At 37.3% G+C, this 72,089-nt stretch overlaps 1 protein-coding gene across 9 annotated transcripts; it reads right to left on the reverse strand.

Moving 5' to 3' along the window:
- Positions 1 to 21,122: 21,122 nt before the first annotated feature.
- Positions 21,123 to 41,881, reverse strand: MACIR (macrophage immunometabolism regulator). Of its 9 annotated transcripts, none has more exons than XM_078365862.1 (4): positions 41,434 to 41,571; positions 36,925 to 37,048; positions 34,081 to 34,170; positions 21,123 to 23,592 (listed from the first exon to the last, which is right to left on the reverse strand). In XM_078365862.1, exon 4 carries the CDS (start codon positions 23,567 to 23,569, stop codon positions 22,946 to 22,948), a length of 624 nt encoding a protein of 207 aa, XP_078221988.1. In that variant the 5' UTR covers positions 23,570 to 23,592; positions 34,081 to 34,170; positions 36,925 to 37,048; positions 41,434 to 41,571; the 3' UTR covers positions 21,123 to 22,945. The 9 variants fall into 9 exon arrangements, with proteins under 9 accessions (XP_078221988.1, XP_078221991.1, XP_008989979.1 ...); XM_078365865.1 differs by lacking the exon at positions 41,434 to 41,571 and adding an exon at positions 40,831 to 41,195 and having other exon boundaries at positions 36,925 to 36,968; XM_008991731.5 differs by lacking the exon at positions 41,434 to 41,571 and adding an exon at positions 40,831 to 41,195.
- Positions 41,882 to 72,089: the final 30,208 nt, after the last annotated feature.

Here is a 72,089-nt window from a genome sequence, read left to right on the forward strand (position 1 = left end):
TCTATATTATCAGATGACAAAGGGAGAGGAAAAGTGAGAGACTGAGAGAAGAGCGAGAGAAAGAGAAAGATAGAGAGAGATGCTATGTAAAAACAAAGAAATAAATGGGAAGGCATACCCACCTCTGGAACCATCTCAATATATGACTGACTTGGTCTCCCCTAACACCAAACTTTTCTTTGTGGCTTTTCTTCCTTCTTTAACCGAAGAATTGTTACAAATGAAAGAATTCCTAATTGGATAATAACAGAGTCAATAGATAGAGGTTCTAAATCCCATAATTCTGCTTACAGTTAACTTAATCTCACTCCCCACACTTCTTAGCTTCTCCGGGTGACATCAAGGCAGGAGGTGGGCATTTCTCTTGCTATCCCACTGTCTGAAGGCTCTCATTATTCTTAAAGGCATTTAAAATTCTCTCAAAGTTCATTCAAATCCAGTAGGGAATACCTTTATTTTCCCAGAAAATAAAAAAGCTCTAAAATATATTTTTCGGTTTTGAGTATTAAAAATATGCCTAAAAATAAGGGAGGCATATGAACTTGCTGGCATTTATGTGTTGTTTTAACCTAAATATTGCTTGAGAACAGAGCATATTTTTTCTTAGTGAATGGCTACTTGGGAATACCATATTTGAATTTATTTCATTGCTGATTCCTGTCTTGATCTCATAAATAATAGCTTGTTTGAGATGTCTCTTAATTGTACCAGGTAACATTCAATACAGCTTATCTCTCCTGAAGGATCATTTTCAGTCCAGGTCCTCAAACAGCAGGCATGAGAGAGCCAAGACAGCAGGAAGAGCCCACCATTTTTATAGTACTGTGAAATAAAAAAGAAAAAGAAACAAAGCAACAAGTATAGAAATTTAAATTCAAATACACCGTTTCGATAAAAACAAGACAATATTAGCAGAGGAAGAAGGGAGCTAAGACATCTCCTTGGCTTGCTCATGCCTTATCTTACCAATGCTGTAGTGTACCTATATTCTCTCTTTGGCCCTCACATCAACCACCTAAGGGATTATTAGAAGCCTTTTTTAAATGGGGGTTTTGAAACTCACAGAAGTAGTGGTTTAGTTAGCATCACATAGCAGTAGAACAGTCAAGTCTGCCTGAAATCAAAGCTGTGTGCTCTCTGTGTATCTCTCGCTGCCCCTTCAATGGCAAGGGTTGTAGTAGTCAGCTGTTCCTTTTTTCAACCAGACTTTTCCCTTGGCAGGACTCACAAACTGTGGAGCCTTTATTCTCTTTAGCCAAAATGATTTTATTTAAGGATGTAAATTAATTGCCAAATTTAAGTCAGAAGTTTTTATATAAAATCTTAACTTCGGGATTCTCCTTAAAAATAAAAACATAAAGGGATCTGAGGGCAGCAGGAATCCCCCATGGTATCTGTCAACCAGAGCTGAGGTAGGAATGTGCTCTTCCTTCAGGGTTGCTAGTGCCCAGGTCACCCCAGCCTGTCACACACATTAACTGCCTGGCTCCCATAGGCACCTGAGCTTGCATCCCTGGAAAAACAGTATCAAATGAAGCTACCTAGTTTTCAGTGGACATTGTCTACCAGCAGGGCCAGTGCCTGACAACTTGGAAATGGGCACAATGGGTATGGCCAGGAGCCATAAATAGAAGGAAAGGCATGGAACTGAAGGGCAAAATTGAACTTAGAGGTTTGTTTGCATTTGCTCATCATCTAACCAAGAAAGATAATGGGCTACGATGTTTGAAAATTAACCATAAAGCGCTTAAAAACCTGTCCTCCATTGAATAATGATCTTCTATGCATTTTAGCTAAGGAGATAATAAGAGCACAGGTCTAAGAGTCTAAAAATACAAATTCACACCTTCACTCACAAGGTAAGTAACTAGCTTACCTGGCCCTCTCTAAGCATCACTAAGCCATGGTGGGCTTCCAGTCCCATATCTGTAAATGGAAAGATCTGGGATACTGTATGGTCAGGAGCTGTGCAGGTAATATAAATAAAGGCAGACAGTGGTGGGGGCTGGGTCTAACTAGAGGACACCAGGGGGCAGCTGCTCCACTCCAGACCATTGTCACCCAGGAGAATCTGGACTTTGTGTTGCCAGATTGCCCCACTTTCACAGTAGCCAGAAATATGTGTGAGTCTGTGTTTTATATTTGAATTAGAAATATGTCACTTTTTAAAACATTAGAAACTAATTCAAAATTTTAAAATCACCACTTGTGCCAACCCCAGGCAGGTCAAACAAAATGTTTCTGGCTGTATTAGCCCCCAAGTTCTCAGCTTTCTACCTCCGGCCTAAACTCTAGCGGTACAATTCTGTGATTTTAAGTACTGAGTAATCATCTTTGCGAAGAAGAAAGGGGTGTAGGTGGCTATGTTTTCAGTGGGAAAGCTCAAGAAGATGAAATGTGTGGCATTCACTAAGTGGCCCATCTTGCCATCCCATTTGAATCTTGCATTTCGTGATCACGAAGCAAGGGATGTGGGCAGATACACTGTTTGAGCATCACTTACAGAGACTGAGCGAGGAGACTTTGTTGGAAAGGAGAGAAAGAAGCAGAAGGTGGAAATTACTCTTGAAAGAAATATGAGAATGCAACAATGAAGGAAGGAAGGAGGAACATTTTTAAAACAGGTACTATGCGCTAAGTCCTTTATATAGTTCATTTAGTCCCTAACTCTTTTAAGTTTAGTGCTGGCATTCCCCCTCATAGGAACAACAATTTACCATGCATTTTTTTTTAATGTACTAGGCACAGTGCAAAGTGATTTAGCTCATGCCTTATCTTACCAGTGCTGTAAGAAAAAAATTTATGGCCAATATACAGTAGAGAAAATGAAGACTTTGATAGCAATTCGGGAATTTGGCCCCAAAACTACAGCTAATTCATTAGCAGGATTCCATGGGAAGCCTCTGCTTACACAGCATTTGCTCTTCTCAGAGGTTTTCTACCTCTGAGAAGTCAGGGGCTGACTGAAGATTGCATTGCCAGGAAGCAGAGTCCAGATTCCATCACAACGTTGAGTGCTCACAAGCTCTGGTTATCTTTTCTGCTGTCTCTTCCCTGGTAGCCCCACGCCAGACACAAGTCCCTAGGGTGCAATGCACTTGAAAACTCTTCCCCCCAATTCTTTCTTGAATTCACAATCCCTATCCTGTTTTTCTCCTTTCCAGAATGCAGGGTACACAGTGTACATGTCCCTGACTCCCCTAGAGGCTGAAAACAACACCAGGCTAAGGTAATTAGACAACATTTAATAATCACTGTTTCTCTTTCTCTAATAAGACAAGAATATTAGAGTGTGAATAACACAGTACTTAATTTTTTAAAACACAAACAGATATAGAGCATCTGAAAGATCGTGCAAGTACATTAAATGTATTTCCTGTTCAGTTTGCCACTTGCTTCTCATGTGAAAAAATATAGAGAGAAACATTTTCAAATACAAACAAATCCAAAAACAAGCAAATAATAGAAACTGCTTGGGCTAGGTGGTTCCTACAGCAGCACTGCCACCAATGAGCACATTCCACATTCCATGCACTGTCCCAAGCACTTGTATGTGTTTTTTCATTTCATTCTCACAACAATTCAACTTTACAGATATGGACACTGAGATAAAAATACCAAGGAACATGTCTAAAATGACACAGTTCATAAATGGCACAGCCAGCATTCAAGCCCAGGCATGTGCTCCCAACAAGGCAATAAGTAACAGCCTCTAGACTTGGCAAGGGATGGAAAGCATTGCCTAATTTGACCAAGTACATCGTCTGTAGGATTTGAAGATTTCTCTTTTTATTGTTTTTCAGTTCTTCCCCATTCTTCAAAAGCGCATGATACTATAATCTTAGTATTTAAACTATCCCTGTAGAATCTATTTAGTTACATATTAATTCTTACAAATCAGTAGGTACTCTTGGACACAGTAAATTACTCGATAGATTATCAAATAGATACTGAAAATCAGAGACTCTTTGGACATTAGGGTGCTTGGAATTGCATATTTAACAAAGGAAGTGTTAACAAACCAAGATATGTACTTACATGAGCCACAGGCACACAGCGTCTGCTTAATAAATGTCTGTTGAATGAATAAATGCTGGGTCTCTTAAAATTCAATTTATTCACTCAACAAATATTTATTATTCAGTGCCAACTATGTGCCAGGCACTGTTCTAGGTCAACACCACAGTGAACAGAACAGACGAACATTCCTGCCCTCATGGAGTTTACATTCTGATAAAACAAATGGAAAATAAACACAGTAAGCAAGATATTTAATACATTAGATAGTCACAGAAACTAAGAGAAAAAACAAAGTTTATAGGGAAAGTTGGGGGTGGTTTGCAATTTTAGATAAGGTGGCAAAATAAGACATCCTCGATATGCTTTTAAAACGGTGACCTTGGCAAAGATTTTTAAACATTACTATAGAATATTAAATATTTTAGTTCTCCTGTGTGTAGAGGAATTTTAGCCAAATATATTTAGTTAATATTGTTGGGTATTTTTAATGTGAGATGTGTGTTTTTTTCTGGACTCTACCAGAATAAATTGTAGAAAATCACAACACCAGATAGAAAATAGGATACATCTCACAAATCACTAAAGACAGCTCTTCATCACTATTATTTTGCTTTTCTACATCAATGTCTGACAAATGGTCTACCATTTCAAAACTAGATATATTTCCAAATGAAATCTAAATAAATAAGTGAAATCCCATCTGGAGCCTCCTTATAAATAATCTACTCTCACAGATACCTGTTGTCCTTGCTTGACCCCCATGCAGCCTGAGCAGCATTTGAGGTGGAGACTGTATGACATGGTCTGTCACTCACACACAACCGTCCTCAGAGTCAGCAAAGCAAATAATGATGCAAAGCATGATGGCCACCAAGCAGATAAATTAGTTTTGATTTTTTTCTCTCTCTAAAATGTGAAGACTCACTAATGAAAACCATTTAGTACTAAAATAATTTAGGAATAACTTCACACTATCAAGGCTTTTAAAGTAGATACTATGGAATTGAAGTTAAAGTTCAGATTATCATTAAAGACACAACTATCTATAGCTTACTATGTGAATGATGAGAAAAAACCCTAATCACCTTCCAAGGTTCACCTTCTCAGTTCTTAGTAGTATGAAATTGCACACTCGGCACAGCAAAAACGTTTAAAGGCTCTTTTCCTCAATTGTTAAAAATCATTTTATTTTTCCACAACTTTTATCAAGCTTTCAGTCCATGATTTTGTCTTCATTTGTTCATTGCTTCCTACGACGTGTGTTCATTTTAAAAATAAATAAATATTTGGAATTATTTTGCTTTTTAAAACCTGCTAAGCATGGGTCAATGTTTTCCCACTTTTTCACATATTTCAGTTATTTATCTGAAAGACACAATAAATTCATTTTGACACACAATATATGGCTGCATTCTGATACCTGAAAATGTCCAACTTCCACATTTAAAAATATATCCGAAACTTACTTAACTGACCACTAAGCCTTCTAAATCCATTTAAATAAAGGTCACATATTTACTATTTAGGAAAGCTATAAAGTTCTTAATTGTAATCAAGCAGAAATGCATTACAAGTGAAAGCACTCAAGTATTCAGCCCTCACTCCTTCAGCGCTGTCTAAGATGCTTCTCTCCAGCCTAATAGCTAAATGTCACCGTTCCATGCCAAATACATCAAGGACCTTCCTGGCATCAATGTGCCTTTTTCAGAATGAGCAATATTTCAGCATCATCAGAATTAACCATCCACTAAATTCAATTCAATAAGGCTGCATCTTCCTCAGTGTTTCACCTTCATGCATAATTTATTATAATTTCATATGAAAAGCTACATGCTCAGAGTGTACATTCACTATCATACTCTTGAAAAGAAAGCCCTTCTCTGGAGCATTTTAGACTCTGGATAGCAACTGTAGTTAAGGTGTCTTCTTAGAGAATCTGACAGAGTTCACATTGAGGAAGAGATTAAAAACAAAATGTCAGGATTTATCGACTGTGAAAAATCTCCAAATTCTCCTTCAGGCCTTCAGCAATGAGATGAGAAGCCTCAGATAAAGACTCTGAGCGCCCTTCTGAATGCAGTCACTCTCCCTGGTTCTCCAGAGCTCCCCACACACACTGATGGGGCCAGGGAAGACAGAAGCTTCCCCGGGTAATTTCAAGGTTGGACTGGAAATGCACATAACCTGCATGTATATCTATTCTTCACTTTTGTTTTTTCAAACTTTCTTCTGGTTTACAAGAAAAAGAAACAACAGACACTACAGTTTTATCTGTTGTTTTTTCACATAAAAATTGAACAGGAAAGAAGTAAATTCTAAGTGGAAATTCTCAGGTAAAACCTAATACAGGTATTAGAGATAAGTAACAGGATGTTAGGCTGCTCTTCAACAGCATTTTCTTGGCCTCTGATTAAAATGGTGCATCTCAGGTTATTTTAAATTCAGGATAAAAGCTAGCCTGAGACTTCATAGGCTGGTCTCAGTTAGATGGAGATGGTACAGTTACAAAACTTCCACATTTAGAAAACACAAGAGCCTTAGGGATGGAGGCAGGGAACTGAATCATCTCCATGCTGCTCTAATTCATTAGGACCATCACTTGTCTCAAACTAAATACGCTGTGTGCTCATCTTATAAAAAGGCTTATGTGTTTCACTGGAAAAGCAGAAACCAACTACGGAAGCGTTATTTTCAACAGTAAGTGTGCAAACAGGTATATACAGTAGGCCAAGGCAGTGCCCTATCCAGCCCGGTTCCCAGAGGTGTTGATGCGATGTTATGGTACCCTCCCTAGTCTCACACATTGAACAATAACTCAAATACATCACAAGATCACTTGCCAATCCTCCTTGGTTAAATGGGTCTTTATTTTTAGAGAACAATGGGAATTATAGGAAACTGGAGGCCTTCCATCACAAAACTATAAATAGTTGCTGTTAAATGCGGCCCTGTGTTTTTGGTTTTCAATTTTAAAACGAAGTGGATATTTGAGAGGGGTTATTCATCTGGTTGGACAGTTTATGATGCCCTGGTGATATCATCTTATCTAGGTGATTAAGGACTTACTTAGTTTTTCCAATCAGACAAATCGCTAGCTCTCAATGGGAATTTTAATCAGAAGTATTGCTAGCTGTGCTGAGATTGTCCCCAGTGAACAGAATATGACTGACCTTTCTTCCACAGGAAATTTAAATTTGTATCATTTGGCTGCTAGGAGTTCTGCCACTTCCCTGTGGATCAAGATTAGAGATGAACTTTCAGGTTCAGTCATTCATTAAAAACACAAACACATAGGCTGTGAAAAGCCAGAAACAGAATGTCTTTCCCCTGATGCAAAGGTCACTGCTGTTTTCTCTCATTCGTTCCAGCTGACCATGGGTTCCTATGCTTACTGCCCCGATTTACTGAGCTGAAATTGAAAAACAGTCACACTTTTGAGTCCTCGGCATGGTCACTGCATTAAGATTATCTACTATATTTAACTTTTCTCTCCCATTTGTATGTCAAAGGAAAAATGATTTCCCTTGTGACAGAACAGACCTTCAATGACTTTTTCTTAAATGTGTAAATGAGGTTATGTTTATCAGAATGCTCTGGTTTAATCTAGAAAGTTCCTGGCTTGTCTCAGGAATAAAAAGGAAAAAAAGTCCTCAGTAAATATTTCTTAGAGAAACCTGATGTTCGAAAAAATAAGCAATTTTAGGGCACAAACTCATACAACTCCTGTATCAGGTATTAATTAAGTAGATTAGGGAATCACACAGAAAACAGATCCCTTATCCCAATACAGTCAATTAAAAAAAAAAAAAACTTAGAAAAGAACAAGAAAGTTAGTCACCATGATCGCCAGTATTAACTTCACAATTGCTTTGTTATTTCCAAAACTGAATTCATAAATTGATGTAATTATGAAACAGGACATCTGTTTAATGACCCACACCACATCCATTTAATGACTTGGGACTGAGAGGGGAGAAGTTGGAAGGTCTTAGCAGAGAATTATACCAAAACATGAAGCAGATTTAATAACTAGAAGACTCACAATTAAAGCTTTACTATACCTTATTTAAAAGGTAACGTCCGAAACCAAGGTAAGGCTACATTTTCACCTCAACACTTAATTGCTAACTTATTTTTCAATTAATTTATTTAGCTAAATTACATCTGATTCCAAAAAGGAATTTAAAAATACTGTAAGAGTCTAACTGGTTGTAACTAACCTATATATTTAGACCTGGAAGCAATTTAGAAATGCATTTTAAAACGTATGTACATAAATCACACAATTTTATCAATTTCGCAATCTGAGTAAAGGATGCTTTGTAGTTTAGCCATGGAAGGACAGGGTGTTTTGTTCGTTATCAAAGAAATTTAAATTAGCAGGCTAAAGGCTGTCCTACCTTGTTAGGCAAGCTTGATTATGCATTATTTTTACAAATTGCCTTCACCATTAAAATGAAGTACAAATATGAAAGAGAGGAAACATTTAATAATTCAGCTGGAAGCAAACGCACAATGAATAGACACTCTTCTTGGAAACTCAATTTAGATTTGACATCAGCCATATTACTTCTATTGCATAATATTAAATATAAAAGATATCCTGAAGTAACTTGTTATTTAAAGCAGGAAAAAAATGGTCAAAAGTGTTTATAAACTGAGTTTTCATGGTCAATGACATGCCATGACATTTTTTTAATAATAATAAATGAAAATTCAATTAAAATGAATGATGCAAATATCCTTTATTACTTGTCAAAGGTGAGTGTAAGTCTGTTCCTTTATCCTAAGTAAGCTGAAAAAAAGAAAAAAAAGTATTCCACTAGACACTGTGCTAAGCAGTTACATATAAACTTAGCCTACATTCTCAATGATTTAAAACAACAACAGAAAAACAAACAAACAAACAAAAAAAACAAGGTCTCAAGACAGTAGCTCAAGATCATATAGCCAAAAATGTCAGCACCAGAGTTCAAGCCCAGAATTCAAACCCAGGTTTGGTCTGATTTCTAGGTGCGTGTTCTTTCAGTTGCATATTCTGCTTGGTTTCAGATTGTCCTGGCTCTTTCCAGTCATGCAGCTTTCAATGTGATAACCAACCTTAGCAATGCTGAACAGCAGAAATGCATGCAGAACAAAGGTAACTGCTTCCCTAAATTCGCACTGCTCTTTCTTGGGTGGTTTTTTTCCCACGGTCCTACTCTGGGAATTCTGAAAAGGACTCTCTGGTTCCTCTCTGAGTAATACCAAGATGTGCCCAAGCTGAAACTCCATGCGAAGAGATTTTAAAGTCATTCAGCGTAATTGTCCTAATCAACAAAATCCAACTACAACACAATCAAACTTTTGAGAATAAAATATTGGAGATCAATCCAAGATGGCCGACCACTAACAGCTCAGGATTGTAGCTCCCAGTGAAAGCTCAGAGAACGAGACGACGCCACATCATTAGACGAATTTTCGTCACTCACCGATTAGCCGATTCCCAGTGGAGGAGCCCCACGGGTCGCCAGTGCGACTCTTGTGGCCGCCGCAGCGGTTTTGCCGGTGTCTAGGCGCAGCAGCTCTTCATGCAGAGCCAACGGGACTGCTTCCCCTACTGACCGGAGTTTGGAGCTCCAGGAAGTCAGAGCCGCTTGTTGCGGACTCAAGAGGGAAGCCAGACCAGAGATTCCCGGGCAGACGAGCACCATCAGTCTTATTGCTGCTATTTAGGCTGCCACAGTGGGTTGCTCAGATCCCAGCACTGGGAATCAATAAGTCGGACGTCGACTCAGAAAACTAATTAGAAAGGCGGTTCATCTACAATGAAGGGAAAAAGACAGCCTAAGAAGGCCGAGTATACTCAAAATCAGAACGCATCAGCAACGGAACAAGCCCTGATGGAAAAGGACTCATCAGCAACCGAACAAGCCCTGATGGAAGAGGACTCATCAGTAACGGAACAAGCCCTGATGGAAAAGGACTGTGTTCCATTATCTGAAGTAGGCTTTAAAAGGTGGATGAGAAGAAACTTCTGGGAGTTAAAGGAACTTGTTCTAACCCAATGTAAAGAAACTAAGAACTTGGAAAAAAGGTTAGATGAAATGTTGAAAAGAATAGACAATATAGAGAGGAATACAAATGAACTTATGGAGTTGAAAAATACAACACGAGAACCTAGTGAAATATGTACAAGCTTAAACAGCCAAATGGATCAAGCAGAAGAAAGGGTATCAGAGGTAGAAGACCAATTAAATGAAACAAAACGACAAGACAAGAATAGAGAAAAAAGGATAAAAAGGAATGAGCAAAGTCTCCAAGCAATATGGGACTATGTGAAAAGACCTAATATACGCTTGATTGGTGTACCTGAATGTGACGGAGAGAATGAAGTCAAGCTGGAAAATACTCTCCAGGACATTATCCAGGAAAATTTTCCTAATTTAGCAAAGCAGGACACTATTCAACCCCAGGCAATACAGAGAACACCACAAAGATATTCCTCAAGAAGACCAACCCCAAGGCACATAATCATTAGATTCACCAAGATCGAAACGAAGGAGAAAATATTAAGGGCAGCCAGAGAGAAAGATCAAGTCACCCATAAAGGTAAGCCTATTAGGCTTACAGCAGATCTCTCAACGGAAACCCTACAAGCTAGAAGAGAGTGGGGGCCAATATTCAATATACTTAATCAACAGAACTTTCAGCCCAGAATTTCATATCCTGCCAATTTAAGCTTTACATTTGAAGGAAAAATAAAATCTTTTAGGAACAAGCAAGTACTCAGAGATTTTATTACCACCAGGCCTGCTTTACAAGAACTTCTAAAAGAAGTATTATACACAGAAAGGAACAACCAGTATGACCCTGTCTAAAAATACACCAAAAAGTAAAGAGCATTAACATAAAGAAGAATTTTTATCAACGAAAGGACAAAATAGCCAGTTAATAACAAATGGCAGCAACCCTAAATTTAAATCGACCAAATCTCCCAATCAAAAGATACAGACAAAATCTAACGGTATATCCAAAGATATACATAGACTCAAAATAAAGGGTTGGAAAAAAAAAAACAAAAACGTACCAACCAAATGGAGAGCAAAAATAAATAAATAAGAAGCAGGAGTTGCAATTTTCACATCTGACAAAATAGATTTCAAAGCTACAAGGATACAAGGGTAAAAGGATTAATGTAATAATAAGAGATCTTAACACCCAGATACATAAGACCCATAATGAGATTTAGATTCAACGAGACAACAAATTGATAACGATACCCGGGACTGGAACTAAGATCCAGAACAAATAAACTCAATAGAGCTCTCCATTTTAAACACACAAAATATACATTATCCACAAAATCTAATGATATATCTGAAGATATACAAAGACTCAAAACAAGGGGATGGAAAAAAACTCACCAACCAAATGGAGAGCAAAAATAAATAAATAAAAAGCAGGAGTTGCAATTCTCACACTTAATAAAATAGATTTCAAAGCTAAAAAAAAAAAAAGAGAATAAAAGATTGTGTGGGAGGTAAACAAATTAAAGCATTAAGGTCAGGCTTTTATAAGGTGCTCCAGATCCTATCACCTTGCGCTAATTTCTTGCATATTTCAGCAGTCACTTTTTTTGTGTGACTTCACAGAAATAACAAGACATTAAAAAAATCCCGAGATGGTTACAAAAGCACTGTTAACACACACTGTGCATCCACATAGAGCCCACAGTGCTGAGAACATTGAGATAAACTTGGAAGTCTGCAATTGAGAAGCTATTTTTAAATCTAACCAGGTGACAATTTTCTTTAAAAAAAAAAAAAAAAAAGGAGGAGGTGAATGTTACTGAACCAACTCAGATTTTGTTCTCTGTTTCCACATTGTTTGCATTGCTCCTTTCATTCTGACACTACCAGTTTCGTAAGGGTTTGAACAAATCTAAAACAATTATCCCCAAGCCCTCATTCATAGGTTAATTGTACTGAGATCTTTTGTCCACATACTTAAAAATATTGAGTGAAATTACTTATTTGTAAAGATTCTTTCTCTTTCTAGAAGAATTTCAGTTTCTTCCTTGAATCATACATTAATAATGGTGTATAAATAGTATCAAATTGTCAAACTGATGATAAAGCTATCATGACAACCCAACTCCATAACACCTTTGGTTATATTTACACAAAATAAAAATCATACAATATTTAACTCAAGGAAAACTCACATGCTTCTGACCAATAACTGGCATTACCTACTATGGTTTAGTGCCAAAAGTGTTCTGTGCATATGGTAGGTTCTTAATACATAATTTGAATAAACCTAAGCCTTTTAATGTAGGAAATTGTCAAAAGAAAAATACATACGCTCTATAATAGTAACTGATTTCAAAACAAAGCACTGATTGAGTATGATGCATGGCACCTATTATCAGCACTCCTTAGGAAGGAAAAACAAGACTTCCCAGGTATGCTAATACAAAGACTGTGACTGGGCAGTTATTTATTATACAGCCCACATAAAGAAACTTGTTAGTACAAGTTTTTGATGGAGCCACCAACTGCATCCCAGGTTGTTATAAACTGTGATTGCATAGCTAAGTTGTATGAATGGAATGCTGCTTTGAAAAGCCTTTAGGTACAAAATGTTTTGTGAAAATTTCTGTAGTTCCAAAAAGATCCAATCGCACTCTCACAAAGCCCTCCTCCACCCCAATTTTCCATTGTTGCCACTGTTTTTATTAAAACTAACAGCTACCCCGAGGTGTAGTGAATGCAGATTTAACAGACAGGCTATTTGGCTTTTTTCATTTGCAATAAAGTAAATTTTTTTTGCCATTTTTCCATCTTTTAGATACATCATGACACCTTAAAGGGAAGAATTAATCTCATTTTGAGGCTTTGCCACAAAATGAAGAATTCTACAGTGGTGCATAAAAAAGACAAATTTGTTTTTACCTCAGAAGCTATGAAAAAGTAAACAGCACCAGTCACAAGAGATTTTTCGAAAAGAATATCAAAATATAGTTGATATTTTTCTTTATGAAAAACGAAGACAAGCTGAATTCCCAGCAGTCTTTGTCAAAGTCCGTTTACACAGTGGCTAGACAACAAATAGGGGCATTGTTGACGACTCAAGAAAACGCCAGCAGAAATAACTGAAAATGTCCCCCTCGGGTTCTCTATTTAGGCTAAAACAAAAAAATTCACACTAGAAACCAGATCGGGCACTGAGATGACAGCAATACAAGTCTAATGGGGAGATGTAAACATATATGTTATGATACACAGACTGAAAAAAATGGAAATCTTTTCTTCTCTATAAGGACAGTAAGGAAATAATGAAAATGGATCCCTCTTCATATTATGAAAAAGTAACATGCAACTGTGCCTTGCAGCAAATTGGCTGTAGTTAACTGTAGCGAAGTTAACTACAGCAAATAATTATTTCTGGGGTACTACCTAGTTTGAAGAGAGCAAGCTGTTTTTAAAGATGAAGAGCACAATGTATGGCTGACTGGAAAATAGCTCCTTGGACCACATCTAACCCAGTGCCTTACATGCTGTCACCCAGCAGGCTGGACTGAGAGTTTGGGTCAACTTTGGCTCCTAGAAGTGGTGGCAGCCATCGGGAAACAGACAGGAATAGTAAAAAAGTCAAGAGAGAAGGGAAGGAGGAAGCCACTTTCTAGACATACTTTATGTCATTCATGTTACTTATGCTCTGGTTGCCAAAATTTCTGACAACAAAGTGTATCAGAACACAGAGTCTTTGGTTTTACTGACCCCTCCCCCTAGTATACTAAGCATAGTACAGTGTAGTACATAGTATAGTTTAGTATGTATAGAAACTATATGAACCTTTTACCTGTCAGTGCAAGAGAATCAACCTCTGAAGACATACTGTGTACAACCGTCATGGGCCAAAGAATAAGATTAGGAATTCTGCTAATCCTCTAAAAAAGGGTGTTTAAATAATCAAAGAACTGTGGGTAAGTAGAAACTCCTGCAGAGTAAAGAGGTATCACGTGCTTAAAAGACATGACTAAAAACCATTGCCAAGAACACAGCCTCGTTCTAGGCACAATGGATTCTGCAAATGGGATATTCAGTAAATGTTTCATTGCATGGTTTAAGAAGTCCTCAACCAGAACTGTAAGTGCCCAAGAAAGGTTCACAGATGCAAACCTCAGAGACCTATTGAGACAGGTGGGTTCTGTCCTAGTATCTTTTATTTCCCAAACATATCAGGTCCTCAGATTTTGAACCAAAAAGCAAATTCAAGCAATTAACCACTGCACAGGACAGAAAGTTACCAGCAAAGACACGTAGATAAGAATCAAAATAAAACTGTCTATAAATACCTAAAAATGGTCATTTAAAAAATCTTGCCAAATCTCAAACCTATGTTCAAACATTAAATAATGTAAAATTCCAAGAAGGTAAATTGGAAGAATGAGAAGGACTTTTAAGTTATAATGGATTTTTGCCAAGTCAGGAGATCTCTTGAGCCTAGGAGTTTGTGGTTACAGCGAGCTATGATCACACCACTGCACTCCAGCCTGGGTGACAGAGCAAGGCCCTGTCTCTAATTTAAAAATAAAATATAACTTAAAATGAATTGTCATAAGTGTTATGTTTATGTTATAAATGGCCATTTAGATCAGTGGTTGCCAACTCTTATGGTTATGAGATTTTTTTAAGTTTAAACATTGAATTAGTATCTCCAATGTATATTTATGTATATATTTTATGCATTTACTACTATACTAGCAAACTATATCATGTATACAATGAATCAAAATTTTAAAGAATAAAATAATTTTATAAGCACATTTGTTTTCCCACACCCAATTGGATCATCTCAACACCCCTGAGTGTGATGTCAACAGCACACTCAGAAAACACAACTTTAGTTCATCAATTAGGTAAGAGAGACAACATATATTCACCATCACACACATATACATTTCATTTTATCTAAAATGCTTAAATTTCAATGTAGTGCTTTTATTTTTTACTACCTAGAATTTTTTAAAAGCAGTTATGAGAATAAAAACATGGCAAATTAGGGGTTTCAGATTCTGTTTTTATTAGTACAAATGGTTGCTCTTTATTCCGCAACTAGCATGTCACAGATATTTTTATGACATACATTATATCTAATTCTCATAAGAACTGTGAAGTCGAAATTATTTTTCCCATTTTATGAACAAATAAAATTAAGGCTCATGTTGATTAGCCATATCTTGCAAAAAAAAAAAAAAAAAAAAAAAGTGATGGAGTCAACATGGATGAGACCTTATCTTTAAAAGCACAAAATCTAAGCCAGGCATGGTGACATGTGCCTGTAGTCCCAGCTATTTGGGAGGCTGAGGTGGGTGGATCTCTTGAGCCCAGGAGTCCAAGGCCAGCTGAGCAACACAGTGAGATACTATCTCTAAACAAATAAATAAAATCACAAAATCAAAATGGTCTTAACTATAGGACATTTTATGTGAAGGTTCTAGCATTTTAATAAGTATCTTTATTTATAACTGGCCCCTTAAAGAGAGAAAAACTGAGCTGTTGGCTTCTAAAAATTACTTTTAAATTAAAAAAATAAAAACAGTCCCCAGGCATTTCCACTTGCTACTTCCTTTCTCCTACCCCCGCAGTAAAATTATCTTTTTCAGTCTTCAAAAGAGGCCTGCAGAGAATTCTGGAGGTAATTACAGTGGTTAGACACACTCAGCCCAGGGTAATGAAGTCACGAGAAACCTTAGAGCCTCAAGAGCAGAACAACAACTTCTAATCTTAAAAGAGAACTTGTGGAGTTTGGGAGCTTGCAGAGCAGAGCATTCTACTCCCCACTGGGAAAGAACAAGTGCAGTGGAGAAAAAAACAACTGGAATCCCTCCCCTCTTCTTATCAGGCTAATTTTGCAATGGAGCACCTCTGACTTTCTCTCAAGGCCTAGTTTCCAGCTATGTACCCAAATAGGGCCCAACACTGGCTACCTGGTCCAAAAGCTTATTTGTCTTCCAAAGACAGAAAAAACTATTATCTGTGCAAACTCTGGACCACCAGAGACCCACAAAAGATGAGAGGCTCTTTGAGGCTGGGGAAGTCACTCAAAGGTGAAAAGGTTGTTGGATTAGAATAAATGCTGATTGCAAAATTTTATTTGGCAGTTCGAATAACATGATTGGAAATTTTACCACTAGTAAGTTCTTCAGATAATGTGGCTCAAGCCATATTTCCTTTTCTGGAAATTTTTTAGAAATGTAAGTGACAGACAGACTTCTGTCCAGGTTGGTTTGAGGCAGGCAAAGTAGAATGGATGAACCCTGAAGCATTCTCCAGTTGAATATTCTAATATAGGCACTTTTCTGCCTGGGGTCCCCACCCTTCCTACCCACTTCTTCATTCTTCACTCTCCAGGCTCAAGTATCATTCCCTGGTGAATCCTATCCCACACATGAGGTGGAATTAGGTACTTTCTCCTCTCTTCTAAAGTCATAAAGTTGTAAATCTGTTTATTGAGAAGCACTTATTTAAAAATGTAACTATTTGCTCTTGACTATGGGTTTTGGGTCTTACTCCCACACTATTCCCGTGACTTATCCCTGAGGCAGGCACATAATGATATATCACAATAAATATTTGGTGGATGAGCAAATAAAGGTTGAATTCATGGATTTTAAGGAGCATCAATCCTCACAGCTAAAGTGCTGTAGTTTAGTCTTAGTGGTTCTTACAGACAAGGATTTGTTTTTATACGTTTTTATATAAAATCCATCATAGCCCTCTGAACATTCCATTTATAACCTTCTAATATCACTTCATCTAGTTGTCAATAAAGGAACCTTATCTCATTACTAATTGGATTGTGTATCTAGCATAACACAAATGAGGTATCTCTTACATCTTTTGTATTCACAAATTAGGAACCATTACAATTTGAAGGATTTCCTACCATCTCTATACCTGGTCCAGTGGGGAAAGTCATGCTTTAAATGTTTATTCTCTGGTATCTATCCTGGTCAAAAGTGTCCTTTAAAAAAATCAAGAAAACATTTAAAGGAAATCTGAAGAAGAAAAATACAATCCCCATGTCTATCACTCTGAGAGCTTGTCACAGAAAATATTTTAAGAACTAAATTTCTAGGGGGCGGAAAGAAGTTGACCAAGCAATGTTATACCAAATGCAATATAAGAAGTCATTTTCTCCTAATAAAAAAGTCAATTCATCTTGTTTAATGATTATCTTTTTGAGCTATTTAGATTACCTTATATTGCCTACCCCTAAACATATTTCAATCCTATAAATATCCTGATCCTTAAAAATGTTTCCATATAACTGCATTAAAATCTTAGAAGAGTATGACACTAAAAATACATGTAAAAATTAAGAAAAGAAAAACAATGCCTAAATTGTATTTTTTAAAATACCCAATTGAAAATAAAATACATAAATCTACCAACTAATTCAGGGTTCTTCTATTTGATCATTTCAAAAGATAATCTACATTATGAAACTTTTTGAGCAAAATACTTTCCATATAATTTTCCTATACAAATTATATAAAAAATAGGCATTTTTAAATGTGTTTCTGATCCCAAATAATTAAGTAAACCTCTCTGTTACTCTCACCCTACCCTGCCCCAGAAAAAAGGGAAAGGCAATGCAAGGGGAAAAAGTATCACTGAAGCATACATTTAATTATTCACTCTGCAGCTCTCACCTCCCTTGACCACTCGCTCCAAGGCTTCAGTTCTTTCAGTATCCCTCCACCTTAACTCTTCTCTTCTAGTTCTATTCAGTTCATCTCAGCAGCCAACCATAGAGACAGGGAGATAACAACTGAACATCATTGGCATGCCCTGATGCTTCTCAGATTCAATTATTTTGTTAAGATATTGCTTTTCCCATATTTTTCATCTGCCCTGGCTTTCTAATGAAGGTACTTTTAAGAAATACATCTTTACATTTCAACTTTTATACAGATCAGCAATGCAAGTGAAAACATATCCAATCAGCCAGGCAGGCAGAGAGAAAAATAAACAAGACTGTTCTTTCTTAGACTTCAGCTCCATGGGATTTAAGCTCCCCTCTCTTAAGTTGTTGCTTAGTCAAAAAATACGTGCTTGGCATGCCTCTTAGGCTAGCTTTCTGTTTTCCCAATAATAAGCATGTCCTTGAAGGTAAAAACTGTCGTAAGCCTTTCTGTCCCCAGAGCTCCAGCATATGCTCAGTAGACACCTGTGGGTCACAGTGTGGGACCATTCTCATCTGTTCTCTGGTTAGAGGACAGGATCCAGAATGGTCTACAGATTGGTCTACTCCAAAAGTTTGGCTATTTTTTAAATTCACGTCGTAGCACACTGCAAGGGGTGTGGGGATGTGATAGGTAAAACTTTTATACAGATCAGCAATGTAAGTGAACTGATCAGTTCAGTAGCAGCTGCCTAAAGTGCTCAGTTAAGAAAGATAATGCATCCACATCTGGACTCTAGGGCAAATGTGCTGATAGATTAGTGATGTCTGCCACATGCATAGATGAGGAGCACAGTGGTTGGCATGCTAAGTATTTGCCATTCCAGCTCCAACCCTTTAGCCAAAATCTGAATTTCTTTGAGTTCAAAAACTTCTTACTGTGTAAATTCCTTTCCCTAACTGAGGCTGTAGGCCAGGGACAAAAGATGATTCAGTCTTCCAAATATATATTTCATGTGTAATGCTTCTACATAAAAGTTTGGTGAAGAATAGTTTTCCTGGCCAATGAGGCTAAAGGTCAATATCAAGAACCCAGCATTCCTTCCTCTTTCCACCAAATCACTGTAAGAATCATTTCTTCAGAACATTCAGAAGGAACATTGAGAGTGTCGGTGTCTTTCCACAAAAGCAAAAGCATCAAAGCTCTTCTTTCCAGAAGTGACCCCAGCCAGGATCACTTTAGGCTTGCACCAACTGCAACTACTCTCTTCCAATCTAATAAATGCTGAGTTCCCTTTTCTCATTCTGTGCTCTCCCAAACATCTGTACATCAAACACAACCCCACAATCGGGGTGACAACATTCAAATTTAGTTTCAGACTTTCTCTCTGAAACCACTTAATAAAACCTTTCACAGCCAGGCACAGTGGCTCATGCCTGTAATCCCAGCACTTTAGGAATCTGATGCAGGCAAATCACCTGAGGTCAGCAGTTCCAGACCAGCCTGGCCAGCATGGCAAAACCCCATCCCTACTAAAAATGCAAAAATTAGCCAAGTGTGGTAGCTGATGCCTGTAATCCCAGCTATTAGGGAGGCTGACTCAGGAGAATCGCTTGAACACAGGAGGTGGTGGCTGCAGTGAGCCGAAATTATGCCACTGCATTCCAGCCTAGGCTACAGAGCAAGACTCTGTCTAAAAAAAACAACAAATAAATAAGAAGAAAAACAAAACCTTGCACAAAGTCATGTCATAATACAAATTCAACATCTCCCCTGGTTAGAGTAAAGAAAGAAGTGTCCTTGGGGCTCAGCAAACAAATAACAAATCAAGCTCATTCTTCATTTGTTTCTTCTAGTCTTCTCAGCCAGAAAAATCCTTAACTTTTTCCAATATAAAATATCAAAGAAGTCCATTTCATAATTCTCATCTAAAGAGGTAAAAGTGAAGTGCATCATTAAGTGCTGACAGCCTCCACTACTAGCTTTACAATCACATTTATTATAGTTCCAAGGCAAACTCATCAATTTCCATTTCTCTAATCAAATTACACTGTTTAAAAAGGCAATTTTACTTAATACTTGCTGTTCTCTCTGCATTACAGTAATGTACATTCTTGCTCTCTTTCAACCCTAACTCCTCTGGAGCATTTATGCCATTTATAAACTGTGACAGTCTTTCCTCCTCTGTTCTCTGAATGAGAACCACTTAGACCAGGGTCACTTAAAAGTATATTTTTAAAAGTCCAATGATTATAATAGAATGAAAATCTGAGACAAAAATATGCTAGAATGAAAAAATAAGTTTAAAAAGTTTCTTTTCTTAAGATTTGAAGAAACATCTTCTTTAGTGAAAGACTAATTTGCTTCTAAAAGTTAACTCAGAATCTTCAAAAAGGCTTCTCAGACCTCAAATACTGAAATCATTTAAATAAAGTGTCCCAGGGAAGGAAAAAGACACAGTGACCACGGATGGTTATTACAAGGCATGGACAGGATTTGATGGCCCTGGAACAGTAGCCCAGCTGGGCTGGAGTGCAGAAGATCTGGGGGTCCTGAACTGGTTTTTACATGTTAAATCCATCCCCATTGAGCCGCTTCTCCATGACTACTGACTACGGGGACCCTGCATCCAGAGGTATAAAATGCAGCCAAAAGGAAGAAGAGCAAAAGCAGCTCACCTCAGATTGAGGCAAGGAATGAAATTTTACTGCAGCTCTTACACATCATCTGGGCTTCTAACAAATTTATTTATCTGGGCTTCTAACAAGTTTATTAAATATTAAACTGAATAAAAAAATGAAAAAGTTAAAAAATAGAAACCATGTCCAAAGGGATTGTTTTTCAACGAAAAGAGATCTAGCCTATCCTTTTTTTAACAATTGGTTCTTCCCTACCGTAGGACACAATTCTGTGGGGTACAGAGAAAGTAAGACTGAACTCATAAAGGGGTTCTGCAAACACACTGTGAAAATTACTGACCTAGAGTTGAAACTTTCTTTCTGGGAAACGAAATTTAAAATTATATGTTAACTAATCAGAAAAGAGTAAGTATGACATATCTCATACTATTAACCCCTTTATTTTTGCCACAGAGCTTCACCTGTCTTTTCAGTAAAAAAACAAAACAAAACAAAAAAGCTACAAATTTTTATTTAGCTATTATTAAGAAACTTAGGCACATGGGCAGAACAGACCTCATAGGCAAGCAGTTGTGTTTCCTAATAGATTGAACACATATCATTGCCATGAATACATCTTTTATCTTAAAATGCCAATTAGCATCAAAAGTAAATGGTTTTGTTACTGTTGTTGTCACTGTTTTGTTTAACAAAAACAGGGTCTTAAAACAAGTGCTTCAGTGGAATTCTTGAACAGTAAGTAGCCTGTTGATGGTGAACCTGCTTTAAAGCACCACACAACAATGTGTGTTTACATCACCCCTTTATTTCATAGTTAGAAATAATACAGTTCCACAGGGTAAATTGTCAATAAATAATGGTGTTTAATCATTAAACGTAAAAATCCCACTCTTTGGCATCTGACAGGATTCTATTTCTTGTCAAACTAATGACTGTATAGATATAGCTAATCTTAGTGATCATTCGTCAATACAATATGTTACAAAGGTGCAATTTACGTTAAAATATACAACAGCCAAAAATTTCCAGACCAACGAGAAATCTGATCAACTCAGTAAGATAAAGGCCAACCTCCCCAAGGCTCTTTCACATAGTTTGCCTTACTAAAAGTGTAATAAACATTGATTAAGAGTTCCTAGGGTTTTCTAATACTTACTTTGCTCTAAATAGTTTGCCATTCATTCTGGCTAAAGAAAAATCACAATTGCACCAGGAATTACCCACTTATTAATTAAAAGGTGTTCTTATTTTATAAGTAAGATTACTAACACCTAAGAAACTCACAGCCCTCAAAATCAAAAGTAAGCAGTTCTATGCTGCCAGAAATGCCAATTCAGTAATAAATTGCACCTTTAAGAGTCAAAAAAGGGGGAAAAAAGAAATAGAAACGTTTACAAAAGATAAGTTACATACACATTTTTTTTCAAAATATATTCAAGAATAGTTGAGCTGTATTTGTTACTAAAGCCAGGGCATTATTTCTTTAGCAACATTAAACCAGTGCAATTGACATAAATTGTTCAGTAATCCAGGATTAACCCATTAAAACTGTAGAAGCACGTTAGGCTCCTACACTAATCCTAGAAACTGGAATTTCAATGAGTGCTTGTGTTGCACAGAGCTAAAACTGGAATGACCTGATGACATGCCGAATGGTATCACTTCATACTTAGTTTAATCATTCGATAGTAAAAATGAGTTCCTCTATTAAAGTTTTATTCACTTACAGAAAATTCAGATGCAAACAGTATTATGCCTATAATCCACAATTAAAAGAATCCTTTCCATTTTAAAGTTCCAGGTGAATTTAAGGTAGAAAATAAGCACTAAGGAGAGTTTTTTTCAACTTATGAAAACATCATATTGGAAACTTTCTGGAAAAGCTTCCCCCCACCTATTGTAAAATAAATACTTTGTATCCCAAATTTAATTTTATTAAGACACACTTTAATAACGCTATAAAGAAATATTTTACAGCCATAGAGATCAATAACTTTCCATGCGGAAATAAAAAATTCATTGCTCAATAATATTATTGAGGCAAGTGAAGAAAGATTATTCTCTTGTCAATCTGAAATGTTAATTTTTTTCAGTGCAAAACCAGTTATAAAATATTTAAACTCAATATTTAAAAATAAAAGTGGTCCAATTCAGCAATGTTCAAGTTCTAAATTTCATAAAACAAATCATTACATACATTTTATAGTAAAATACAGAGATTCAAGAAGTACTTGAGTACTTAATATATAAATTTCTAATGAATCATATCAAGTCAGCAACAACCAAGCAGATAACATTCCCAATTTGAGTGTCAGAATCATAAAGATGAAATTACTGTACCAGAGCCTTTTTTTCCTAGCTAAAAAGCTATACAAACTAACAGTCAACGTTCTGTTTTCTTTGCAGTTGCGTGCTCTAGAATGATATCCCCCCCCAAGTGATTTCATTCCTGTATTCAAAATTTGATCCAAACAATTTTTATGTTCCAGGAACACTTAGCTGATATAACCATCTATAGTGTGAAGAGTCATGTACAGAGTACAGCAGTGGGTTTTTTTCTAGCCAAGCATAGGCTGAACTAAACTGGTTTAAACTCTCTACAAGTCATTCATGTATTATTCCTAGCAAACACACGGTCCCCTCGGAGGGTTAGGTGTTGAAGCTGGTACTGTAGCACTTCTGTGTCAGCTGGCTCCTTGATGTTCATTTTATCTAGATTGAGGTAGTCCAGAGATTTGGAGTGAGCCCTCTTACCTTTAAGAAGACAAAGAGGCAGAGGCCCATGCAGGGCCTTATAAGGTTCATAAGGTAAAGATTTAGTGCACTTGTCTCCTGAGCTGGGCATCCTCCTTCGCCTCCTGCCATTGACAGCTGGAATCTCATATGGCTGGTAGTACCTACTTCTGGTTTTATACAAACGAGAGGAACGGGCAAGTCCTGCATCTAGCTGTTTGGAGCGTAAGGATGGCATGGCTTCTGCCTTGCTCTCTTCACCTCCTGTGCACTTCTGAGCTAACTTCAGGAGTTCCTCGCCAGTTGTGAAGCCAACCAAATAGTTAGAGTCCATGTGCAGGATCTGGTAGCCTGACACAGTCCTCCGCATTGGGGAGCAGGGTGTGCTGGAGCAGCGGGGCTTCTCTGCCTCTGACTTTCCTGGGGAGTTGGCCTCGACCCCAGGGAAGGGCAGGGTAGTCAGGGTACTTCTAGACTCTCCATTAATATCGACTTCCATTTTAAGCACCAGTCTGCACAATCCTAAAAGTAAACAGACTTAGATTAGAAGAATACAATACAAAAACTTGGGCCAGACCAGAGGAATATAACACACAGAACCTTGGCCAGACTAGGTCCTTTTAGAAGGCTCAGGGAGCATGAAGTAACACTTGCCTGAAAGACAGTCAGCGTACCACTGACATGTTATCTGTGTCTACTAAACGTTTCAGAGCAGGCATGAAATGATAACTATCTATCCACCTTCAAGAACTGAAAGCCAAGTTAAATTAAAGTCTGATGTACTACATAAAAGTTCTGATGGAGAAGCAAACAGAAAGCAACAACAGAAATACTTCTCTAAATTCAGCACTCTACTCAATCATATAAAGTTTATTCCTTAATGCAATGTTAAGCAAGTCAAATACAGATCTCAGCATTAAGCAAATGAAAGCAAGCATACACATTTTCATAAGAACACACAAAATATTTCTGGCTTGAAAGTTAAATTTTTTCGTTATTTAATTTAAAGCAGCTCTTGATACCTGCAATTCTTTTCAATTTGTCTTTAAGAACATATAATAAAGTTGACTGAGCTGATCAATTTCTTTAAGGAATCCAATTTTGATCTAAAAATCTATTCTAGGAGCATAAGGAGTCTTAGGGGAAAGTTTCCCCAAACCTTGTAAATGTTCTTCCTTCCATATTCTCCATGAATTATTTAAAGAATATCATTTTGTAGTTTACAAGTTAATCCTAAATCCAACATACCATGTAATTTTTAATACTGAAAATATATAAAACATCAGATGTCATTTTACTTGACTATTTAACCACAAAATATACTAGGGACTTGACATTTTGTTTTTCAATACCCAAGACAACACACTTTTGAATAGTTTCATAAATGGCAGAATCACAATGAATATTAACATTTGTTCCTTACGATTACATTACATAGTTTGGAAAGCCCCACTAACAAGAAGTAGCACAAGTGGTGGCTAGGTTCCCAGAAAGCTGCAGATAGATCCCATTTTGGAAAATAAAATACTAAGGGTAATAGTGACAATGTCATTTCTGAAAAATTGCATTTGTACTTGTTTTTCAATTGGAAGTAGATAACATGGTTTTAAGCATCAAAGATTGGTAATCAAAAATGTCAACTGATTTTAAGATGAAAAATTTACTTAAAAATTTATTAAACAACTCTAATGAATCTTTTTACAAGGCAAATAACCACTTCCTATTGAAGTATTTCTTGAAGTTTGGGTATGCATTTAAAATCCAAGCAATTAGAAAGCGTTAAAAAAAAAACAGCACATTATTCCTCTACATGTATGTTCTAATTTCCTTCATTAGAAGATTGTGGAAGTTACCAGATTCCATCTTGTCCTCCCTATGATCCTCACTAAAGACAAACATTTATTACAATTTTTGAAATAAAGCAAATGCCAAAGGATCAATATAGTATTACTATTTATTCTAAACCTTCGACCGTTTCCCATTTTTATTTAACCAAAATACTCTAGTCCCTGAACCCTTTTAGATGTAATCAGCTTTATTATATTGTTAATGTAAAAATAAATTATATTATTATTTATATTATTTATATAAAATAAATTATGTTTGAGTAATATATTTCTCTCTTGATAGAACTGGAATAACAGGTGCTACCAGCTACTCTGATATGCATACAAGACTTCTTAGCTAAACTTTAGAGAGACATATGAAGCTTCAACAAATTTTTAAGCTAAAGAAACAAATATTTATTCAGAGTCAAATGACAAAGTTATCCTTCCTTTCTCACTAATTTGTAACCCAGAAAGAACACAAGAGACCATATCCAAGGCCTTCAACCTATGTAATCTGACTGGCAGCTACAGGTAGTAGTTGTTTCTCTGATACTTCATCCTGAAAAGGAGAGGAGGGTCAGTGAGGCAAAAAACTAACCAGGGCCATGGAGGAAAGGGCGCGCGCGCTCGCGCACACACAAACACACACACACACACACACACACACACACACGGGGTGCCAAACCCAAGGATAGTTGCCAAGGCAGTGACACTCAAGCGGTCTAACCACTCTGAGACTGGTCTAGGTCTCTTTCAAATCTGGCACTCCATGACAACCCATGGAGTTCCACCATGGGTAGCTTACTGCATTCTCATTTGGTATATTATAAACTTCTTTAAATCTATAACTTCAGACCCCATACATTCCAAATTGAGTAATCATTCATATGAAAACGAAGCTAAAATTCATCTTTTTTGTCTACATGGGAAAAAAATTGCTAAGCAAGTTTTAATAGTGCACGAAGTTGCAATAAAAAGCAATGGGTACAGGTTTTTGTGGTCAACAGATTATCAAAAGCTTGTCCCCATACTAAGTCAATCCTGCTGCATCAAGGTAAATGGTCAGAAATTCTGAGAATTCTTAGGGGTTGAAGGTAAAGCACAGAAGGACACAACAGTTTAGAAAAATAGGCAGAAATGATATATTAGCTAGAAAATACCTGGAAGTACCTGGAAAATTAGAATGTGAAGACAAGTGTAAAGGTCAAAATCAGATCTGATATGAAACAGACACTATTGTTAGAAGAGTAACTCATCAGTTAAGTTTCCAACAGCCAATAACACTATTAAAAAAAAAAAAGTCAACTGGCTTGGGAAGAGAACTATCCAAACAGGATTTTCACACATCAACCTGGTAGACAATGATTTAACCTAGGTTGTTAAGTAGAAGATACAGATGTGGTTTAAGAGCTCTGGAAATGTCAACTAGGCAGTCTGGTGTATGAAATCTACCATATTCTACTGAGGTAGACAAAACATTCACTATGGAAAACACAATCTAATCAGAAAGTTGAAGGAGTAAGCCTTTCTAATATTCTCTAACATAAAAACTCAAGGGAGCAACTAAAGCCAATGCAAAACAGGTCAGTATTCTAGGGAAAACTCCTACAGGATAGTCTCAAGCCACCGGAACATGAAAAGGCTGATTTTAAACATAACATACGTAGCTGCTATTCGCTGAACTTTGATGAGCAATTCTCAGAGCTGAAAAAGTGTTTGTATTTTATGGTTATCAAACAATAGTACTTTTGCTCCAAACTACAAATAGTGTATTCTCAAAACTAACAGCTCATTGGCTGGTTCACTGGTCTCTACAATATACTGCCATACATACAACAACAACTTCAGGTCTTGATATTCACATAGGACAATAGCTAGAAACAAGACTCTCACAAACAACTTTTGTTTTTCTAAAGGATTCTTTTTACTTATATATTGCCCTTCTAAGAAATATCTACTATGTGGTACCAGGAAAGCTAGGAAGAGGCTGGGTTTCAGAAAAGACAGCTGTCATTTTCAAATATTCATTAGTAGTTGGGCTGAATGCTGAATAAGCAGCATACCTCCCTTTCTTCAGAAAACAACCCTTGTGCTACTACATTCCTGAAAATTTCCTGACTAGAATTAAATATTGAATCAAGATCCTGAGAACAGTTACAGAATCAACTTGCTCAGGTTATCTTTACAATGCACAGAAGCTCTTTAGACACTTCCTCATCTGCAGAGGAAGAAGTCTAGTTACCTGCTAATTCCAGAATTCTAAAAACAAAAACAAAGATGACACTAAAGATGGTAAAAACTGAACAGTCTCAAAGTCAACCTATCTTGATATATAGATGTCCAACATTTTCCACAGCAAAATTTCTTATAGAAAGACATTCATCATGAAACTCAGCTATGGTGACGATAACTGGAGATGGCCTGTGTTTAGCAGTATATTCTTCAGGTTTTCCCATGAAAAAAAATACGCTTACAGGCTTTTTTTTTTTTTGAGACGGAGTTTCGCTCTTGTTACCCAGGCTGGAGTGCAATGGCGCAATCTCGGCTCACTGCAACCTCCGCCTCCTGGGTTCAGGCAATTCTCCTGCTTCAGCCTCCTGAGTAGCTGGGATTACAGGCACGTGCCACCATGCCCAGCTAATTTTTTGTATTTTTAGTAGAGACAGGGTTTCACCTTGTTGACCAGGATGGTCTCGGTCTCTTGCCTTCATGATCCACCCGCCTCGGCCTCCCAAAGTGCTGGGATTATAGGCTTGAGCCACCGTGCCCGGCCACAGGCTTGCTATTTTTAATACACCTATTCATGACTCAGCATTTTGTTTCATATTGTCAAATAAACCTTGTATCCAAAAAGCTTTCTGCCAAGATAAAAATTACAAAGCACTCTCATAAATACTACCAGAGGTACAATGCAACGGGTGCCACACTTCCCACTGCATCAGTAAGAATAACCTGTGAATCAAGAAATCAGGTCTAATGCCAACTGCTACATTCCAGAGCTCTAAAACTCCGGGACCAAAGATACCTTTCTTGCTTCCATTAATGTCTTTCACATATAGTTTTAAGCAAAAATACACTGTAAATAGAACACAGAAAAAGTATTAATGTTATAATTACAGAAGCAGCAAAATGTCTGTGGATAGAAGAAAAATAAAACAAAAAACAAGAATAGAAAGGTCAACTTGTAGTTAAACAATGCTTTTGAAATCGAATTTCTTAAAAAGTACCAGGAACAAATACAATTTTCCAAATGACACTTAAGGTCTTCAATATCAAATTCCCTCACAATCCAATCAGTAACAATGGCATCAATGTATTTATAAAACATAAAAGATTTGGCAATGTTCATAGATGCTACTATATTGCTGAAATTTATGTGGATCCAACTAGATGATACCAGGAAAAGATAACACTAACTCTTAAAAAATGTAATCCCAGCACTTTGGGAGGCAGAGGCGGGTGGATCACGAGGTCAAGAGATCGAGACTATCCTGGTCAACATGGTGAAACCCCGTCTCTTCTTAAAATACAAAAATTAGCTGGGCATGGTGGTGCGTGCGTGTAATCCCAGCTACTCAGGAGGCTGAGGCAGGAGAATTGCCTGAACCCAGGAGGCGGAGGTTGCGGTGAGCCGAGATCGCGCCATTGCACTCCAGCCTGGGTAACAAGAGCAAAACTCCGTCTCAAAAAAAAAAAAAAAAAAAAAAAGTACACAAAGCATTGCGTATGGAATGAAACCGTAAATTTTCGCTAAAAATAAAGCAAATAGGTCCAAATTACAAGGCATGTGTAGGAGAACCTGGTGCACCAGGATAACCATGTTCAAAAGCCTCTGACCCATATAGAATCTGCATAGCTTTGAATACTCTCTGAGAGGCCAAACCTAAATTTAAGGCATTAATACCAACACTTTGAAAATATAACCTAAATGCCCTTGGCTCCTTAGACTAGCTTTGAAAACAGGTGGTAAGTCTGACCAATGCTATAGAAAGAATTCTTTTTGAAAATACTGTATCCTAATACCTGAATTTGATCTAAGAAACTCAAAAAATTAATTGATTCATTAGCTTTCCTATATTTAGGGTTCATTCATATATCAGTAGCATGCCCGTTAAAAAAAATTCCAACTCCCTGAACCTTTACCTGAGATGTTGAGAGGTCAAAGGCATGAAATTCTATTTCTAGACTCATTCCACCAAGTTAAAAAATGCTTTTTGCTGTCTTCTCTTAAAACACCTTTATTTTTCTCTGTTACAGAATGAATTAGCTTACCAAACATATTTTTCATATAAAGGTAAGGTACAATGTAATTCTCATCGAGAGAAAGAAAAGCGAAGGTTCCAAAAAGCTGAGAATGTGACTTAACACAAAGATACACCCAGATATTGCCCATAGTCAGCTCCTACGCTACAGGGTGTCTGAGTCAGTGACACACTCTAAGAAACAAAAATTGTTTCACTAGCCTCTAAGCCTGGGGCACCATCCTGCTTGCTAATTTCTTTAACCATACAGAGATATCTGAAAGAGGTCTTAGAGTCCATGAATATTTTTTATAACTGCCTTTCCCTTACACATACTTTCTACATTTTTCTTACCCCACTAACCAGCTCAAATGACTGTTTTTCCTTGTTGTTTTTGAAACCAATAAAAGCAATACACAGAAACTGAAAGCTATCCAGTCCAAATAATTCATAATGATATACTATAAATGGCAAAATCATTCTTCATCCCCTACCAATGCCGGACATATCTTGAGGAAACCTCTACTAATATTTTGATATAACCTTCCTTTTCCTGAGTATTTACAAATGTGACAGTGATTACTTCTTTCTACAATGAAAACATGCAAGCGTACAAAAAGATACATGAGTATTTCTGCAAGAAATTCCATAAGTAAAAATGCTGAGTTTAAGAACATGTTCTTTTCAGATTTTTATAACAACCTTCAAAAAACCTTATTAATAATGTTTCTGTTTTTTACATGGATAATGTATTACTTTATATAACTAAAGATTAATGTAAACACTTTTAAAGAGTACAATCTATACAGTCACTCAAAGAGTGCCTGCTTCTCCTTCTATTGCTTAGCAATAGAAATTATCAAAAGAAAAAAGGAAGATGATGTGCTTCCTCTTTGTTGATGTGTTTGATTTTTCCAAAAAGGGAAAGATAAATGAAAGGGACATGACAGCCATTCTTTGACCTCCAATCTCCTGATATTATTTTCACATGAAACACTCAGACACCTCTTTAAAGAAATTTATAAACTAAATGTAAATTTTCCTTCAAAAAAGGGAGATAACATTTTATTTATATATATTAGAAAAATATATACAATGTACATTTCAAAAGCATTAGGCACCGCATTCAATACCCCAACACCAGTATTCTGGCTGAGACTAAAGCAAACAGGTCCAAACGATAACACACGTCAGCGGAACCCCAGGCACCAGCAAGAACAGTCAAGAGAGAAGTCTGCACAGCTTTGAACACTTTTCAAGAGGCTAAGCTTCCTATCTATTTGGCACAAACAGCAACATTTTGAAAATATGATCTAGATGCCTTAGCTCCTTAGACCAGCTCTGAAAATAGCTGGTAAGTTTCAAAACTGCTATACAAAGAATTCTTTTTGAAATTGCATTCTGAGAATTTTTTAAAATAAAGATTATAAAAAAAATTCATTCCCAGTAATCAAAACACTGCTCCATATGCTTCCACTTTTTTTTAGCAGCATACAGCAATACCATATAAGAGAAAACAGATATCAACATAACTATCTTAAATATACAGAATAAAAATGTCATCGTGTTAAGAAAATCCTTTTTAAGAGGTACCTGAATCAAACCATTGGAATAGAGCCATTATTTGGGAAACAGGAACTTGTAAGCATGGCTAATACCTGTCTGGTGATATCTATGATATCTAGAGTCACCTATTTTTGTGTTTGTCTTTGTTTGTTTGTTTAGACACAGGGTCTTGCTCTGTCACCCATGCTGGAGTGCAGTGGGGCAATGATAGCTCACTGCAACCTCAAACTCCTGGGCTCAAGCGATCCTCCCACCTCAGCCTCCCAAGTAGATGGGACACAGGTGTGCATCACCACAATGGGTTAATTATTTCTTTCATACTTTTAGAGACGAAGTCTCACTGTGCTGCCCAGGCTGGTCTCAAGCAATCCTCCCTCCTTAGCGTCCCAAGTAGCTAGGATTACAGGTACGAGCCACCACCCCGGCTAGAGTCATATACTTTTAATGCCAGAATCATCTTGGAAATAACGTACCCGGAACCTCTACCTCCAAATATAGAGAAGACACTGAAACCATGAAGACAGGGGCCTGCCCAGAGCTATATAGGTAGTTAATGCCCATAATTACAATCCAGGCATCCTGGCTTCTAGTCCACGCTGTACTTCTAGCCTGTGGTTCCCAAACTTGTCTACACAACAGAATCATGCAAGGAGATTCAAAGAATACGGATGTCTGTGTTCCACCCAAGATTTGTGATTTAACTGATCTGGAATGCAGCCTGGGTTCTGCAATTTATAAAAGATTCCCAGGTGATTCTAATATGCATATGGGTTTGGGAACTTGTCAGATAGAACTTACCAAATACAAGAGTTTCACTCTTGTAAGTTCCTGCTTTGCTTTTAATCAGTAATCACTGTATAGTCATATTGGTGAACATAATTTTTGGCTGCTTATAATTGCTAACAACCTACCCATAGGCCTTCTAATTTACTGTTCCTAATCTGCTGTGGGCTGAAAATATCTGCTAACCAAACGTGTTAAAACTGCATGTAAAATAAAAATAAATCTGTGCTGAATGAGAATCGGGCTCCTTCATTTACATACATTTTGGTATAGTTATTTTAACTACTTAGAAGCCTTTGTCAGGTACTTAGAGAATAATTTGGCATTTACTTATAAAATTGAACAAATGCTCATTAAACAACCCAGTCGCCATACTCATAGATATCTAACCAAAGAAAAATGAAAATACATGTCCATACAAACACCTTAATGTGAATATTTATAACAACTTCATACACAGTCACCGAAACTGGAAACAATCCAAATATCCATCAACAGGGAAAGAGATAAACAAACTCCGGTCCATCTCTACAATGGATACCACTCACTAATGAAGTGGAACAAACTAAGAAAACACTGAGTGAAAGAGGCAGATGTTGCACCTGTATACTACATGATTCCACGTACACAGCATTCTGGAAAAGGCAAAACTATCGGCCTGAAATCAATCAGTGATTGCCAAGGGCTTGGGTGGGGAGAGGGGATAACTGCAAAGGGCAAAAGGGAATTTTGTGGGGTGATTAAAATATTCTATTTGTTGACTGTAGTGGTCACTACATAACTAGATACATTGGTCAAAAAGCATCAAACTGTACACTTTAAAAGGATGAATTTTACTATGTAAGTTATACTTCAATAAATGTGACATTAAAAATAAATGAACTCTGTCACATATTTCCAACTTTCAGATGGTCCTCCAAATTTAAAATTTTTTGTACCATATAATTTCAGAATCAAAAGGAATCTTAATAGTTGCTCAGTGTATGTCTGAACACCTTCAGTGACAGTTAACTCACTATCTCCCAAGTTGACTCATCTCACCTTGTGCAGCTCTGCTAGAATGTTGATTTATTCATATACAGATCTATATGTACATGCATATATACAGTCAGCCCTCTGTGTCCATGGGTTCTGCATCCATGGATTCAACCAACCACAGAGAGAAAATATTTGAAAAACCAAAAAATTACATCTATACTGAATATGTATACATATACCTTTTGCTTGTCATTATTCCCTAAACAATACAGTACAGCCACTGTTCATGTAACTTGTACATTGTAATAGGTATTATAAGCAATCTAGAGATTATTTAAAGTATACAAGAGGATGTGCATAGTTATAGGCAAATACTATGCCATTTTGTATCAGGGACTCACATGTCTTCAGATTTTGGTATCTGGGGGAAATCCTGGGACCAATTCCCCATGAATGCCAAGGAACAACTGTACAAATATAGGCCTATACAGAGAAAGATGGATAGACATAGATATACACACATATATTCCTGTAGCTTCTACCCACTGCTCCTAGTTTTATGCTTTATTTCTATCAGCTGAGTCAGGGACCAGGCCACATTATTTTTTATTCAATATCCTCTCAAAGTACTTCGTACTATGGTTTTCAAACTTCTTGCTCTTTTCCACAAAACTGAAAATTGTAGTAATGTTTCCATTTTTCAAATGTCCTAAAATGCATTTTCATAAATTTAATAGGTTTTATCTACTTAATGAGATTAAAGTGTTTGTTTTTCCCTAACATTCCTTTGAATCATTCTGCTGCTGACTGGAAATTTAGACATCACTTATAGGAAACTCTGCTATTTCCAAGGATTATGACCTCTCTACATAATTTAAAGCAAGGATGTACAAAGACAATGGCCGAGTAGAATGACACACCAAAACATGAAGTCACACTAATATAGTCTTGAGAATGCTAAAGAGCTACCAGAGCTCAGTATAAAGTTTTTCTTCCCTTCAAAGACTTCGAGCCACATGGACAACTATGTCAGCAAAGATACACAGATGACACGCTGAAAAAAGACAACTAAAGGAAGAAAACAGTATTGCATATTTTTAACAGTTTAAATTCAGGGTGTGATAAAAAGAATGTCACATTTGCAGTGAACTGCTATCTGACTAAGTGAAAATAAAGCTCCTGTCAGACACCTGTTAGCTCATTCTTTATGTATGATCATATACAACCAGAATTTTTTGCAAATTATTTCAGCAATGTTTCGAGATTAATATTTTTACTAAAATTTGCCCCAAATTGGAACAACTACCTCTAATTACTTTACTTTAAAATATGATTTCATAAGATCTTTATCTTATGGGAATTTAAAATAAGGAAAACTTAGAGAGTCAAACATTTCAAGTAAAATGTTTGCATATGGCTACAATAATTTCATTTCTCACCATTCAACATTTTTAATTATAGTATACATATTTGCAATATTACACCAACATTTCACATTCAGTTGATTAACTGACATTTCACATTCACTTGCTTATTTATGCAGTCTTTAAAACACATTATGGTATTATGTTCATACAACTGTTAACAAACAGAAAAAGCAAAATACAACTTACCAGACTAAATCCCAGAAGATGTCACTGTACAATTTCCAATGAGTCCCAAGGGAACACAGACATAATAATTTTTCTGTTCTACTCCAGGTACTAAACATGAAATACAAAAATAAACCTTTAATTGAACAAGTAACACAACTTACAACACGATATTAATTCTAACTGCAAAAGAGAATGAAACTAGCAGGAGGTAGTAACACCAAGTATAGGTTATATAGGATCCAATAATTAATTAACTCAATTAAAGTAATGTTGAGTTTATTCAACTAAATGCATCCGCAAACATTTTATCATGTATATTCCTCTGTACTCTGTTGCTTAAATTCTACCTAGAGACTAACAGTAGCTAAATGGGCTAAATAATGAGACAAGTAAAATTAAGGTAATAAGTATTAGTTTCACCATCCTAGTCCTATTCAGGTGTTCAACTGATTTACAGTACTCTATGGAGAAAAAAAAATAATGCTTATGCTAGGATTAAAAGTACAGGCCATACATAGTTCCTAGCTCCGGCCTTGCTAAGAATTCTGCCTCTTGATCCTGCATAAATACCAACCTCTATAATGAGGACCATAATATCCCCTCCTCCTCCCTAATACAGTTGTGAGATGGACCAAATGAAATGAGGTAGGTGAATGCTTTACATGCTGCAAAGCTCTTTACAACGTATGATGCCATTATTATGCAATTAATTTTTGATATCTACTCATTTTAGCCATAAATCAGTGACAATGTAAATCCTACATAAGACTAATATGAGGCAAATGATAAGAAGACTCTTGGATGACAACAACAAAAAAGAGAACGGCTGAAAAAGCACTTTTTTACGATTACCACCTTATTGAAGGTTTCTAGCATCTCCTCTGTGCCTTCCCTCTCTTACCTAGGAAGTTAATGTGTAAGAGAATCTATCTTTATCTCCTACCTCCCCAGTTAATAGGGTTAATTGGCTGAGACCAAGGAAACCCTCCAAAGTCCTTTTCCATCTGTAAAAATTTCTTTGGTTGTTGGTTTTCTGTTGTGTTAAACAATAGAAGTGGTTGGAGGGGTGTCAAATGAGGCGAGAATATTCATTTTACCTGCATAGGTGCACAGAGCCTGAGAACTGGCAACAGTATGATACCTTCTCAAACAAAAGACAAACTGCAAGAAAAATGGCAAGGGGTTTGTAACTTTATTAGTTTCCTTGCCAGCGCAGAAGAGTTTAATCCAAAAGAAACAGACAATTACTGAATTTAATATGTTTCTTTAGCTTGAGAAATTGTAAGCAACTAATGCACCAAGAACTGACATTCCGAGAAACTTACTTCTTTAGATGTAGATAACAGAAACACTCCCTTTCATTTCTTTTGCCACCAACTATTTTCAAATTGGGTAACCAAAAAATTTAGAAAATTAAGCCTTGATTCTACCCCATCAATAAAGCCTCTGGTTTTAATACACAGTAAACTGTAATGTAACAAATATTGTTACCTATAGACAAAATGTTTATTTAATATAATTAACCCAAATAATTTCCCCAATGCTAAAGTTACAACATTCATCTTTGTTTCTTATTTAATAATTTTTTTAATGGGAAAGAGAATTTTTAAAACATTTCTTTAGCATCCTCTATATGTCAAAAGCTATATACAATTTATATCATTTAATCTTAACTACTCCATGAGGAAAATATTATTGTCCCATTTTTAAAGCATTCTTTAACAGCATCCTATTTTAAAGTACTCTTTCATGTGATACTACATGAGAGTCAGAGCAGGAGTTGGAACCCCAATTGGTCCGACTCCAAAGTTCATTTACTTTACACTCCGGCCTCTGTTCAATGATAACACCACATGAATAGCCTTTTACACAGTAATCATGATCCTGCCAAATGTATACTAATTAATTTCTATAAATGAAATTCTATTTTAAGTGTATGGGGAGGCACTTTATCTAAAAGCTTTACTGCCTCATTTGTGAAATGTTTGGGGGAGGTAGTTTTAACTACTAGCTGCAAGGTTATTTCCAACTTGAAAAATACTAGGATTTGATGGCATATCATAGAGAGTCTTATACAAAATCCTTCGGAATCATGGACTCTTTCTTCTAAGAGCTTATATTTTCTAAAATCATAAATTATAAGACAGAACAAATGTATCAAACAATACTTTCTGGTTATATAGTTGGATATCAAATACAGTTATGTGTTTCCTCTTTATTTCTCATGACTGCATCTATCACAAAGTGGGACAGATTTCATTTATACTTTTAGAAATGTCAATTGAAAAACAAGAGGAGAAACATTAGAAATATCTGAATATCTTAATAATAAATAAAGAATAGTTTTGATAGTCTGAAATCTCATTCAAACTTTCATATAGTTTGCCTGTGTATTTGCTGACATATTCTTACCAAGTTTTTACATGCATCAGAAAAATATTTACACTTTTAAACAGTTTTTCAACACCAAAAGAAAGAAATCAACTAAAACTTTAGTCTCGATTTGAAAGCAGAGGAGCCTCAAAGACATTATCTAACTCTTGCACTGGAGCTGATGTGGAAATCTAGGAAACGATCAGTAATGTCATAGTAAACAAAGAGTAGTAACTGATTATTCCTATTTCTCCAGTGCCAAGCCAAAAATAGAATACAAACACGGTGTCCAAGAGAAAAACACAAGCAAAACTAAGGTGCAGGAGCTCCATTACATTCTCAGTTTTTCTATTTTTGGCTCTGCTTACTGCTTTGTGTGTAATTAAGTGCTCTCTGTGCACAGATGCTAAGAGAAGGAGGAGGTATATGGTGAAAAAGAGGGAAAAAGAAACAAAAAGAACAAGACCAGAAACTAGTATAAGAATATACCTTTTCTTGGCCCGGTGCAGTGGCTCAAGCCTGTAATCCCAGCACTTTGGGAGGCCGAGGCAGGTGGATCATGAGGTCAAGAGATCAAGAAAATCCTGGTCAACATGGTGAAACCCCGTCTCTACTAAAAATACAAAAAATTAGCTGGGCATGGTGGCGCGTGCCTGTAATCCCAGCTACTCAGGAGGCTAAGGCAGGAGAATTGCCTGAACCCAGGAGGTGGAGGTTGCGGTGAGCCAAGATCACGCCATTGCACTCCAGCCTGGGTAACAAGAGCGAAACTCTGTCTCAAAAAAAAAAAATATATATATATATATATATATACCTTTTCTTTAAGACATATCCCATAAAGAAATCTACTACAAAATGACAGTAAGGGTTCCACCCTGTCTCCCACTTACAACAATTAAAATATTGTAATACAAAAGTCCTCATAACACACACTGTCAAATAACACACACTTTCAGAATACTTTATAATTCTCTACTGCTCACAATTGATTTTGGCCAATGTTCTGAACACTGAAGGCTTGGAAAGGGATCAACAGATTTCCTCTAAAAAACAGTCAGCAAGAGGAAAAGGAATCCATGTGAAATTCTTGGAAGATAGACTAAATACTGCATAAAAAAAAGACTGAAGTAAATAGAGCAAAGGCTATGTGATATAATAAATGCTTCCAGTTATAAGAAGCTAAAACAGAATGCAGTGGGACATTATCCCACAAGCAATAAAAATAGGAAAAACTAAGCATTGGCCAAGAGCTGCCCACAGACTTCTGGATAAGAAAGTCATGAGTGACTAAGCAAAAGACACCCAACATTTGACTGCAATTGAAGCGTCTACAAATAGAAAAGTTTGCAAACATTAACAATGAAATGTATCGAATTTTTTTTCATGTTGTAGGTATTATCACAGGTAAATAAAGAAGAATGCCTTTCAAAAATAGAGTGACAGTGTATCTCAATTCATAGTCAATACCCTGGCATAATTATTTAAAGCAACCTCCTTTAACTTTCAAAAGTGTCTCAGTTTGACTGTTTTAATTGTTATGCTAATCAAATATAACATATACCAACAGAAAGGCAATGACTTTTTTAAAAAGGGAAATACCCTTCTGCTTGAACAGTGAATTCCCACTCAGATCTGAGTTCTTCTACAGGTGGCTCACACCTCCAGCACTTTGGGAGGTCAAGGTGGGCGGATCATGAGGTCAAGAGATTGAGACCAACCTTGCCAACATGGTGAAACCACTTAGGTATTCACTTATTCAGTCATTCAACAATTTTTCTTGAGTTTTATTATATATCCCCACACTGTACAGGCACTGGTGCACATACAAAGAGTAAAGCCTGAAACTGGGCCAGAGGTGAGAACAGACATGGAAATAAATGAATCTAATACATACAACGGCAAACATGAATGGCACTAGGAACCCAGAAAAGGGAGTGGCTTTCCCAAAAATACAGAAAGCTCCATCTGGAAATGTTTAAGTACAAACAAAATCCGTACACACACAAAAAAAGTCATAAATCTCAGGCTTCAGCAAAGATCACTAACAAAACAGCAATAAGAAAAAAATTAACAATATCGATCACAAATCCTAAGGTTATAGATATAAGGACCAGCACATAGCCCTTCCAATTATTGGTAAATACATCTCATTCATCATTAAAGTTTATATTATGAAAAGACAAATTTTAGGCAAAGATATTGATAGAGTAGAAGTTGTGAGTTCTAATTCTAGCTCCCAAAACATTTACTTTCATTTTTTTCATAGCCCTAACCTGAAGCCCACCAAAACCTTAAAAAAAGAAAGAAAGAAAGAAAGAAACAAGTAGCATTTTCAGAGTGGCTATTTAAGAAGAGACCAGGCCATGTGCAGTGGCTCACGCCTGTAATCCCAGCATTTTGGGTGGCCAAGGTGGGTGGATCATGAGGTCAAGAGACCAAGACCATCCTGGCCAACGTGGTGAAACCCCATCTCTACTAAAAAATACAAAAATTAGCTTGGAGTAGAGGCACACACCTGTAGTCCCAGCTACTCAGGAGGCTGAGGCAAGAAAATCACTTGAACCCGGGAGGCAGAGGTTGCAGTGAGCCGAGATCAGGCCACTGCACTCCAGCCTGGCGACAGAGTGAGACTCTGTCTCAAAAAAAAAAAAGAGACCAATAACGAAAAAGCACTTGGAAATAAACAGCAATTTTTAAAAATTCCTTTCAGAATAGTGAAAATATAACATTAGTTTCAAAGACCACTAAAAACAAATAAAAGATTAACCAAACATCTCTGGAGGATTATTAACAGAACACTAAGCAGAAATAAAATGGCTTAATTGTCAAAGTACAACACAACAATGAAAACAAAATGTTTAGCTGTATCTCTCATCTTAGAGGTTCGTTTCAAATAATCTTATTTTATCATTTGCAATTTGCAAAAACTAAATCAATAGTTTTTAAGAAGAGTTAACTAGAGTGTCTTTTCTGAAACCATCCGTGATCTTTTAAAAACAAACCATTAATCTTGTCAACTTTGTAAGATAACCCGTATTTGTTCAGTAAGACAAAAATGTGTTTCTCTTTCTACTATCAGTTATTTTAATAGCCATCCACCCCCTTAAAGTGTAGCATTCATTATCTTTCCATTTCTGCTAATAAAAATTAAACCTAGGTTACTAATATCTATCTTCTTATCACGTGGTATCATCCTTCTACTTTTAGAAAAATATCCAGTTTCACTGCAAAGATGACCAATAGTAAGTGGAACCAAAGGTCAACATGCAGCCTTTACAAGGAATTTGCCTCGTAGGAAGCATCATCAAAATGGGACAGGTGTATACAGTGGAATTGGCTAACCTTTGGGAAAGCTTAAAACTCATTTTCATAGGCTGATGACAAAATCAAAGTTCTCTCTGGAGGAAAGAAGGCTGATCCTCCACCTCACCCCCAGCTACAAATCAGCAAATAAATTTTAAATCCTGTGCATAAAGTTTTATTACTCTCACCATATTAAATACTTTTAATTTTAAAGCTCTCCAAAATACACAGTATACAAAGTAAGGAAATTCATTGACTGTTACTTAATATTAATAAATACATCATATACACTAACACTCTCATTTGCAATTAAATAAACTAAAATGTTGGCAAAAGCATATTCTATACATAAATTGTTATCAAATTAACAGGTCTCTGTATTCATTAACTCTTATTTCATCATGTTCATTTTACTGTAAAGTTTATAATGCATTCAGTTACATAATAAAAACACTGAGGATTCTGTGAAACATTAAACATAATAGTGTAATCATAAATCGAGGCCAAAAGCTTCTGCAATAATAACCAATACTATATTTTGAAATGACTGGGAAAATAAACTTTGCGAAAGGGTCATTTCTATCTGTCTAGTGTCAATCCAGCATTACAGAATTTGAGAAAATAAAGCCACTAACAACACTAGGATGGTTCTTTGGAAAAAAAAAAAAAAAGGAAAACGAAGAGTCTAGTAACATCAGTAATGTGCAAGAATTGTTCTTTCAGCTAGGAGCGGCAAGCACACTATAAAATGCCTCCATTCTTCCTCCTCCTCAAATAAAAAGTTCTCAGCTTTACCTGTGCACCACAGCCAGACACAGACCCACACACACACACAGGCGGAAATCTTGGTTCCACCCAAATCACTAATCCACCCGGTTGAAAACTGAGGTGGGTGGAGAGGCAGGGAGTCCCTAAGGATGTGGAACACTTGCAAGGGGGAAAGGACGGGCCATCATCCCCTTGGCGTTCCCATCTCCTTTCTGGAGAAGAGCTGCAGATTCCACCACTAGAGAGTTTGGCAGCTTCACAATGGGGCCGTTGCTCGAGGTCTGACTGCCACCCGCCTCGAAACCCCTCTCCTCCGTTTCCCACCTGCCCCAAAATCCACCCGCGACAGGTGGGGCAAGAGCGGCAATGCCCGACGACATCTGCCGCTTACGCTTCTGGCTCGGACCGGGCCCCAATCCACACGCGCGCACACGGCCACAGCCGACCGGTCCACCCCCACTGCACCGGCAGACGCTCGGAGGGCGCGGGCGGCCTCTCAGCCGGGCTGCAACCCGGACGAGGAGGGGCGGCGAGATCAGGCCGCCGGGGCTCGCCCTGAGGTGCTATCTGGCCCGGGCAGTCGCACCCTGCGCGCGGCCGGGCACGCGGCCAAAGGTGCAGCAGGCTGGGGAAAGCTACTTCTCAATGGGGCCTCTAGGCCCGCTGCCCGCGGTGCGGGCACGGCGGCCAAGAGAGGGAGCGAGCGTGCGCGCCAACGCGCCCCGACTTCCGCACCGCGGCAACGCGGGAGAGGCGCTCCGGGTCGCCGAGTACCCGCACCTCCGCGGCAAGCGCACGACGCGCGCACACGGGGGTGCACGCCCCCGCACACTCACACGCGCTGCACACTCACGGCGTCTCCGGCCCCACCCCTGTGCCAGGCAACCACAAGCTCCCCGCACCCCGCGCGGGCCCCACCCAGTTTACCAGACCCCAGTCCCCTTCGGGTGCCTGGGAACCGGTCCACCTCGGCCGTGGGACGCTGGGGCCACCCTGCCACCCATCGCAGAAGCTGGTCCGGCCGGGTTTCCCCAGCACCTCGGGCATCGTGTGCCCGGCCCAGACACGAGGCTGAGAGGAAGGGGCGGCGCCGCGATTGGGGCTGGCACTAGGGATCGGTGACTGGGGCAAACCCACTCCCCCAAGCCCCCCATAACCACTACCTTTTCTGCGGCACAAAAGGTTACAGACGGAGCCGCCGTCCCCGTGCAACCTACCGATGGCCCAGGGCTCCGCCGCCTCCACCGTGCCCAGGGCCGCGGAGCCGGAGACAGGGGCGGGAGAGGCGCACGACTGCGGCGCCGAGATCCGGGCAGAGGCCGCCAGCCGAGCCAGTCGGGTACCCTCTCCTCTCCTACCGCGCACGGCGCCAGCTACCGCCCGGCGTAGTCCCCGCCCCCTCCTCCTCCTCCTCCTCCCCCGCCTCCTCCTCCGCCCGCCTTCCCGCCTCCTCCCTCTGGCTGCAGAGGCGCAGCCCGTCAGCGCTGAGCCCGCCTCCTGCGCCCAGCTCTCAGACACCCGGAGGAAGGGCGGGCCGGCGGGCGAGAGAAAGGCGCTAAGAGGCCAGAAGGAATTGGCGGGGGTGGGCGGGGTTGTTGACTGCTGGTGGGAAGGAGGAGTCGTAACACCCACTTTCCAGTCTAAACCCCGCACTCCAACTAAAGAGCTCCAGCTTGTGGGGCTGGGAACACTCAGGCGTTTCTACTTAAGTGGTGTTGATGTTTGTCACTTGTGAGTCTCTGCGTAAAGGGCTCAGCACTGAGCAGAAGTACAGAAAACTAGAAGCCCATGAAATTAAAAATATCATGTCTACGGAAACTCCTAATATCCAGTAAAGGTATTGGAGGTGTAAAGTTCAAATTCTGACTCTGATTGGATTGACTATTTTTTAATTTGCACAAATGTTGATCTTGTCTCTTCTTGCAATAAATTATTTTCTTTGATGAAAATTTTCTTCTGTCAATTCATATACATCTCTGCCGAACTGGTTAAGCTCATGCATATCCAAATTTGCATCTCTCAACAGCCATTCTATGAGGAAGTAACCAGTTATGATCCACATTTTAAACACGCAGAAAGTTTAGGTCATCTGCCTACTAAATGGCTAAGGCTGAGAGTATACACGGTGAACCCCAAACTTGTTTATAAGTGTTATAAATTTCGCTACCACTGGTAAATCAAGAGAGTGTTATTTTTTAAGACAAAATGCTTTATCGAGCATAAAAGACATAAATCTTGAGTAGATTCATACAAGTTTAAACAAGTCTTGATTCACACTTGTACCAGAATCTATGTGTCCCTGATAATATAAAGGCAAAAAATTTAAACACCCCTAGTTTAACAGAACGACTCCCAGAGACTGCTCAGCTCTAAGACATTTTATGCTATATTATGTGCCCCAAAATACATACAGGAAGGTATGGGAAGAGTAAGTTTTAAGGAATGTTCCATAAACAATTTTAGAAAATATTACATTTTTTCCAATATAGATTTGTATGTAACTTCAAAAACATAGAACCTAGCACGACATAATAGGAATAAATAAATGAAGAAACTTTTTTTGCATCAGTACATTAGAACACACTGAAAATTATTTCAGATTATAATCTGTTTGACACAATAGTGTATTGTTCTGATGATCATTCTCTCCAAAACATTGTATATTTGATATTCAGAGACCTAATTTCATTTCTTCTTGCCTGAAATCTTGTAACTTTTTCAGAAAATGTCCTGTACTTGCCCTTTGCTCTGAGAGTTTGGCCAAAAGCAATAAAATTCCCCTCATAGTTTATTAGGCTCAAGGCTAGCTCTCTTGAGAGGGCATTGTCTCCAAATTGTCTCCCTCTCTGGGTGGTGCTCTGTGCTCCTATCCTAACTCTGACTCCTCACCCAATCAAAACTTCAGTCATTTCTTGAGTGTCACAAAGAACACCTAATAAGCCAATTCACCAGGCAGTAATGGTTGATAATAGCTTTATGTGTGGCCCCCATCAAGGATGTATTTATGCCACCTAGAGATGCTGACTGGGTACTATTTTAACTCAGATTGGTTGTGGATTGCAAGGGCTGCGGCTGAGGGGCACACAAGGGGTGCAAGTTAATGCAGAAGCCCTTCCCAGAGCTTTCTGTGTTCTATGAAGATCTCTTTAATCTATAAAGAAAAATACCATACTTATAAAGGATTAGGCTCAAATGTAGAATAGATTGTGAGCCCTGAAAGGCCTTCTGAATCTGGGGACTCAGAAGCTCCATCTCGCCCGCTCCTTGTGTAAGTTATGTCTTTGCCTCAAGGCATCCTTTCCAGAAAATCATTTTAAAATGACTTTAAAATGTCAGTTGTCTAGGAAATATTATACCACTTGATGTAAATGATGTCAGCTAGCAAACAACCAGCTTGAGAGAACAGAATAGGTAAATTTGATAGCAACATAATGATGTAAAACAGAATCTACAAAGCCAGGTGTGCGAGAAACACCACGTTGCCTTCTTTTCTATAAACTGATTTGTTTCAGGCAAGGTCTAACCAGGAAAACATAAACCATTTTGAATATCTACAAAAGTAATTGGATGCAATAAAGTGGTAACATAGGTGATAGAAAAAGTCAGAAGCTAATCCGGAGATAGCACAATAATCCAGAAATTAGCAACTGCAGCCCCTAGCTGGAGAAGTAGAGGAGGCAGGTTATGGGAGTCCAGCGCCCAGGAAGCATAGCCAGCCTGGTGAGAGCTGCAGCCACAGAGAAGAAACAACCACTGCCAAAGAAGCAATCTCTGGAGGGAGAAGGGGGACATGTACTATACATTCTCCTCTCCTCCTGCCCTCCAGTCTCCTGCCAGTACCTTCCACTGGCCAAGTCTGACACAACTGTGATGGGAGCCAGGGAAACAGCCTGCAGAGATAAGCCCCTTGAGACACCAAGGAGGCAAGGAGAAGAATGTGCAAGGTGAATCTGCATATTTTATTTCACTTTAAAGGCCTTATTCTTTTATAAAGTTCTTCCCTTACTCCCTGGAGCAGGGTCAAAGTTCCAAGAGCATATGCCAGACCAGGCCATAAGTGGGTGATGATAGCAAGGAGTTGGGGGGAGGTCCTTTGGTTTGCACTCATCTGTCCACAGAGGTTTCCTTTGCTCCTTCCTGGAGCTGCCACCTATGACTCCAGGATACAGTGCATAACATGTCTATAGATGGGATAGCCCTGCTCTATGCATTGGTTCCCTCCCTTTAGCTCCAGAACCACACCTGAGGCCAGAGGAATTTCCTGGGTCTAGGACCATCCTGCTGAGCCTGACACATCCTCAATCATTTATATTTACAGTATTATGGTCCAAGTTCAGGGCACAAATCCCACTGCCTTGGGACATACTGACTTCTATCTTTTTCTTTTCAGATAAAAGGAATCTCTTCTTAAGGAAAAATCCTTCCCCTTCCTTTTGTTTTTCCCAGATACTCTGCCTTTGCCAGCAAACTCCATTCTATCTCTGGAGCTTAGGCTGTTTTTGGTAAAAGCCAGAACGAAAAAATGTTTTGCTGGTAACTCCTCTCTACCCTGCCACATCTCTCCCCAAGGCAACAAGGGAGGTAAATACCAGTTGAAAAAAAATCATAAATTAATGTCTCAAAATATTATCCAGCTATAGAAGTAAGAGGCGGTGAGTACTGTGGACCAACCTGAGGAGGAGAAAGGTGGAAGATGCCTTCTCTGGAATATGTTGAATTTGGTGGCTGTGGTGCATCTTCATGGAGGTATCAAGCAGGAGGCCGGATATGTGGAGTGGGCACTCAGGAGGGAGATGCAGGCTGCCCTTCAGCTTTCACTAGACCACTTCTAATTCCACACTCACATCTGCTTATTCATTATTTAAGCCTGTACATAATTGTTTCCTGTGGAGCATTCTTCTCCACCCCTGCCCTTCTCAGTCTGACTAGTTTTTTGCCATTCCTCAGATTTCAGTGTAGATGTCACCATCTCTAGGAAGAGTTTTCTGATTCCTACTGATATTTCTCTTTTCCCTAGCCTAATACCACACAATACTGAAATATACTATCTCTCCCTTTAGCTTATACATTCCCTGAGGTCAGGACTATGTCTAATCTCCAAAGAAAGCCAGATATAACAGGTGCTCACTAAATATTTAGCCTATTTATACTGTGAGGAGCGGGAGAAGAACCTGTAGTGAAGGTCTGCTGAAGCCAACTTTTATCTGACTTGGAAGAACTGATTGCTAAATTTTCAGGAACTTTGCAAGCTGATTGTTAAATCATCAGTAGCTTGAAATCAGCTATGGTATGAGTGTTTACACCATAGAAATTGGCAAATTCTATAGACAGGGCTTCCCATTCCTCTCTAATCTCCGCACACCCAAGAAAGCCATTTTACCAGCAAACCATTTGGTAATCGTCAAGGGGCCCTTCCTTTGTGCAGAGGAGGAAGATAGGCCAGAGAATTAAAATCTGTAATTTCAGAAATACTCTTTCATAGAAAGAAAATGTAATTAAATTCCGTAATTCTCATAGAAAAGCTTATTTACTCCAATTATATAAATAAAAGGAAGACAGAAAATAGAGAAGGGAACAGAAAAATATAAAAGTATTATAAACATCACAGAGAAATCACTTCTCAGTTCTAGCTTGCTGTGGGACCTCCAGTGGTCACTAAATTATAAGCTTCTTAAGAAACTTGAGTTGTGTTTATACGTGTATCTCTTTCTTACAATACCTAGACTGGCACAGGACAGGCAATCATAAACTACCACTTGAATTTTGCCAAATTAAGTTTTATTTCTGTTGGCCTCAGTACTTTCATTCATAAAGTAAGAGGTGAGAGAAAGAGTTTTCAAGACGATCCTAGTAGCATTCCTTCCCTGACCCATTCTAAACAAATTGAGAAATTAAAGGCATAAAGGTGGAGCCAATTGTTTCTGTAACTTTGGAGTACATAGTTTAATGTACAATTACAATGAATCTATTATTTATTTATTTATTTATTTATTTATTATATTCTAAGTTCTGGGGTACATGTGCAGATTGTGCAGGTTTGTTACATAAGTATACACATGCCATGGTGGTTTGCTGCATCTATCACTCCGTCATCTACATTAGGTATTTCTCCTAATACTATCCCTCCCCAATCCTCCTACCCACTGCTATTCCTCCCCTAGCCCCCCATCCCCCAGGCCTCAGTGTGTGATGTTCCCCTCCCTGTGTCCGTGTATTCTCATTGTTCAACACCCACTTATGAGTGAGAACATGCCGTGTTTGATTTTCTGTTCTTGTGTTAGTTTGCTGAGAATTATGGTTTCCAGTTTCATCCATTTCCCTGCAAAGTAAATGAACTCATCTTTCTTTATGGCTGCATTGTATTCTATGGTGTATATGTGCCACATTTTCTCTGTCCAGTCTATCATTAATGGGCATTTGGGTTGATAATGTTTCTATTTTTTAAATTCTGTAATTAGACTGATATATCTACCCAGTAAGGGGCAACATTGGACCAGGCAGGCCTTCCTATATCAAACCCTGCGGAGATAAGACTTAGGTTTTAAGGAACAGAGAACACCTGCTCCCACAAAGGCACTTCATTGCCAAGAAGGTAATGAAAACAGCTAGGTTGAGCATGCCTAGTTTAATTCTCTAGTGAGCTACTCTCCTCTTGCCTTGGGAAGGATATAGTGGAAAGGAGGTAGGCCAGGAACGTAATTACCAGTGTTACTTTCTCCCTTAAGACTGAAACATCAGGACTGAGGAAGAAGTCCTTCCCCTAACAATAGAGAGCATTAGATAGTCTTCATGGTCCCTTTGAATTCTTATTTTTTAAGACATATTATGTGCCACACCTGGGCTAGATTCTGGAACCATAGACAGAGAAGATACATTCGTGTCCTCAAGGATCTTAAGATTAAGTGAATAGACAGACAAGTAATTATGCAATTACAATACGGTGTCATAATATTTCATGATCCTCTGAAGACAATTCTATGGGACATTGAGGACTAAGATGCCAAACAATTGATGCACAAACTTAATCAAGGTATACAAAGACCTCTGGCTTCTTCCCAGAAAGTTGCTAAATATCAGCAAGGACATGTCTAGAGATGTTGCTTCTTGCTTTTTTAATGTTTCTATGAAAGAATAGGGAGCGATTTATTCAGCAGGCAGTGTTTCCAATGAGGTAAAAAAAATTGCATTTGCATGTCAACCTTGGCTACGATTTCTTTCTTGGGAAAAGTTAAAAAAAAAAAGTCAACACCCCTCACCCTCAAACTTACCCTCTGCAATACACGCACGCGCACGCGCGCATGCGCGCGCGCGCGCGCGCACACACACACACACACACACACACACACACACACACCATCCCATACAGATATTAGCCAAGTCAGGTCTGCAAAAACTGGGCAGGCACTAACACTGGGCACCAACCTCTGTTTGTCAGCCAAACCATTTAGAGAATCAATGATTGTTTTTCTTCATGCAGAAGCCTAGAACAGTTAAAATAACATCAGCACATAGAACAGTTAAAATAACATCAGGACATATATTCCTTGACATAGCATGAGATGTGAATAGAGACCATGCTCTGTCTGTAGGAGTCCTGTAACTTCCATTTTATTGCCATAAAATAAAAATAGAATGTGGTAATTTCAATGGATCTCAAAAAAGCCCCCTGTACTGCTAACTTGCTATACTGCATATAGCTGTGTGTAATATTGTGTAAATTTTAATTGAAATCACTGCAACAAAATAATATATGCAAAGTTATTCATTACATTATTATAAAAGAAAAAACTTAAAAGTTTATTAATTGGAAACTGATTAAAGAAATAATGATACATCTACTTAAAATATGCAAATACTGAAAAATGAAAAGGCTTTTTATAAACTAATATAAAGTGATCTCTAAAATATAATAGTACATAAAAGTAAGATGTAGAGCAATGTGTTTTGTATGCTATAATTGTACAAAAAATGTGATGAAAGAGTTCAATATGTCGAAATTAAACGGGAGACTTCTCCTCCTGGAAAGGAGTAGATATACTTTTCCCTATCCCTCCTACAAAGTATAACCACAGTTAAGAAAATTGAGTTTATAATTTTAAAACTTCCAGAAAAGCAATTTCTGGGCCTAGATGGTTTCATCGAAGAATTCTACCATACATTTAAAAAGGGATTAATACTAAGTCTGCACAATCGCTTCCAGATAATAAAAGATGCACAAACATTTCCCAGGTCATTTTATGAAGTTAGTATTATTCTGATACCAAAACCAGAAAAAAAGAAAAATCTAAAGGACAATATTTCTTGTGAGTGTGGAAGCAAAACAGCTCAGAAAACATTAGCAAGCAGAATTTAGCAATAAATAAAAAAGAAATATACACTGTGACCAAGTGAAGTTTATTTCAGGGATGCAAGGCTGGGTCACTACTCAAAAATCATTCATTGTTACCCACCATAGTTGCAGACTAAAAAAGAAAAACTATGTGATCTTACAAATTATGGAAAAGCATTTAACAAAATTCAATACCCATTCATAATTTTTGTAAAAACTCATGCAAAAATGGCCGGGCGTGGTGGCTCAAGCCTGTGATCCCAGCACTTTGGGAGGCCGAGGCGGGTGGATCAGGAGGTCAAGAGATCGAGACCATCCTGGTCAACATGGTGAAACTCCGTCTCTACTAAAAATACAAAAAATTAGCTGGACATGGTGGCACATGCCTGTAATCCCAGCTACTCGGGAGGCTGAGGCAGGAGAATTGCCTGAACCCAGGAGACGGAGGTTGCGGTGAGCCGAGATCGCGCCATTGCACTCCAGCCTGGGTAACAAGAGCAAAACTCCATCTCAAAAAAAAAAAAAAAAAAAAAAAAAAAAAAAAACTCATGGAAAAATAAGAATAAAGAGGAAGTTCCTCAATTTTATAGAGTATCATAAGCTAGGCTCAGTGGCTCATGCCTGTAATCCCAGAACATTGGGAGGCTGAGGTGGGTGTTTTAGTTGAGTTCAGGAGTTTGAGACCAACCTGGCCAACATAGTAAAACCCCGTCTCTACTAAAAATACAAAAATTAGTCAGGCGTGGTGGCACATGCCTGTAATCCCAGTTACTGGGAGGCTGAGGAAAGAGAATTGCTTCAACACCGGAAGTGGGGGTTGTAATGAGCCGAGATCACACCACTGCACTCCAGCCTGGGCAACAAGAGCAAAACTCTGTTTAAAAAAAAAGAGTATCAACAAAAATCTTCAGCAAACATTATATTTAATGATGAAAGAGTGTTTTCCCCCTAAGTTCCTGGGAAAAGTCAAAATTGTCTTTTCTCACCACTCTTATTCAGCATAGTGTCGGAAGTTCTAGCCAGTCCAGTAAGCAATAAAGCAAGAAAATGAAATACAAGGCATACAGATTCTACTGGAAGAATAAAACTGCCCCTACTTGCAGTTAATATAATTGCCTATATGAAAATCCTAAGGAATCAAAAAAAAAAGTTGCAAAACACAAGATAAACATACAATCTAATTATGAAAAAAATAATTTTCACTTATAATCAATCAAAAAAAGATAAATAGGCTGGGCACTGTGGCTCATGCCTATAATTCCAACACTTAGGGAGGCTGAGGTGGGAGGATTGCCTGAACTCAAGAGCTCCAGAGCAACTATAAATCAAAAAGATTAGCTGAGCACGGTGATACGCACCTATAGTCTCAGCTACTTGGGATGCTGAGGCAGGAAGATTCCTTGAGCCAGGGAAATGAAGGCTGCAGTAAGCTGTGATCACACCATTCCACCTTAGGCTGGACAACAGAGTGAGACTTTGTCTCCAAAAAGAAAAAAAGAAGAAAGAAATATACTTGGTTGTATATATAATCAAAGATGTACAAGACTTGTGTGCTCAAAATGACCAAACACAGATGAAAGAAATAAAAGAATATCTAAATAAATTGAAAGCTATGTCACGTTCATGGTTTGGAGACTCATTTAATAAAAACAATTCCATAATTTATATAGAAAGGCACAATTCTTATAATGGGTAAAATAATCTTGGAAAAGGAAAAAAAAGGTGAGAGAAGTCAGTCTACTCTATTTCAAGATTTATATACCCATCATAACTAGGTATTAATAGAGGAATAGACATATAGATCAAGGAAAGAGAATAGGGAAGGCAGATAGACTCATGCAAATATGACAAATTGCTTTTTGACACAAGTGCAAAAGCAGTTCAATGAAGGAAAGATAGACTTTACAACAAATAGTGTTGGAACCACTAGAAATCTACAGGCAAAAAAAAAAAAAAAAAAAATTGAACCTTAACCTAAGTCTCACACCTTATAACAAAAATTATCTGAAAAATAATCATGAACTTAAATATAAAATGTAAAACTCTAAAACTTTTAGGGAAAAAATAGAAAACCTTGGGATCTAGGGCTAGACAAACAGTTCTTAAACATAACACAATAAGCATAATTCATAAAAGGAAAAATTGATAAACTAGACTTCATAAAAAATAAAAATATTTGCTTTATTAAAGACCCTGTTAAGACAATAAAAAGACAAGCTAAGCTAAGGGCAGGGCATGGTGGCTCACGCCTTTATTCCAAGTGTCTTGGGAGGCTGAGGCAGGAGGCTCCAATGAGGCCAGGAGTTCAAGACCAGCCTGGGTAACATTGCAAGACTCCCTCTCTACAAAAAAATTAAAAGACAAATTAACCAGGCATGGTGGGATATGCCTGTAGTCCTAGCTACTGATGAGGCTGAGGTGGGAGGATTGTTTGGCTCCAAGAGTTCAAGAGTGAAGTGAGCTATAATTTTGCCACTGCATTCCAGCCAGGCAACAGAACAAGACCTGGTCTCTTAAAAAACAAAAACAATAAAAAGACAAACTGACTGAAAGAAAACATTTGCAGCACATACATCGAACCAAGTAGTAGTATCTAAAATTTATCATCGATGTCTTCAAATTCAAGTTAAAAAATCAAATAATACAATTAGAAAATGAGGCAAAGTTACAAAGAGATTTCATCAAAGAAGATAGATAAATGGCAAATAAACATATGAAAAGATGTTCAAGATCATCAGCCATTAATGAAATACAAAGTAAAACCACAATGAGATATCACTATACAACTATCAAAATGGCTAAAATAATAAAAATAATGACAACACCAAATGCTGATGAGGAGGTGGAGAAACTGAATCACTCATACATTGCTAGTAAGAATATAAAATTGTGGCCGGGCGCGGTGGCTCAAGCCTGTAATCCCAGCACTTTGAGAGACCGAGGAGGGTGGATCATGAGGTCGGCAGATCGAGACCATCCTGGTCAACATGATGAAACCCCGTCTCTACTAAAAATTACAAAAAATTAGCTGGGTACGGTGGCGTGTGCCTGTAATCCCAGCTACTCAGGAGGCTGAGGCAGGAGAATTGCCTGAACCCAGGGGGCGGAGGTTGCGGTGAGCCGAGATCGCGCCATTGCACTCCAGCCTGGGTAACAAGAGCGAAAACTCCGTCTCAAAAAAAAAAAAAAAAAAAAAAAAGAATATAAAATTGTACAGCCACTCTGGAAGATACTTAAGACAAACCATACAGAAAACATTTAACATGCGACCACATACAACCCAGCAATTACACTCCTGAGCATTTTTCCTAGGGAAAGAAAAACTTAAATTCACCCAACAAACTATACACAAATGCTTAGAACATTTAGCTTTATATATAACATACAAAAGTTGGAAAGAAACAGATGTCCTTCCACAAGTGAATGGATAAACTATGGTGCATACATACCATGGAATACTGCTCAGCAATTTAGAAAAAAACTACACATGCAACAACCTCTATGAAGCTCCAGTGAATTACAGTGAGAGAAAAAAACCCAGTATCTCAAGGTTACACACTGTATAATTCCATTTATGTAACATTACTGAAATGACAAAACTGTAGAAATGCAGAACAGTTTGCCAGGGTTTAAGAAGGGAGTAAGGGTGGAAACGAAGTGGATGTAGCTATAAAAGAGCAACATGTGGGATTCTTGTGATTCCATAAATATTCTGTGTCTTGGCTGTATCAATGTTAATATCCTGGTTGTGATATTGGACTGTGGTTTTAATATTGTACCATAATATTACTACACTATCATTTAGTACTATACTATAAGTCACCATTGGAGAAAGCTGGGTAAAGGGTATATAGAATCCCTCTATTATTTCCTATAACTGTATGTGAATGTACAATTATCTCAAAATAAAGTGTTTTTTAAAACTGAAAAAGGATGAAAGCAACACATATGGATACATATGCATATTTACAACATATTTCTAGAAGCATAATGAAAAAGTGGACAATATAATTATTTTATTTTTTTTAATTAAACGGGAAGTGACAGAGGCTGTTGGAAAGGATTTGGGGATTGAACAGGAGACATATCTAGGAAGGCGGTGATGTGATACAATAGGAAACAGGCACAGATGGCCATTGACTTCTAAAAAATTTCTTTCTTCCACCTTTTTTTTAAATTTTAGATTCAGAAGGTACATGTGCAGGTTTGTTATATTCCTAAATTGCGTGTTGCTGGGGTTTGGTGTACAAATGATTCTGTCAACCAGGTAGTAAGCATAATACCCAATAGGTAGGTTTTCAATCCTCACCATCCACCTAACTTCCACCTTCAAATAAGCCTCCATATCTAACGTCCCACTCTTTGTATCCATGTGTACTTAATGTTTAGCTTCAAATTATAAGTGAGAACATGTGGTATTTGATTTTTTCATTCCTGTATTAATTCACATAGGATAATGGCCTCCAACTCCATCCATGTTGCTACAAAGGACATGATTTCATTATTTTTTATGGCTGTGTAGTATTCCAGGGTGTATATGTACCATTTTTTCCTTATCCAGTCTACCATTGATGGGCATCTAGGTTGATTACATGTCTTCGCTATTGCAAAAAGTGTTAAGATGAACATACATATGGATGTGACTTTATGGTAGAATGATTTATATTCCTTTGGATGTATACCAAGTAATGGGATTGCTGAGTCAAATGGTTTTTTTTAAGTTCTTTGAGAGATCTCCAAACTATTTCTGCAGTGGCTAAACTAATTTACATTTCCACCAGCAGTGTGTAAGTATCCTCTTTTCTTCCCAGCCTTGCCAGCATCTGTTATTTTTTTACTTTTTAACAGTAGCCATTTGACTGGTGTGACGTGGTATAGAAGAATCAATATTGTTAAAATGGCCATACTGCCCAAAGCAATTTACAAATTCAATGCTGTTCCTATCAAATTACCAATGTTCTTTTTCACAGAGTTAGAGAAGACTATTCTAAAATTTATTTGGAATCAAAATGAGCCCAAACGGCCAAAGCACCCCTAAGAAAAAAGAAAAAAGCCAGAGGCATCATACTACCTAACTTCAAACTATATTATAAGGCTACAGTAACCAAAACAGCATGGTAATGGTACAAAAACAAACACATAAACCAATGAAACAGGTTAGAAATTCCATAAATAAAGCCCTATACCTACAAACACCTGATTATCAACAAAATCAACAATAAGAAGCAATGGGGAAAGGACTCCCTATTCAATAAATAGTGCTGGGATAATTGGCTAGCCATATGCAGATGATTGAAACTGGACTCCTTCCTTTCACCACATACAAAAATCTGTGCAAGATGATTAAATACTTAAATGCAAATCCTAAAACTATAAACACCCTAGAAGAAAACACAGGAAATACCATTCTGGACATAGGCCTTGGTAAAGATTTCATGATGAAGACTCCAAAAGCAATTTGCAACCAAAACAAAAATTGACAAGTGGGACCTACTTTAACTAAAGAGCTTCTGCACAGCAAAAGAAACTATAAACAGAGTAAATAGACAACCTACATAATGGGAGAAAATATTTGCGAACGATGCATCTGACAAAGGTGTAACATCCAGAATCTATAAGGGACTTATATAAGCAAAAAACAACCCCATTAAAAAGTGGGCAAAGGACATGAACTTTTCAAAAGAAGACCTACATATGGCCAACAAACACATAAAATAATGCTCAACATCAACTCATTGTTAGAAAAATGCAAATTATAATCAGAATGAGAAGTAGAAAATATTAGTTCTCTTTAGGGAGACAAAGCTGATGGCTTCGGGACGAGGTTTGGAGGTAAACTTTTTATTATACACTCTTTTGTATGTTTTGAGTTTTGATTATGTAAAATGAAAGCCATTTAAAAAAATTAAAATGTAAAATATCAGTGAAAAATTCTCAAACGAATCTTGAGATTTTCCAATTGTTAACAGCCTTGTTTAATCTGTTAACTTTCCAGTCAGAAATCATATGAACTGTTTTACCTAATAATTAAGCTACTACAGTATTGCAACTTGTTGTTCTTCCTAAGCACTTAGCCAAAATCTTTATCTTTTATTAAGACTCATCTCTATACTCATTCTTTTCCTGAAAAAAAAAAAGTAGTTAACTGGAAAAAAAGAAACTTGGTTCCTACTGCTGTAAAATATATACGCATTTATGGGTCAGTTGGAGCAGCCTTGACATCCTACTGCGTCATTAAATTACTTTACAAGATAACAATGTGATAAAAATTTCTGGTGATAGTATGGACTTTGAAAGTCTATAGTCTAGGATTTCTAGCCATGTGACATTCTTCAAATTATTGAACCTATCTAACAATGTTTCCTTATCTATAAAACTAATATTCATTTTTCCACATTGCTTTCAGTATTAATACAATCTATATACCTGAAATGTGGGAGTGGTTTAAGGAGAGCTAAAATTATAGAAAGCAAAGCCTTAGTTGCAAAAAACAGAGACCCACCAAGATAACTAATAGTGGGAATGCTTTATGGACTTATTTATCAGAAAACAAGAGCACCGATGAGGCAAGCTGGGGAACAAACATGGCTCTTTACAGCAATGTAAAGTGTGCCCCATCTTTCTTTATTATATTGCAGTTAAGAAACAGTTGCTGTTCCTTAACATGAATTTAGACTAGGGAAACAAACATATTTAGGATACAATTTAAAAGGGTTCTCCCCTCTCTGTTGTAATTTATTTTCTTTAATAACTCCAAATTCTTCAGGGAAAACTTTCACGCATACAGCAGTCTTGACTGCTGGTGCTCTGAGAGAATTACGGCACTTAGTAATAAAAGATGTTTAGAATTTCTACATTAGTAACTTGAAGTCCAGCCCGGTACCCTAGTATGGAGGACAGATCAGAGTTCCAGAAGGTAGAACCCTATACCAGAATTGGGGGCAGTGGAGAGAATGCCATGTGGAAAATTGGTTACCAAACTGAGGCCTCAGAAATGGATGTGAAATAAACCTTATCCTTCACAAATCTTGTAGAGAGAATAGAGTCTATGAAGTTGGAGTAGGTTGCCCATGGGTTATACTCAGTAGACACAAAGCATCTTGATTCACTGCAGGAAAACCACCTTTAATGAAAGTAACCGTAGTTACCACATTTACCTCTCCTCTTCTTTTCTTGGGTGCTTTCATTAATTGCAAGTAAACTTTGAAAGTCAGAGCATTATCAGGCATTGTAGCCACCTAACCAAATGGGACAACAAGTAAATCTCAACTCATTGTAACAAGTGAGTGCATATTAAATAAGTAGGTAAACAATGGCCAAATGCTGCATCTACATTGCTCCCGCTTCTGAGGATGGCACTGACAGAGCCCCAGTTCCTCAAGGTATCAAGCGAGTGTACGTTAAACCAAATTTAAAAATGTGTAAGTGACATTTCCTTAATATTTCATATTTCCATATTGTTTCAACAGTCAGGTGTTCAATGTGCTCCTGAAACAATGTTGGTAAAGAAGAAATATTTAAAATAAATCTTTTACTATAAGTTTCCAGTTGCTATTTAAAACTCCCCGCAATAACATATAACTCAAACATTCACTTCTCAAAGTATTCTGCCTTTGTCAATGCATACTTTACATGCACTAAATAGGTTTAAATTATAATTTAGGTGAAAGGCCAAACCCAGAACTTTCACATAAGATAGTCTTATTACTGTCTTCTGTTGCACGTGACAAAGGCTTTGAAATGTTAAGAGGTCTGTAATTAGGAAAGACAAACTAGTGTTCAAAAAGCACCTTGCAATTTCTTTTCCCTCTCATCCCAGGCTACAGTTTCTAATTGTCTAAATGAAAGTATTAATCCATCCATTCCCTGGAAAATTTTACTACCTAAGGTCACGTAAGACAAATTTGGAGTAGAAATCCATTTAATCACTTCTCTTGGGAAATATTTTTTCTGGTAAAGAAACCAATGTGATATTAGAAGGCTGCTTATTCGGAATTTGCATAAGACCTACATATACCACAGTGAATTTGAGCAAATTATCAGGGTCCTTTTCTTGGCCCACTGGAGCCCTTTTTCCTGGGAAATGCTGATGACAACAGTTCTAAACTGTTCCCAAGCCCAGGTTTTCCCTACTCCAAGTTACCTTTTCTGTTCTTTGAACATCTAAGTATGTACTCAAAAGACTCCTGACTATCTTTCAGAGAGAGACTCTGTATTAACCTCTTTCAGCATCTGACAGTTTCTAGCCTTTAAGGAAGTGATACCTCCACCCATCTCAATTTGGCAAGTTCAATCTATTATACAAGTTATGTTAACTACCATTAGCAAACAGTAGGACAACTGTGACTTCCTTACAAGGCACTGTGATTTTTATACTAATGCCTTACTGATTATTTTTGAAATGTAAGCCCTTCCTTAATGACTCATCATCCACAACAACCACAAGTTATAAACCTGCGTTTTGGTTCATGTGTTCTTCAGTAAAAAGTAAAAAGTGTCTTCAGAGACTCTCTACGTATGTTTTAATTCTTTCATCATCACCAGGAAAATGAAAACCTTTTGTTTCTCAGTGGTATATAATCATAGACAGAAACAGTTGGTTCTTGAAATCACAGTGTGTGCTTTAGGTTGGTCCTTAACTCAAAACTGCTATGTATTAGCGCGCGCGTGTGTGTGTGTGTGTGTGTGTGTGTGTGTGTTGGGGGAGGGTGGGTGAGAGAGAAAGAGAGAGACAGAGAGAGACAGAGAGGAGAGAGAGATAGAGACAGAGAGAGAGGAAAGAGAGGAGAGACAGACAGAGGAGAGAGAGGAGAGAGAGGAGAGAGAGGAGAGAGAGAGGAGAGAGAGAGGAGAGAGAGGAGAGAGAGAGAGAGAGAGAGAGAGAGAGAGAGAGAGAGAGAGACCAAAACAGAGAGACAAACACAGAGAAACAGACAGACATTTGTTTCTAGACAAAGAGAGAAGAGATAGTGCTACATTCCTGGAGTGTAACCGTCTTTTCTTCCTTAACCTAGCATACCTTGATCTTATCTCTTTAAGTCTCTTTTTTCTTGCCTTTCCATTGCTACAAATCCTGGACTGGCAACTTTGTTTGTTTCCACATCCTGGTCAGAGGAAATCTTTGCTCCTTGCAATCTCCTGACCCTCAAAATATTAGGCACAGTCCTAATAAGCATTGAGCAACTGCTCAGCAATCCTAGATGTCTTGTGAAAGGCGTCCGGGACTATAGCTTTTTTCCCCTTTCTTTCATCCACAATATTATTCTGTGCTAGTATATAGTAAGTAGTCAATAAATGTTAAGGGGAAAGAAGGAAAGCAAGCACATTTGGCAAGTGATTTGACCAAGAAAACAAGCAAAACTGGGTGCTTACATTTTAAGACATGGTATGAGAAAGTAGATGGAAAGGAAATTCTGATACTTAGGCAATCAGATCCAAAACTTTGCTGTTTGTGTGTGTGTGTGTGTGTGTGTGTGTGTGTGTGTTGTGTAAGAGAAAGAATGGGAAATGCTAACACCCATTGGGGGGTGGTAATGATGATGATGATGATGCAAATGACAATTCTTCCTCAACTGAATTTTAATGGGAGTACCAATAAGTGAGAAGAGAACAAAAATTGTGGCTGACTGTAATATATTGCTTACCATCATCTACATGAACTGGTTGCTATCTGAGCCAGCTTAATTTGCAATAGAATTGTGATGATAAACATATTTACATCTTCCGTATCCCTTCTAAGTGTGTTTCACAAGGTTCAATTTCCAGTCTTACACTATTTTTTAAATACATACTCTTTTTCTTGGAGATTTAAGAATCAACCATTATAGTGCCTCTCACAGTTCCTTAAGTATATAAGTTTAGTAAATATTGAATGTTTGATGAACTAATTAAATACACGCTCAAGGCTAAACAGTGATTTTGGAAATTACATATTTAGTATGCATACTTAGTGTAATCTTTCATACTTAAATACTAGAAAACTTCATTATTCTATCTCCTCTTTTTCATACTTCTTTCCTCTCCATTTTTTTAAACCTTACATCTTAACTTTACTATTTAAAAAATTAACTGTAATCCCAGCACTTTGGAAGGCTGAGGTAGGTGGATCACTCAAAATCAGAAGTTAAAGACCAGCCTGGGCAACATGGTGAAACCCTGTCTCTACTAAAAATACAAAAAATTAGCCAGACTTGGCGGGGCATGCTTGTAATCCCAGCTACTCAGAAGGCTGAAGCAGGAAATCACTTGAACCCTGGAGGCAGCGTTGCAGTGAGCCAAGTTTGTACCATTGCACTCCAGCTTGAGCAACGAGAGCGAAACTCCATCTCGAAAAAAAGAAAAAAAAAACTCTGCAATGAGCTCAGTCCTCTGATAAACCAGAGTTTGTAAGTTTTTTTTTTCTTTTTGAGACGGGGTTTCGCTCTTGTTACCCAGGCTGGAGTGCAATGGCGCTATCTCGGCTCACCGCAACCTCCGCCCCCTGGGTTCAGGCAATTCTCCTGCCTCAGCCTCCTGAGTAGCTGGGATTACAGGCACTCGCTACCATGCCCAGCTAATTTTTTGTATCTTTAGTAGAGACGGGGTTTCACCCTGTTGACCAGGATGGTCTCGATATGTTGACCAGGATGGTCTCGATATCTTGACCTCGTGATCCACCTGCCTCGGCCTCCCAAAGTGCTGGGATTACAGGCTTGAGCCACCGCGCCCGGCGAAGAGTTTGTAAGTGTTAACAGAATGATATTTAAATTATGAAAAAGTAGATAAGATATAGGATTATTTTTTATTTCCTGATTTTAAATCTAATTAAATATTTGTCTTAGTCCATTTTGTGTGTGTTGCTGTAACAGAATGACTGAGACTGGTTAGTTTGTAAGAAAAGAATTTTAGTTAGCTCATGCTTCTGTAGGCTGGGAAGTTCAAGAACATGACCCCGGTTTCTGATGAGGGCTTTTGTGCTGCCTCATAATACGATGGAGAAGAGGCAAATATGTGGGAAGAGGGAATACTCGAGGGATGCCCTGGCTTTATAACAAACCACTCTCTCAGGAACATTTCTGTGAGAACTAATTCCGTCTTATTAGAGGGAGAACTCACTCACTACCAGGTAAACAGACATCAAGCCATTCATGGGGCATCTGCCTCCGTGACCCAAATGCCTTCCATTAGGCCCCATCTCCCAGTACCACCATATCAGGAATCAAATTTTAACATTAGTTTTGGTGGGGACAAACAACCCATATCCAAACTGTATCAATGAGCAATTTTATTTTTAGAGGTCTCTAATTCGTGTTGCACGAATAATCCTAATTCAATGCCAAGATAATTTTGGAAACAGAATTTATTTTCTTTAGCATTTTCAACTAGAGACTATTTATAGAGAGAGTGGTGATTTTCATGAATAGCAGCAACTCTCAGGCTATGGGATTGAAACCAACTTTTTTAAATATTGGAAGTTATTTTCATTAAAAGCCTTTTACATGAACATATAAATAATTTGAGAAACAAGATTGTGCATGGGTTCATCTTTTAAAAATATTTATTGAATGATAACTGTTTCATGCACCTTGTTAATAAATTAACTTGGAAATCTCCACCTTTTAGGTACCATGAATAGATTCTTAAAAATAAATCTAATCCATTTAAATGGGTATAAAATCCCTGTAATACTACTCTATAAATGTACGTATACATATATGCAGTGGTCCTCAACATTCTTGGCACCAGGGACTGGTTTCACAGAAGACAATTTGTCCGCAGATGAGGGATGGTGGCAGATGGTTTGGGGATGAAACTGTTCCACCTCAGACCATCAGGCATTAGTTACTCTCATAGAGTGTGCAAGTTAGATCACTTGCATATGCAGTTACTGCTCCTATGAGAGTCTAATGCTGCTGATGATCTGACAGGAGGGGGAGTTCAGGTGGTAATGCTTGCTTGCCAGCTGCTCACCTCCTGCTATGTAGCCCGAATCCTAACAGGAATACATATATGCAGGGGCTGGGGACCCATGCATATATGTATATACTCATATAGAGAGAGAGAGGGAGAGAGAGGTGATTGTGGCTACCATTCTTACTGCTTTTGTCATTGGGTTCCATATGTAAGAAAGCCTTTTGATCAGGTATTTTTTGTCTAGTCCAAACATGTGTCAAAGGGAAACTATGATTTTTATAAGTAATCAGAGATAAAATGTTTACTATAAGCTAAATATTTTTACAGAAATAATTTTGTATAAACTGGATTTATTTTTAACTAATATTTATCAAATGCCTATTGTTCTAAATGCATTTATATAGTCTTATATATGTTATATAAAAAACCAAAAGTGCTTGACATTTTTAAAAAACCACTTTGTGTCAGCTATTATTGTTTATTGATTTACTGAGGTACAACTAAAATATAATCAACTATACTTATTTAAAAGTTCAACTTGATAAGTATTAACATATGTACACATTCCTTAAGCTGGCACAACAATCAAGAAAATAAAGATATCCCTCAATCCCAAGTTGCTTCCTGTGTCTTTGTAATCCTTTTTTCTCACAGCTTCCTACAATTCTCTGAACCACCAGCAGACTTTCTACCAAGCCATGCAGGCAACCAGTGATCTGCTTTCTGTCATCAGATTTATTTTCATATTCTAAAATGTAACATAAATTAAATTATATAGTATGCATTCTTTTTTTGCCTGGCTTCTTACCCTCATAATTATGTGGAGACTAATTCATGTTATTGCATAGAGCTATAGTTTCTCCTATTTTGATGTTGAAGAGTATTCCATGGTATATCCATATCACAATTTGTTTATCCATTCACCTGCTTACAGACTTTACAAATAAGGCTGCTATGAACACTCCTGTCTAAATATTTGTGTGCATATGCTTTTATTTATCTTGGGTGTTACCTAGAAGTGAAATGACTGTGTCAAATAACAGGTGTATGTTTAATTTTTAGAGAAGCTGTGAGATGCTTTTCCAAAGTGGTTGTACCATTTTACATCCCTACCAGCAGTATATTAGGGTTCCCGTTTTTTGACTTCCTTGCCAACACTTAGTATCATCAATATTTTTAATTTTAGTAACTCCAGCAAGGATAGTGGTGTTATATTGTGGTTTTAATTTGTATTTCCCTAATGACTAATGATGGTATGCATTTTTCATATGTCTATTTGCCATCCATTCATCTCTTCAGTAAAATATATATTGCAAACATCTGCTCATTTTCAATTGTATTGTCTTTGAGCATTTTTTAAAATATACTCTGGATGGATATAAGTCCTTTATCAAAGATATGATTTACAATCCTCCCAGATCATAGATTATTTTCATTTTATTAATAGTTTCTTTTGAAAAGCAAAAATTCTTAATCTTGATGAAATCCAATTTAAATTTCAGAATCATCTTATTTCTGTAAAATAGTCCCCTGTTATTTTGATTGGGATTGTGTTAGTTATAAAACATTTTGGGTATAATTAATATATTAATGATAGATTCTTCCAAACCATGAGCATGGCATATCTCCCATTTATTTAGATCTTCTTTAATTTCTCCTAGTACTATTTTACTGCTTTCAGGGTATAGGTCTTGAGCATTTTCTGTCAGATTTATCCCTAAGTAATTCATATTTTTTGTCTTGTGAGTTGTATTTTTCAATTACTATTTCTAATTTTTTGATAGTTTATACAAATACAACTGCTTTTTAAAATATCGACCTGGTATCCTGTTCACCTGACCAAACTCACTTTGAGTTCTAGAATTTTGTTGAGTGCTTATAATATTTTACTTAAAAAATCTTTTTTTCCTGCAAATAATGAGTTTCATTTGTTTTTCCTAACATAGATTTTTAAAAATTTCTTTATCTTGCCTTATTGCACTGGCTAGAATATCTAATAAAATGTTGAATAGAAATGATGCTTAGGCTGGGCGCGGTGGCTCAAGCCTGTAATTCCAGCACTTTGGGAGGCCGAGGCAGGTGGATCACGAGGTCAAGAGATCCAGACCATCCTGGTCAACATGGTGAAACCCCATCTCTACTAAAAATACAAAAAAATTAGCCGGGCATGGTGGCGAGTGCCTGTAATCCCAGCTACTCAGGAGGATGAGGCAGGAGAATTGCCTGAACCCAGGAGGCGGAGGTTGCAGTGAGCCGAGATCGCGCCATTGCACTCCAGCCTGGGTAACAAGAGCGAAACTCCGTCTCAAAAAAAAGAAAGAAAGAAAGAAAAGAAACGATGCTAGTGAACATCTTTGGTTTGTTCCTCATTTTAGGGGGAAAATACTGCCTTTCACCAGTAAATATCATATTAACTATAGGGTTTGGCGTTCTTTATTAGATTGAGGAAGTACTTTTGTAATCCCAGTTTTTGAGAGGTTTTATCATAAAGAGATGTTGAATTTTATCTAATGCTTTTTCTGCATCTATTGAGACCATCATAATTTTTCTCCTTTAGTTTATTAATATGGCGATTTACAATGTTTGATTTTCAAATGTGATTCCAATCTTACATCCTGAGATAAACTCCATTTGTCTTTTTTACATGTTATTGGCTTTGATTTGCTAAAATTTTGTTTAAAATTTTTGTATCTATGTTCGTAAAGGATGTTGATCTCTGATTTTCTTGTGTTGTATCAGAGTGGTTCTAGCCTCATAGAAGGAGCTGAAAAGTATGCCCTTCTCTTTGGCTTTCCACGTGCGTTTTTATTGGTATTATTTCTTTCTTAAATCTTAGATACAATTTACCAGTGAAGCAACCTGGACCTGAAAATTTTTTTGATAGGAATATTTTAAGCTAAAAATTCAATTTTTAAAATAGATATAATACTATTCAGGTGATCTATTTCTTCATGAGTAGTAAAGTTTAGTAGTTTGTAACTTTCAGGGAATTTGTTCATTTCTTCCAAGTTGTCAAATGTATTGGCATTAAATTATTTATAATAATTATCCTTTATTATTCTTTTAGTATCTATAGGACATCTAAGTATGTACCTTTCTCTTTTCTGATATTGTTAACTTGTATTTTCATTTTTTACACCTGATTAGAATACATAAAAGTGTAACAATTTTGTTGATCTTCTCAAAGAACCAGATTTTTGTTTCATTGATTTTATGAATTGATTTTCTGTTTTCTATTTCATTCATCTCAGCTCTGATCATTGCTATTTTCTTGGCTTATTTTAGGTCTAACTTGCTCTTCTTTTTCCTAGTTACTTAAAGTGGAGGTTGGGATTACTGTTTTGAGATTTTTGTTCTTTTCTAATACAGACCTTTTCTTCTAAGCACTGTGTTAGTTGCGTCTTAGAGATTTTGGAATGTTGTATTTTCATATTTATTCTGTTCAAAATACTTGCTAATTTCTCTTTTGATTTCTTTTTTAACTTGTGGGTTTTTAAAAGTGTGTTATTTTAATGTGCACATATTGAAACATTAACCAGAGATTTTTTTGTTTTTAATTTCTAACTTAATTCCACTGTGGTCATAGAACATACTTTTTATAATTTGAATCATTTAAAATTCATTGAGACTAGTTTTATGGCCCATAATATAGTCTATCTTAGTGAATGTTGCCTGTGCAAATTAAAAAGAATGTGGACTCTGCTCTTGTTGGGTGGAGTATTCTATAAACATTGGACAGGTCAAGTTGGTTGATGATAAAATTTTTCGTCTTCTATGTCCTTATTGCTTGCTGAGTTTTTGTCTTTTCTTCATATCAATTTTTCTGTTTGATGTTTTTGTATGGTTAAATTGAAGTTATATATTGTTGACCATGTGATGTTTTGTCTTCCTCAAGGTATCACATCTGGACACACATCTGTCCCTCATTGATGATGGTAATTTTGATCATTAGGTCAAAATGTTGCTCAATTTACCCATTCTAGAATTACTGATTTTTATTAATCTGCTTTGCAATTAATAAGCAATTTATAGGGAAGCATGTTAAAATCATGCAAATGTCCTACTCCTCATAAATACTTCCTCCTGAATATAGTACCTGCCAGTGAGTCTCATCATCTTCAAATGGCTTGGAGGAAAAAGGTATATATTTACCTACTCTTAACATTGTGTGTGTGTGTGTGTGTGTGTGTGAGAGAGAGAGAGAGAGAGAGCATTCAAATGGGATAAAATAAGAGTAGGTAAATCTGAGTAAAGGTTATAGGAGTGTTTGTTCTTTATACTACTTTTATTTTTGCAATATTTTATAAATTTGAAATTATTTCTGTATAAATTGGTTACAAATTTATTGCAAATGTTAATTCACTTTTAAATAATATACGTGCTTTAAATATATCTTTAAAATATGTATAATAGATATTATATACTAAACATGATAAAAATATATAATTTAATATATTTGAAAACATATCATAAATAAATTCAAAATTTAATATGTAATAGATATTAGATACTAAACATAAAAATATATAATTTAATATATTTTAAAATATATCATAATTAAATTCAAAATTTAATATTACATAATATATAAATGTATATTATATATTTTATATATTATAAATATTTATATAGTCTTTTAATTTAGTTAAGAATAAATATATTAAAATGCATATTAATATTTGTTCAATATATATTTGTATATATTTATAGAAGATCCTTTTATAGATAAAAGATGTATATATCTCTCTCTAAAGATAAATTTACATCTTTGTAATCTTACAAATAAATATATCTTTTAAAATATAAAGTTATATATTCTTCATACACATATAAATCGTTAAATAATAGTTTAAAGCCGAAATGATATTACCAAAGATTAAGGAGTAGAAGAGGACAAGTATGAAGAAATAAAAACATTAAAACTTCTCATCTGTAAAGTAGACTGAGTCAAAAACAGTCAGTTTCAATCTTGACTCCATAATTAGAAACCTTTTTGTTTTACTGTAAGTACAAACAAGAACTGAAAGCCATACAAATCAGTGCAGAAGACAAAAGCAAAAGAAGACTATTCTTTATATTGAAAGGTAAAAACTGGCACTGAAACATAATAAAAACCTAAAACAACATAGCAGACATTAGAGCAAACATTATAGTTATACAAAGATTTTTAGAGACTTGGGGATTTTAAGAAAATGTTCATAATATAACATTGAGTAAAATGTGTAAGTTGTGGAATGTATTCAGAATGACCTCAATTATGTTAAACACACACAGAGCTATTCAACATAGAAAAAAGGACTATAAGTAAATAATCAGTGCAGTTGTCTTTAGGTGGTGGGATTTTACATAACTTTTACTTTCTTAGTTATAATTTAATGTTTTTGAAAATTATCTGTAGTGTGCACTAATTACTTTTATACCAAAATATGAGTTAATTTTTTAAAAAGAAAAATATAGGCTTTTCCATTCCTATCTATTTCTAGAGTTAAATCTGATTAAATGGTGCATGAAATGACATCAGAACTTCTGCCTAACGTTTTTTATGAAATATGTAGGTCTGCCCCTCAGGCAACATTGCTGAGGTAACATGTTTTATCACTTAAGTTGTTTTGCCTGGAACGCTATCCCCCACATCGATTTTAGTTTCATCTTGGGTGTATAAAAAGTTATATCAAGAAGCTACAGGGCTAAACATTAATGTCAGTCACTTTTGATTAAGGTGAGGAATTTTCTCCCATTTCAGAAGACACAGAACAGGGGGAGTTTTTTCTTTATATTTGCAGTTGAAGTTTAAACTATTCAATGATACGGGATCACCTGCAGCAGTGTTTTCTGTTCCACTTTATGGATTTGAAAATGCAGCATACAGCATGGGCACTGGAATCAGGTGACCTGGGCTAGAGTCCTGGCCTGTGAGTAAGTTAGTAAATACATTCATGCCTCAGTTCTCTTCTCTGTGAAATGGGGTTGACAATAATAGTACCTACCCTATGGGGTTATTTTGAGGATTTAATGAATTAATATTTGTAATGTGCTCTGAACAGTGCCTGCCACAGAGTAAGTGATGTAGAAATCTTAATAAATAAAATTCACTCTTAATAAATTACAGAATAAGGCACTTCTTAGTTTTTTGTCCCCTAGAGAAACAAGAAATATTATTTCTGAGTCTTGTCTTATTCAAAATTGTGAAACACTGCATTTCTCCAGTGGCCTGCTACTCCCTTTTGGCCTTCCCATCTTTTGGGTACGGTGATTTTCAGTCCTTTCTTAATTCTTCATCACTTCCTCAGAAGTTGCTTCTCCTCCTGAATGCTGCTCTCTTGCAGCCCTTCTCTTTATTTTAGAGGACTGTGGTGGCAATAATTTCCACACTAACTTATTTACTGTTGCTCCATTGCACAGGGCGTTTCTGGAGAAAAGATTTTCACCTGACTTCTCCAGAATTTTGCTAAACAGAACACTGGTCAGAGGGATATTGGCAAGTGTGCTGAAAGAAAAAGTATTCTGACCTCCTATAAAGTTAGTAAATATGCTGGGTTTAGCAAAATTAACCTTTGCAATTTGAAAGACTGTATAACATGCTAATGTATATATCCAAGTGGGAAGGACAAAGTGTACAGCATTTTCCAAGGCTAATTTGACTTTTATTTTCTCTCTATATTACTATTAATACCTGGAAGAATTGGCAGAACATCACGCTGAAAACTCTGCCTTTACTGAAAGGAGTGGCATTCTATGGTGAAAATATCCTATGCCTATGGTCTTGTGGGAAAGAAATGTTTCTGAAGGCACCATTCAAATCACCCCATTTTTGCTTGGGTGGCCAGAGCTGGTGTATCACCATCATCCCAGAAGTAATCCAATCTCCCTCACTCTGCCACAGGCATCATCCATGTACTCATTCCACAAATACCTGCAGAGGGCCTGCTGGTACCAGGAGGTGTTCTGAACAAGCACCTGTGACTTTTTTCCTTTATCAAAACAACTTATACTTAGCTGACAGATTCCCCTGCTCACAGGAGTGTGTGCTGAGGATTGGAAAAACTGAATCATATATTCAAGTAAGAGATTTTCCCCTCCCTCTGGGCTCTAGAGGGCTGAGCCAGCCCCAGGGTGTGAATGGAAGAGGATGTGAGTTCTGCTTGGTCCACTCTCCCCAGTACACTATATTGGCATGCTTGGCCACCTTCATTCAGTCCTCAGTAGGAGAGCTGTATGACTCGGAGCCAAGCAAGTTACAAGGGCTGATTAGAGGGATAATGATGAAAGCAGAAAATATTTACCATGTTAAGTATGTTAAACATGTTAAATCTGTTTTCACTCTACTTGAAAAAAGACTAAGTATTTTCCTGTCTCTGGATCAAACCTAAGCAAGTTACAAAGGCTGTTTAGAAGAACAATGATGAAAATAGAAAATATTTACCATGTTAAGTATTTTACACGTTAAGTGTTTTCACTCTACCTGGAGAAGGCTAGGTATTTTCCTGTCTCTGGATGAGAACTTAGGCAGGTCCCATAATAGTTTTTATAACTTCAATGATAACATAAAGCCTCTAATCCCTTCTTGGTACAAGAATATTCTTGTTTTAATGATTAAAATGTTTGGTGCGATGTAACAATTAATATTCCAAACTCACACCAGAGTGAGCGTTCCTTCTCTGCCCCAGCATGGCCTGCTGTGGACTGCAAGTCTGCAGTGAAAAAGCTGGGACTGGTCCAGCAGATTTCTTCCCTCTTGCTCTCCATGAGTTTTACTTCAGAGTTGGAGTTGGGGTAAGGGTGGGAGGAGAAGTAAGGAACAGGCAAGTTCTACTCATCTGGCACAGATCTATCCTCTGGGACCACCCTGGGGTGCTGGATCCTCTGTGCTTATTGTTTCTCTGGTGGAACTCCTCAAAGACACTGCTGCTGAGGCCCTTGGACTGTGAGGCTGGCAATGCCTCACCCCAACTGGAAACCACTGTTCCTTCTGCATGCCTTATGCATCTATCTGATGGCTAATCCCCTTTATGGTATCACATTGTCCTTTCAGATAGAGATTCTTAACACCCTTGGAGTTTATTTCTGGTCTGTGAGAAACACGTGTGCTTTTTTGCCAGTTAGCAATACAAGTGTACCTTACTTCCAGTGAAGCTCTTTTCTCTTGGCTCTGTGCCCTCAGGCTTAAGCAGCCATAGCCTCTCACAGTTTTTTTTTTTTAATTGCAATTTAGGTTTTGGGGGACATGTGAAGAACATGCAAGATTGTTGCACAGGTACACACGTGGCAGTGTGATTTGCTGCCTTCCTCCCCTTCACCTATATCTGGCATTTCTCCCTATGCTCTCTCCCCACACCCCACCCCCTGCTGTCCCTCCCCTACTTCCCCCCAACAGACCCCAGTGTGTAGTGCTCCCCTCCCTGTGTCCATGTATTCTCACTGCTCAACACCAGCTTATGAGGCCTCTCACAGTTTTTACGTGCTTCAATGCCAGGGATCTTATGTCAACAACTCCCAATGACTCTTGAAGATTGCTTTCTCATTTAGTTGAGAAAAAATATTACCCACCCTGCACCATGGTGGTTATACACAATCCTCCAACAGCTTTCTCTAAATAAGTTGTCTTTAAAAAGAATCCATTCATTCACCTGTCCATTTTCTCTTACATGCTTGAGGTATGTATTAAGCTAAAGTTTGCAGTAGTTAACCATCCCCTTTGCAAGTACTGCATCAACAGTATGACACATTGCTACAAAATGTAGAGATACGCTGAATCTATCATTTCATTCTGGGCCTTTGGGAATTCAGTGAAAACTGGGGTAAAGATTTTCATTTTAACATTGTGGTACACAACTTGTATCTGCTTTTAAATGATGGAGGTTCTTTGGTTAATCACTAGATTCCAGTAAGTAGAATATAAGCTTCATGAAGGCAAGGATTTCTATCCTTTTTCTAAGATGGTATCTCCCCGGCTCCTTGAATAAATGTGACATAGGAATTCAACAAAATGTTGTTAAGTTCATGTTGTATTTTACAGATAAGAAAATTTAAGCTTATAAAAGATAAGAAACTTATCAAAGATTATTTAGGCAGTAAACTATAGAGCCAGGATTTGAATAGTGACAGAAAGTAACTAATAGTGACAGTAAGTGATACAAAAGATGTTTTATTTAAGCTTTTATTTTGTGAAGATTTCTATGACCTGATATGTAGATGTTTTTAAAAATTATATTGCCTGGTATGTAGAGGTTTTAAATTCATCTTATTTTTAAAGAAATCTTCTGGAATTTGGTTGACCTGTATTTCAGACAGGGGTGCTAGCTCAGCTATTGCACTACATAGCTATCCAGGCTTGGGTGGCCACACTGTCACCTGGTGTTAGATATATGAATTGCAAGTTCATTGTCACTGTATTACAGACTGCTAAGGAAATAATAATGATTTTCTAAACTTTACATCCATCAAGTCATTTAATCCTCATAACAACGGTATAAAATAGGTACCATGTGTATGCCTATTTTATGATGAATTTTACAGCGTCAGACCCACAATGTGATTCCAGGCTATCTAGCTCCTAAAGTTACTTTTAACTCTTATATGCCATTTCTCTAATGTGAGAGCATTCAAGGTTTTTAGATTCAGGAATCCACTTCCAAGTTAGCCAAATACATTTTTATTAGATAATAATGGTATGCAAGAGACTGACTAAAACATGAATCAAGTACAAGTAGGCAGAAGAGTTATTCATGGTTATCTTCCTTTGTTCTTAATTCTTAATAATGCTCTACATATTGGGCATAGATTCAGGGAAAGAAAACTTAAAAAGCATGAATCAAATATTTAATTTTTATATTAATTTTCCAAAGCTTTCAAAACAAAATACCAGACTGGGTGGCTTGAACACAGAAATTATTTTATCAGAGTTCGGGAGGCTAGAGGTCCAACTTCAAGGTGTTAGCAGGTTTGGTTTCTTCTCAGGCTTTTCTCTTTGCCTTGTAGATGGCTACCTTCTCATTGTACCCTTATACAGTTGCCATCCCTTGGTTTTTGTGTGGTCTTAATCTCTTCTTATGAGGACATCAGTCATATGGATGAGAGTCTACCCATACGGCCTCGTTTACTTCAGTTATCCCTTTAAAGGCCCTATCTCTAAATACAGTCACGTTCTGAGGTACTAGGAGTCAGGACTTCAACATGTGAATCTGTGGGGAACACAACTCAGCCCGTAACAAATTTTATTCTAAGGGACTATCATCAACCAGATCACTGTATTTCTCTATTTCTAAGGACCTCTGCTTTCTTGCTGTTTGCTATGGTTTCAATGCTATTGATCCTTCTAAAACTCATGTGTTGGAAACTTAATTTCCAATGCAATAGTGTTGGTAGGTGGACCTAATGAAAAGTGTCCAGGTCATGGGGTCTCTAGTCCCATGAATAAATTAATGCCACTATAAAAAGGGCTTTTCGGAATAGGTTCTCTTTCTCCTGTGCTTCTGCCAAAAAAGAAGTTCCTCCTTTCTGGAGGATACAAGATTCAAGGCACTATCCCGGCAGCAGAAAGACCCAGCTTTAACCTCCTAACACCTGCATCTGAACTTCCCAACCACCAGTACTGTGAGAGAATAATTTTTTGTTCTTAATAAACTACCTAGTCTCAGTTATTGTGTCATAGTGGCACAAAACAGACTAGGACACTCTTCTACAATCTGCTTATTTGATTTTATGGGTTATAAAAACTCCATTAGCAATCTAGCTAATGCTGGAAAGAGGGTAATATGGTTTGGCTCCGTGTTCCCACCCAAATCTCACCTTGAATTGTAATCCCCATAATCCCCACATGTCAAGGACAGGACCAGGTGGAGGTAATTGGATCATGGGGCTGGCTTCCCCCATGCCGTTCTTGTGATAGTGAGTGAGTTCGTGCAACAGCTGATGGATTTATAAGCGTCTGGCATTTCTCCTGCTTGCACGCACTCCAACCTGCCACCCTGTGAAGAAGGTGCCTGCTTCTCCTCTACCTTCTGCCACGATTGTAAGTTTCCTGAGGCTTCCCCAGTAATGCAGAACTGAGTCAATTAAACTCCTTCCCTTTATAAATTACCGTCGTCTCAAGTATTTCTTTACAGCAGTGTGAGAATGGAATAATACAGAGGTGAAACTCAAAACTATTATACTATTTACTCACATACTTTTCTTCTACATTTTTTAGTATTTTACTGCCAATTCAAGTGAGAAAAAAATATCAGGTATTTCACCAACTATAATGAAGCCTACTTTTAAATATTTATCATCTCTAAGTCAACAAGCAATATGCAAGAATTTACATGTGATATTGTTGTAAAATAATGAGCCATCTGGAAACATCTGCTTTTTTATGTTTAAT

Source organism: Callithrix jacchus, chromosome 2 (assembly GCF_049354715.1).
Source record: "Callithrix jacchus isolate 240 chromosome 2, calJac240_pri, whole genome shotgun sequence".
In the NCBI taxonomy this organism is placed as follows: domain Eukaryota; kingdom Metazoa; phylum Chordata; class Mammalia; order Primates; family Cebidae; genus Callithrix; species Callithrix jacchus.

Bases quoted from the DNA above. Each gene is read 5' to 3' on its own strand.
- MACIR (XM_002744731.6), bottom strand. From the start codon at position 23,569: ATGGAAGTCGATATTAATGGAGAGTCTAGAAGTACCCTGACTACCCTG.